The sequence below is a fragment of the Mytilus galloprovincialis genome, chromosome 10 (genome assembly GCF_965363235.1).
Source record: "Mytilus galloprovincialis chromosome 10, xbMytGall1.hap1.1, whole genome shotgun sequence".
Taxonomy (NCBI): Eukaryota; Metazoa; Mollusca; class Bivalvia; order Mytilida; family Mytilidae; genus Mytilus; species Mytilus galloprovincialis.
The window spans coordinates 38,466,937-38,539,025 of record NC_134847.1 but is presented as its reverse complement, the minus strand read 5'-3'; the positions used below and the strand labels follow the sequence as shown (position 1 = coordinate 38,539,025).

At 32.8% G+C, this 72,089-nt stretch overlaps 4 protein-coding genes and 1 long non-coding RNA gene across 7 annotated transcripts in view; 3 read left to right on the top strand and 2 right to left on the bottom strand.

The window, feature by feature from the left end:
- The first annotated feature begins 117 nt into the window (after window positions 1-117).
- LOC143049143 (tumor susceptibility gene 101 protein-like) lies at window positions 118-10,839 on the top strand. 3 transcript variants are annotated; one of them, XM_076222892.1, is made up of 6 exons: window positions 118-250; window positions 593-677; window positions 6,149-6,214; window positions 8,049-8,212; window positions 9,572-9,704; window positions 10,379-10,839. In XM_076222892.1, exons 1-6 carry the CDS (start codon window positions 209-211, stop codon window positions 10,585-10,587), a joined length of 699 nt encoding a protein of 232 aa, XP_076079007.1. In that variant the 5' UTR covers window positions 118-208; the 3' UTR covers window positions 10,588-10,839. The 3 variants fall into 3 exon arrangements, with proteins under 3 accessions (XP_076079007.1, XP_076079008.1, XP_076079009.1); XM_076222893.1 differs by lacking the exon at window positions 9,572-9,704 and having other exon boundaries at window positions 10,379-10,503; XM_076222894.1 differs by lacking the exons at window positions 8,049-8,212; window positions 9,572-9,704.
- Window positions 10,840-34,853: 24,014 nt separating this feature from the next.
- Window positions 34,854-37,594, top strand: LOC143047515 (52 kDa repressor of the inhibitor of the protein kinase-like). Its single transcript, XM_076220569.1, has 5 exons — window positions 34,854-35,372; window positions 35,607-35,750; window positions 35,936-36,093; window positions 36,233-36,563; window positions 36,835-37,594. Exons 1-3 carry the CDS (start codon window positions 34,883-34,885, stop codon window positions 36,007-36,009), a joined length of 708 nt encoding a protein of 235 aa, XP_076076684.1. The 5' UTR covers window positions 34,854-34,882; the 3' UTR covers window positions 36,010-36,093; window positions 36,233-36,563; window positions 36,835-37,594.
- A 13,841-nt stretch (window positions 37,595-51,435) lies between these two features.
- LOC143047510 (uncharacterized) lies at window positions 51,436-54,710 on the top strand. Its single transcript, XM_076220564.1, has one exon. It carries the CDS (start codon window positions 51,436-51,438, stop codon window positions 54,124-54,126), a length of 2,691 nt encoding a protein of 896 aa, XP_076076679.1. The 3' UTR covers window positions 54,127-54,710.
- Window positions 54,711-63,085: 8,375 nt separating this feature from the next.
- On the bottom strand, window positions 63,086-67,205 carry LOC143047509 (uncharacterized). Its single transcript, XR_012969588.1, has 4 exons — window positions 66,932-67,205; window positions 66,130-66,194; window positions 64,407-64,454; window positions 63,086-63,262 (listed from the first exon to the last, which is right to left on the bottom strand). It is a non-coding gene; the product is annotated as an uncharacterized LOC143047509 (long non-coding RNA).
- A 3,920-nt stretch (window positions 67,206-71,125) lies between these two features.
- Window positions 71,126-72,089, bottom strand: part of LOC143047514 (large ribosomal subunit protein eL24-like) — an 8,953-nt gene continuing 7,989 nt past the window's right edge. The window contains exon 5 of the mRNA XM_076220568.1: window positions 71,126-71,239. Coding sequence (XP_076076683.1) covers window positions 71,156-71,239 — 84 coding nt within the window. The 3' untranslated portion in view covers window positions 71,126-71,155. The remainder of the gene's footprint in view (window positions 71,240-72,089) is intronic.

Sequence of the window (72,089 nt, the reverse complement as noted above, 5' to 3'; positions counted from 1 at the left end):
ATACGAATCCACAAGAAAGTTATATTTTTTTTAAATCTTTTTTTCTCATCGATAAATTTAAAACCTAGTCACCGGGAAGTCCCACTTTAAAATAGATTTGACCTTTTCCTTCTTTCATTTTCTTTCCCAGAAATATTAATAGACTTTAAACATTTTTAGTTTAGTTTGCGGTGTTATAAAGTTAAGTTATAACTACAAAGTATTAAATATGGGAAGTAATGCACAGATACTGAAATTGTATCTCTCCAAGGTTAGTATATTTCTATATTCAAGTTTAGTCGATTAATCTCGGCCAACATATTATTTCCTTCATCTTTTTCGAATAATGTTTCCTGTACTTTTTTTTAACTTATAACTATGACAGTAGCAATTTCAGGCCTTCTGGTCCGCTTTTCGACAATCAGTATGATCTCTCTAGTAATAAACAAGGCCTGATTATTTAAATTCAAATTGAGATAGTTTTTTTACATGCGCAATATAAGGCACATGTCATAACAATATTATTTCCAATTTTGTTCCATGCAAATTCATCGTTGAAACTTCATTTCCCAGTATATGCTCACTTAAATGAAATACTTTATTGCAATTTCAGTACAAAGATGCAGATTTAGCAAAACAGGACATTTTGGCAGTGTTCTCTCAATATAAAGACTTGAGACCAAGCCATGGGCCATTCAGTAAGTAACATGTAAGAGCAAGTTAAGAGAGTTTCTTTTATCCACTGCTGGTGGACGTTTCGTCCCCGAGGGTATCACCAGCCCAGTAGTCAACACTTCGGTGTTGACATGAATATCAATAATGTGGTCATTTTTATAAATTTTCTGTTTACCAAACTTTTGGAATTTTTCGAAAAACTAAGGATTTCCTTATCCCAGACATAGATTACCTTAGCCATATTTGGGACAACTTTTTGGAATTTTGAATCCTCAATGCTCTTCAACTTTGTACTTGTTTGGCTTTATAAATATTTTGACATGAGCGTCACTGATGAGTCTAATCTGTAGACGAAACGCGCGTTTGGCGTACTAAATTATAATCCTGGTACTTTTGATAACTATTTACACTACTGGGTCGATGCCACTGCTGGAGGACGTTTTGACCCCGAGGGTATCACCAGCCCAGTAGTCAACACCTCGGTGTTGACATGAATATCAAAAATGTGGTCATTTTTATAAATTTCCTGTTTACAAAACTTTTGATTTTTTTCGAAAAACTAAGGATTTTCTTATCCCAGACATAGATTACCTTAGCCATATTTGGGACAACTTTTTGAAATTTTGAATCCTCAATGCTCTTCAACTACTTTGTACTTGTTTGGCTTTATAAATATTTTGACATGAGCGTCACTGATGAGTCTTATATGTAGACGAAACGCGAGTTTGGCGTACTAAATTATAATCCTGGTACTTTTGACAACTATTATCCAAACATAAATTAAGTAAATAATCACTATTTCGTTTTAGAAACCTTCTGTATCTCTTTCTATGTTTTGTTTTCCTGAGCAGTATTAAATATAACACCTAATCAAGGTTGGTGGTTTGTCCACAGGATAGTGCATGCGTCTAGTGTGGTAAGAACCATATGTTCTCTATCACAGCTGGCTAGCATGCTTTTGCAGATGAAGAGAAAGCAGAGTGGTAAGTCTTTTTGCCTCACGACAGCACACGGTAACTAGGGTCTAGCATCCTAGGCCAAATTGTAGAGGATCTCGGAGCAGCAAGGGCCCAAGAGATGCAGTGTGTAGGCCAACCGGCGTGTGGACATGGCCTAGCATTCATCAACCTTGCCCCAGCTATGGGTGAATAGTTGGTCAGATGAAGATCATAGCTCTGTTAAGGCAGTTCATCTAAGAGAAGGAAAACTCGATACAAAACCAATGGCAAGATGGGAGTCAAAAGCTTTGGCTAGCGACTCATCTAAAGGAAGGAAACCTTGATGAATAAATCCCTGGACCTCCTGGTAAGGGGGTTGTGCGCTAGGCTAGCTACTCAGCCACGGAAAGAAACTTATGCTACAGAAACAGAAACAAGTGAAAATCAATTAGTTTGGTGTAGACAGATGGAAACCTCTCTGCAGGAATGCAGCCTATGACGAGCGACAAGACTCCGAGAAACTATCTTCTGTCTCCTAAACAAACGTTAAAATTTGGTTGTTGGAATGTTAGAACTATGAACGAAACAAGCAGAACTGCTCAAACAATTAAGGAAATGAAGAGATTCAAGCTTGATATATTGGGTGTTAGTGAATGCAGATGGACTGATTCAAGAAAATTTAAACACAATTCAGGTACAGACATTTATTATTCAGGACGTACAGAGGGTAGACACCAGGAAGAAGTAGCTATTCTATTGAGTAAGAGAGCAAGCAAGTCGGTTGTAGAATGGATAGCAATAAATGAAAGAATAATGAAAATACGAATGAAGACCAGTTATGGGCACATGACCGTTATTCAATGCTATGTCCCAACAAATGATACAGATAATGAGAAAGAGAATTTTTATGATGAATTAAATCAGATCATAATGAACACACCAAGGCATGACGTACTTACCATCATTTGAGATTTTAATGCAAAAGTAGGTTCAACTAGCATAGGTTCAGAAGAAGTGATGGGAAAACATGGGCTTAGAGAAATTAATTTCAATGGTGAAATATTAGTAGAGATGTGTACTATGAACAATCTGATAATTGGGGGAACAATCTTTGAACATAAAAACATATACAAAACCACATGGGTGTCTCCAAATGGGAAAGTGAAAAACCAGATTGATCACATACTGATTAACAAGAAATGGAGGTCATCATTATTAGATGTGAAAGTTAAAAGAGGTGCAGATGTATACAGCGATCATCACCTAGTCATTGGAAAGATCAGACTAAAATTAAGGAAAAATAAATGCAAAACACCAAGCAAGATCATGAAAAACTTAAACAACCTTAAATACAACACAACTTCAATATAGAACTGAAGAACAGATTTGAGGTCTTACAACTTGAAGAAAATGAGATTGACATAAACTCTAAATGGCAACATATGAGTGAAATTTATTTAAATACAAGTGAAGACATCTTAGGTTACAATAATAAAGAAAGAGCGGAATGGATATCTGAAAAAAACCTGGGCTCTAGTTATGGAAAGAAAAGCATTAAAATCAAAAACCAACCAAGCAACAGGAGAACAACAAGAGGGAATGAAAGATCTATATAACAGTAAGGAAAAAGAAGTGAAAAAGAATGAAAAGGCAGACAAAAAGGCATACATAGATAAGATTGCAGAAGAGGCTGAAAATGCATGTAAAGTTGGAGATATGAAAAAGCTATATAACATTACAAAACAACTTCGTGGCAGGGTAAATACCAACAGTACCAACATCAAAGATAAAGATGGTCAGACAATATGCAAATTTGAGAAACAACTGGAAAGATGGAAGGAGCATTTTGAAGAGGTGTTGAATAGGCCTGAACCAGTAATTTCAGTTGACAGGACAGAGGAAGCTCCACTACCAATAGACATAGAAATGGGACTCATAACAGATGATGAGATCAAAGCAGCCATTAAACAAGAATGTGTCCACAGTACACGGATGCCCCACTCGCACTATCATTTTCTATGTTTAGTGGACCGTGAAATTGGAATAAATTCTCTAATTTTGCATTAAAATTAGAATGATCTTATCAAAGGGAAAATGTATACTAAGTTTCAAGTTGATTGGACTTCTACTTTATCAAAAACTACCTTGACCAAAAACTTTAACCTGAAATTTGCACTATCATTTTCTATGTTCAGTGAACCGTAAAATTGGGATCAAAACTCTAATTTGGCATTTAAATTAGAAAGATCATATCATAGGGCACATGTATACTAAGTTTCAAGTTGATTGTTCTTCAACTTCATCAAAAACTACCTTGACCACAAAAACTTTAACCTGAAGCGGGACAGACGGACGAACGAACAGACGGACGGACGAACGAACAGACAGACGGACGAACGGACGCACAGACCAGAAAACATAATGCCCCTCTACTATCGTAGGTGGGGCATAAAAACTTAAAAACAACAAAGCTCCTGGGGTAGATGGCATACCAGCAGAAGTACTAAAATCAGACATAAATCTCAACGTGAATATCCTACGTGATTTGCTGAATGAAATATGGGGAAAAGAAATATTACCTACTCAGTGGAAAGATGGTATCATAATTAAACTACCAAATAAAGGTAAACTTGCAGATTGTAACAACTAGCGTGGAATTACTTTACTATCAGTGTCTGGTAAGATTCTTTTTAGAATAATTGTAGAAGGAATCAAAGACAAAATCGATTCTATTCTACGGGAAGGACAAAATGGATTTAGAACAAACCGTGCACGTATAGATAACATCCTCATACTGAGAACTATTATAGATAAGGCACGAGAATGGAGGTCACCCATATATATAAATTATGTGGATTTCGAAAAAGCCTTCGATACCGTCCATAGAGAGTCACTTTGGTACATCATGAGTATGTATGGAATTCCACAGAAAATAATTAACATCATTATGGAAATGTATGATAGTTTTAGATGTGCAGTCAGACATGATGGAAAACTATCAGATTGGTTTTTAATAAAATCTGGAGTAAGACAAGAATACTTTATATCTCCTTTTCTCTTTATATTGTGGTTGACTGGGTAATGAAGAAGACAACAACTGAAAATCATGGTATACAGTGGGGACTAACAGCATTTTTAGAGAACATGGACTTTGCTGATGATATCAGCCTCTTTTCTCATACACATGAACACATGCAGAAAAAGACAGATAAAGTTACATCAGAAGCAGCGAAAATAGGACTAAAGATTAATGCAAAGAAAACTAAGGTGATGAAGATAGGTACAAAGAACAATAAGGCAATAACAGTGAACGGAGGAGAACTAGAACAAGTAAACTCATTCAATTATCTTGGTAGTAGAGTTAATGCAGGAGGAAAGATTGAAATAGAAGTTAACATCCGTATTGGCAAAGCAGTTTCTACATTCAAAAACCTGAATAACATATGGAAAAACAAAAAATATCCAGAAAGACAAAGATAAGATTGTATGTGAGCAATGTTAGATCAGTTCTGTTGTACGGTTCAGAAACATGGAGAACAAACAAAAAAGTAGAAAGTCGAATCAGAGGATTCGAAGGACGCTGTGATTATGGACTTTCCCAATTGATCTTCCTCTAAGTTCAGTATTTTTGTGATTTTACTTTTTTGAGACGAATAATTAACATCAGATGGCCAAGTGTGATTTCAAACAGTGAACTGTCAGAAAGAACAGGTGTGAAGAATATAGTGAATGAGATCATGAGAAGGCGGTGGAAATATATTGGACATATACTGCGAATGGATAACAACCGGCATGTAAAAAAGGTATTGACATGGACACCACAAGGGATAAGAACGCTTGGAAGACCGAAAGGCACATGGAGAAGAGATATAGCAGCAGAGATAAAAAGACATGGTTACACCTGGAAACAAATAGAAAAAATCGCGAAAGATAGAACGAGTTGGAGGTCCCTTGTTGATGCCTTATGTGTTCAAGAACATAAGGATTAAATAAGTAATCAAGGTTTCTGTAGTACCGAGTAAATCATTCACCCTGCTTACTAAATTGTACTCTTAAATTGTATTTGGTGATCTTGTTTGTAACAGCCATGTGGAGGTCTTCGTATTTGTTTTACTTTACGACATATGGTTTAGATAGATTAGTGAAAGTTTGCGCCCACATGTAATATATTAATCTCGTACTATAATGCCTGTTTCAACCCTCTACATCTGGAAATAAAATTTCTTTATTGATGTTTTCTTTATATCTTGTAGAGTCTGATGTTGATGTAGTTCATTCTACTTTCGAATATACTTTTTGATTTGTTTGATCTTTTGAGGAACTTTACTGTCGAAAGAATGATACTTCATTTTTTGGATATGTATAAGTATATTTAAAACACAGGTAATGAAAAACGTTCCTAAATAAAATGAAATTCCAATGCAACCTGCCAGTCAATTATACTATAATTTGAATACAAATACATATTGTATACATACAAACAATAGGACATTCGTTGGTAACACATTTCCATGATTAACTACTATTTAGATTTAATAGTTTAATCTGTATTTCAGTATTTAATGATGGTTCACGAAAAGATCTGGTTAACTTGGATGGGACGATACCAATACATTATAGAGGTATTTGTTTTTACTTTGCTACACGACCTAATGCAAACTCGTTCATTTGAATTTTCACAGTTTAATTATTTAATAATAGTAATAGTGATTTCCCTACTTAGTTACACCTGTAGAAATTAAAAAAAAAAGTAATGAGCTAACTACTCGGGTATATATTCTTTTGAGTTGTTTTGCTTTTTTTGACTGTTGACATCCTGTTTGCAACTAAAATATTGAAGAATTTGTACATCCTTGTCATTAATGTATTTGTGTTTAAGATTTCCTAATGAAGTTGAATACGCTTTGCATTTTTATTGTATTACCTTCGCACCAAAACAGATATACACCAACGAATACAAAAGCGTAGTTACCTGTATTTTTAGCAGATATATGGGTCATTTAACAGACTTTGCTGTATCTATAAGACTGCATACGAAGGAAGACATGCATCAAGTATTTCAAGATATTTAAGAATAATACATTAGTACAAAATTTCTATAAACATTTAAATGGTGTTGGGGCGGTGGTGTAACTACCAAACATTCGAACATACACAAAATCGACAGAAAGAGCTAAACTTATTAATTCAGTACTACGCACCAAAATGAATAATACAAAGATCATAGAAATAAAGTGAACATTTAAAAGAAAATCGCATATTGTCCTAATAAATTGCAGTGCGATTATTTCTTAAGTTAATTCGAATTATATCCCTTACTCAATTAACTCTATAAAAAATGTATCATAGAAGAAAAAAAACTTATTATGAAAAAGCAACAAATAGGTGGTGTGATAACAAAATCGTGATAAATTCGTTACACAGTGTGCAATTGTCCTAATACGAACTTTATCGGGTCACCGAATATGAATTTTAGTGACCCGATAAATTCCCGTATACGTACAATTTTACACTGTGTAACTAATACTATAGATTTCACATAATGTGTCTTTTATATTGTCTTTTGAACAGTTTATTTTGTTCAATGTAACAGTTTCATTTAAAACAAAAGGTATTATTTGAATTTTCCTCGGAGTTCAGTATTTTGGAAATTTTACGTTTTTCTATGTTTACTCTGATAATTTTTTTCCAAAATAATAAATTTGAGTTTTGAAAAATACATATAGATGATAAAAAAAGCTATATAAGTCGTGTATGCCATCCGAAAGCCTGAAATCGCAGTCATAAGAATTTAAAACTGATGACTTAAGTTGTTGTACCATCAGACCAATGACTGATTAATGACGCAGAATTTCATACAATTAGACTTAAAACAGACGAAATGATATATGTAATAAGCGTTCAAGGACGACCAATGCAATAAAAAAACATACAAAGCAAAACAACAAATTTTAAAACTCACAGGGGTTATGTTTGACTGGAAATAATACTTAATACATCGTATGAGTCCGAGGCTATGAATCAATCAAATCAAGGTCATCACAAATGAAATTTTACGGTCGCCACTATGAGCTGATTGGCCGATATGACAAAAATGTGTCAGAAATCATATCTGATATTCTTCCTCAGTCATGATAACCTTCCATCATTACAGAAATAAACAAAGAAATAACACGATAGGTGCCGTATACGATGCAGGAAATTCTTACCCTTCCGGAGCACCTGATTTCACTCCCGGTTTTTAGTGTAGTTCGTTTTGTTTCTTATCTATTATTTATAACTGTTGATGTTAATGTCTTTTGGTTTTATGAGTCTCTGTTTACTCCTTGGTTTTAGATTGTTATTGTCTGAATAAAGGTCCACACAATATTGATCAAATCATTTGAAACGGTTTTGATGAAAATCAACAAAATAATTCCTACGTGATGTTCCTTATAATTACGTTTCTTAATGCAGGTAATATTTTCAACATACCAATAGGAATATTTTTACTTGACACACATCCATACAACCCGCCTATAGTTTATGTGAAACCTACGAATATAATGGTGATAAAACAAGGACCAAATTTAGATGCCAACGGTAAAGTTGATCTGCCATATCTCCACGACTGGAAATATGTAAGTAAATAATAAAATGAGCTAAAAGTGTTTTCGCGGTAAACGGAATGACACTAAAAACAAAAGATATACTAATGTCAATCAATTAGAGTCCTGAAAGACTCAAAAGTAACAGAGATGCTTTGTTAAGGGTCGGCAATATTAAACTTCCTAGAAAAGAGAGCTTGTTTACGTGCAACAGGTATATAAGATTGTTGGGATTTTATAATACGTGTACTAGTATTTGAAAATTAAAACAAAATGTGATATTTTTAGCACTCAAAATTCCCATTCCTAAACAAGACTAGTCTGTGCATCTGTGTGAAACTTTACCATGTATACCAAGTGCTGACTTTATGTATTCGTTAATGCATAACCATATCAATCGCACCAACATGATAAAAAATATAGTCCGTGTCTTATTTTTTTTTTTTTATAAAAGGTCAACAAACTTTCAAACAGCCCGACACTAAATGTTTTAATATTTGGAAGCACAAATTTTTCCTTCTTTGTTAAATATTTAATTATTGTTGCTGAGGTTCAGTTGTTTTCCTCCTAAGGTTTGTGTATTTCCCTCGGTTTTAGTTTGTAGTTAAAGTTTTCTCTAAATCGATTGATGACTTTTGAACAGCGGTATACTACTGGTGCCATTCTTTGATTCATTAAAATTAGTATCGTTTATAATTTTCTTTGAAGGGAGGTGTCATGCATAAAAAAATCAGCTTTGTAATTCTTGATAACCGTATAGTATTAATAGTTCTTTATGATATTTGTTTTATAATTTATAGACAATCACATCATATATTCCTTCATTCTCATATTTTTGTGCTCACCTTTTCCATGGCATGCTATTTAACATGTACCAAACGACCATTGTTTGACATAACATTTATGATTGGTCGACCGAGTGGTACATACAAAACAGATATGTAATTGAGTTAAATATTTCGACGAAGAATTCTATAGTACATAACTCAAACATTTCAAATACTTGTTTTTCCGAAAAATTTTATATATATAGATTTTATTATTCACTTTTTTAATTGATCGTAAATTGATGGTAAGTTATAAGAATTGACTGTGTTTTATTACGAACTAAGACGAATCGTTTTGAAGATTATACAACGTTTGAGTGCTCAAATCATACAGTACAAAATAGTTTCTTTTCTAACAGTCTTCTTATGTATTGTTATCATGGTTATTGGGTGGAATAAACCACATGAATTTTCAAAAGTAAAATCTGCTTCAACAACTTGGTACAATGTGGTTTCTGAAATTGTAAAACACATATAGTACGATTATCGTATGCGTACAGATACGTAAGATTAAGCCAATCTTGTTGGAAAAATATTAATTAAACCTTGACTAATTATATTTCAGCCAGATTCTGATTTATTAGGTTTAATTCAACTATTGTCGATAGTGTTTGAAGAGGAACCCCCGGTTTTTGCAAGGTCGGCCAGTAGGCCACAACTTGATCAGGTCGCAAAACCACCATACCCTTATCAAGAAGGTGCGTGTAAGATATGTAAATAAGTTTATTTGACTTTTTTGAATTAATATACTTTCAATTTTTGGCACATGTTATAGAAATGGTCGGCTTTTATTTCTCTTCAAATTTGTATTTGATTTTACCGTTCGGTTGTTAAAATTTAACCGCAACAAATGAGTCTTATGTAGACAGAACGCGCATCCTACGTAAAAAATATAAAATTTTATATATTGGAAGCATACACACATCTTGATGGATGCGAAAAAAACCAGCTCTTTAAATATTGCACAGTCACTCCGAGTTTACATACTATACTACATTACACTTCAGAAAAAAAAGTGTGAATACCTAGTCCTTGTTTAATTTCCTAAAATACAGGAGACATATATATATGCACCTTATCATAAAAGTTGAGGCTATTTTCTATTGAACAACAACATATATACTTTTATCAGTTTGCTTCGCTTATGTCAAGTATGCCTGAAAAGGTATGTGATGTGTCTGTATATCACATAGAAAGATTGAGACATTTGAATCAAATTTCGTCTTCAACTGCAGTATTGTTGAAGTATTCTGATATCTTGCCCGTTAGTGACAAAATCTAAATATGCTAAAGAGACTAAAGATATCGGAGGGATCTCCATCTGATGTATCCATATAATTATAATAACTTCATGTAATATTTATTTTTACAGACGCTGGACATCGTTCATGTACTTCTGCCACCGACCGAAGACTGCTTTGTACTGAGTGTAGTTTAAATCCGCTAGAAGTAACAATCCAGCCATGTGGACATTTGGCTACTTGCGAATCTTGTTGCCGACGTCTTAAGAAGCAGCACAACCAATGTCCAATTTGCAATGGCCCAATAGACAATGTCGTCCGATCTTTTGTACCAGAGTGACTCGATAAATTTTGCGACTATGTTTAACACTTCTTACAATATGCAATATTGGGGAGAAATTTATGAACATTTGTTTTGTAATATAAATAGATTGAACGATTTTTGTTTCGCAAAATCTTATATCTCATTTTAAGTGGTAAAAACAGTATAGCAAAACATTACTATTCATTATCATTAGTATGCTATGAGCAGGGTAGTACTGATATGTCAATGATTCTGTAACTTTGTAGTCATAAACATATAGAAATTGAAGTAACGCTTTCTTTGGAAATTTGAAATGGCTTTAGAAAAAAAAAATACATTTTACACGCATCAACATCTTTGCAGAAGACAATTTGAAGCAACATATTTTTCGGTGTTATTGGGTATCAACAATGAAATACATATTTTCGAAATCCGCATCTGGTTCAGAAAAAATGTACTGTTAATATTATTTCGAAAACATCAAAACCACTACTCTCATAGAATTGTGTCCTTAACCTAAGATTTATTATGTGACACGTTTTCTTTTGATCATTTTTACCTTATCGTATATTCAGATGACATATATTCATTCAAAATTCTGATCTGCAAATAGCACATAAATCCCTGATTATCCCAGGGTGTAAAAGTCAGTAGTTATTATTTTTTCCACACAGAGAGTTACTTATACTTGGTAATTAAACAAATTATAGAGATGTTTGTTTACAAATAAAAAAAAAACAGTATAAAATAATGCATACATACAAATTTATCAAAGATCCGACGCTTTATCATCAGAGGCACAATTTATTCACGTCAGACCCATCATCAGCGGCGCTCGAGTAATCAGTGGTGGAATTCCAAATAAGAGATAAACAAAATCATTAATACATGGAAAAGAAAAAAAATAACATGATTTTGATAACGCAAAGTCAAATCACGAGATGAGGTCAATTACGTAAAAATTACAAACGAACGAATGTGATTGTTTTGTGCTTTCACTACTACCAACATATGACACATACAAACGAGCTATGGGCGCAGATCGGGATCATTAGCAGAGTAAAGGGTGGGGGAATATTTTTTCTCACATTCCAACTAAGTGACTTTCTCCAACCATTTGTAAACTATTGCCTCCTGTACATGCACTTATCGGATGCCACACAGCTTTGTCTCTGTTTTGAGAAGGTAAACAAACTGTCTACAAGACGTTGAAGAACACGCACGACTATTTCAGTGGTTTGCAGAGCTTCGTTAATATTGACAGAGATGAAGCCTTTGTTTGGGCTTGAAAGTTAATTTCAAAGCTTTATTATAAGAAAAATCTATTTCAATCATTCCATCATGATATTTATACAATGCGCATCAAACTTGCCACCAGTGAAGATGGAAGTTAAGTCAGGTAACCTCCCTGTGAAGCGGAACTGAAACAGCATGTTTTACGTGGTTCGTTTCAAACTAATATTTGGACCGCATTACACATTGCTGAGCCCCCCTATTCCGTCACGCTTAGAATATATACAATCGGCGCGAGTTGTATGCTTCATTACACCCCGTGTATTTTAAAGGGCAGGTGTCAGCAGAATTCTTGTAAAATCTTGTGTTTTCATGTGAGGGAAAATCTTTATGTAAAAGTCATTAGTTGGTTCACAACAAAACCTTATATGTTCAGAGCTTCGCTCCTGTAAAGGATTAGAATAATGTAGAAATTATTTCCAATCACGTTACTTGACAGACGAATCAGAGCATACTACGGCTTAATTTTATTGTGTGGATCTCTTTGATTGGATTTTTGAATTGTAATTTTTTTCGAGGTATTGTGTGGTTTTTAGTTTGAATGAACTACATTAAGGTAGCACAATACAAAGATTTTTTTACCTCCAATCACTAACCTTTGAAATGCTGTAACTTTCTTACAAATGCATAAACAATAATAAAAGAGGTATATATAGATAGATAAAAGATTAATCTTTTAAATGAATGCAATATTTTTATTATGCAATCATTATGTAATCAATTATTATGTAATTAGTGGAAAAATCTGGGTAAGTTCACTTGAATGAATTTAGCTCTATCATCTCTTTAACTATACAGAAAATTTTAACGAAATCTTAATCAACACATCATGGCCTTCAAAAGGGTGTCTCAGATTGTCTCTATGGTATTCCATTCTCTCATCAATCTCTAATTAGTGTAAACGTCCTCACCACATAAAAGAAGATAATGTTTAATTAGGTGTAAAATTTGTTCTATACATTCTATCTGAAATCTGAGACACACTTTTGTAGATAATGGCCATAGAAACAACATATAATAAAATCAACCCTCTAGGGATACCTATGCAGAAGCTAATTTCATTTGAAAGTGGAAATTTGGTGAAAAATATTTTAGACACAGTTAACATTATAATTGGTTACATAATTGTTGCATAATACTAACATTGCATTAATGTGAAAGAGTAATCTGTTAGCTATCCAAAACTACCACTTTTGTAAATTTTCAAGCATTATTAAGAAAGTTACAGCATTTTAAAACTTGGGAGTTGGAGTTATAAAATCTTTGTATTGTGCTACCTTAATGAGCTTTTGCAAATTACACCTTCATGATAGTAGGCTTCAGGTAAAAATAATATTTATTATCTATTGCTGATGTTGAATATCAGCCAGCATAGTATTACCAATGTTATTTCACCTGATCGGGCGGAGTTTACGTTTTAATTTGCATAGGGACAGTCTATTTGAAGATGTGTGTGATAAGGATGATTGCCGTTATAATTATTCATGATTTCTAATCACCTATCAGTGTAAATCAAAGGAATTTACAAAACAATGACTGACCACTTCATTTGATGAGTTTTTAAAACACCTATCTATAGATGGACTGGTTTATTGTGAGCGAACCGGTTAAACTCCGCCCAGTCAAGTGAAATAAATCGAGTAAAAACATTTTCTGAGTATAATGCAGAACATTTGTGTATTATTACAGACTATGTTGATAGTACCTCAGTTGTCAATACTGTTATGTCTAAAATGTTCAGTAAATATGTCGAACAGTGGCAAAGCAATTTACAATCAGAGAAAGCTTTATGTGGTAAAGGTGGTAACAAACTTCGTACATATATTCTATTTAAGAATATTTTTGAAACGGAAACCTATTGTAAAATTCCAATGCCATTTTCGCAAGGCCAAATTTCGATGTGGTGTAGCACCACTAAGAATAGAAACGGGGATTTGAAAAATTAATTTTAAAAGATCGAGTCTGTGATAATTGTATGAATATTTTAGAAGATGAAGCCCATGTTATTTTATCGTGTCCTTTATATGACGATTTTAGAAAAAAAATTATTTGATGAAGCAACACATTTTAATAGTGATTTTATGTCTTTTGATGATAAACAGAAATTAGTGTTTTTATTTACAGATAATAGTAGATTCGTAGCTGTGCCAAAGCCTGTAATCTAATTTTGAATAGACGTAGAAATGTTTTATACTGTAAATAATGTTAATGTCAATTAGAGAGAGTTACGAATGTACGATGGAGGCACGTACGAAATCGCTCTGCAGATAAGTCGATATTTTATATAATTTTCAAGAGATTTTTCGAAATGTAACTGAGAGCATGATTAACGATGGGATTTGGGATCCAGCTCCCGCTTTCACTTTCTGCTGAAAGACGATATTTTTTTGGGAAAACTTAGAAAATCTAGTGACATTACTTAAAGTTATTGATAATACCCGAGAGAGTTTGTTTATATACCTGAATTGTTTACCTTATACCTACCTGAGCCCCGGGGTATTTATAATACATAAACAATACAATCCATATTTGAGTCGATTTGAGGCTCTATACGAGTGCGACCATGGATAGCACAAACACAGTAGCGGATTTGATCAATGAAAGTAGAGAAGTATTGTATGGAGAAACTAAAGAATGTGTAACACTTGAAAACGTGTATCAGCTTATGGTTGGAATGAACGAAAGATTAACCACAATTGAAAAAGGGATGCTGCAAGTTACACAGATAAACAGAACTCTAACTACAATGGTACATAACTTTGGTGAGCTAAAAACGAAAGTAAGCAACGTGGAGTCTGATGTAAATAAGCTAAAAAGCAAGAGTGCTACAACCGAATCTGATATTGCTTCTATAAAGAACAAAAACGTTAATATTGATAGGGACATGAAGCAAATGAAGAAAGATAACAGTGAGACAAATAGAAACATGCAAGGACTTAGCGATTTCATCGACGATTTAAGAGCCAAGCATGAGAATAATGTAAAAGAAGTGAGCGGAATAAGAACAGCGATGAGCAAGGCGGTAAATGATTTTGAGGACATGTCACACGAATTAAAGCAGGAAATAAAGGTTTCTATCAACGAGGTTAAGGAAGAGAATGATGAGCTTAAAGATACCATAATTGATTTACAATGTCGCTCAATGAAAAACAATCTCATTTTCACAGGCCTCAGAGAACCAGAGAACGAAAACACAGAAAACTTGATTCGCGGTTTTATTAAAGACGAGCTGCACATATACCACAAGCTTGAATTAGGGAACGTACATAGGTTCGGTACCGGAGCCCAACCTGGAAAACGCGGACGACCTAGACCTATCGTCGCAAGGTTTATTTACCACAATGATCTGGCAATGGTTATGTCAAACACATATAGACTAAAGGGAAAACAATACGGTGTGAATAAACAGTTTCCAGAAACCATCGAGCAAGCCAGAAAAAGTCTCTATCCTGTTATGAAAGAGATGAAAGCTGACGGAAATCGTGTGAGACTTGTTAGAGACATACTTTATGTAGACGGAGTAATTTACAACCACCAGACTTTAAATTCTCCACCGCCTAACAATCGGAGAGAATTATTAAATACGCCTGAAGACTATCAGTCACGTAAGAGACGACGAAGGGAATCGCGAAATTCAACAGATCACTCATAGGGAGCCCCAGAAAAGAACAAGTGTAATGGTATGACAAATTTACATGACAGTGAACAATGTTTAACTAGAACGAGTAACTGTAAAATTAATATGTTAACTTTAAATTGTTGTGGTGTTAATAAACGTATGCATTATCCAGAATTTATAGATATGGTTCAGAAATTTGATTTTATTTCTCTTGTTGAAACTAAAACAGATGATCTAGATAAGATAGATATTCCAGGATTTACTTTTCATCTGAAAAATAGAAAAAATATAGCAAGGGTTAAATCGGGGGGAATAGCTTTCGGCTATAAGTCACACTTGGAAAATTTTGTAAAGCCAGTTGAAAATTTCAGTAGTTTAGTATATTGGTGGAAAATTTCTTCCGATTTACTTAAAACTGACCAAGATGTCATGATAGGAAATATTTATATCCCTCCAGAAAATTCTGTATATAAGGTTCCTGATGCTTAGAACAAGAATTTTTGAAATTTTCTGTAGAGTACAAGTATATACTTTTAAATGGTGATTTTAATAGTAGAACTAGTCGAGATGTAGAATATATTGAAATTGTTCATAGTCAGCATGATATTGTTGATACTGATAATGTAGATATTTTAAACAATCTAGAATTATATGATATGTCTAAAGTTAGATGTAGTATGGATACAAGTAAAAACGCTTATGGTAACATGTTGTTAGAAATGTGTAAAAACAATAATATAATTATACTAAATGGTAGAGTTAATGGTGACAAAGAAGGCAAATTTACTTGCCGTCAGGCCAGTGTTGTTGATTATTTTATTTGTAATTATGATTTTCTATGTTTCGTTGTAAATATGTATGTTCAAGACTTTTCCAAGCTTTTCTCAGATGTCCACTCTCCGTTAATATTATCTTTAAATTTTGAAGATGGTATTGAGGAAGATGTGCATATTGCTGAGAACAGCGTGGAAAATGCAAGAGAAGTAAAACGGGTACAAAAATGGGATGTTGAGAAAAAGAATGATTTCGTAGAATTTATCGACAAGGACAAAATTTCAGATTTGGTTGCCGAATTAGAATCAGTTGACAGTAACCATTTATCTCAAGGCAAAATTAACGAAGTAGTCGAAAAAATTAACAGCATATTATTGGATGCTGCAGAAAATGTTCTAGGTACATATAATGCTAGCCAAGGAAATCGTACAGGAAAAAAAATGGGCAAAAAGGGGAACAAACCATGGTTTGATAAGCAATGTTTGAATAAGAGAAAGATTTACAGGGGAGCAAAGAGAAATTATAACAGTAATAGATCAGAAGTAAAAAAGGAAGAAATGAAAAAGAAAGAACGGGAATATAAACGCCAGATGGATAAATCGATGAGGGAACATAGAAAAAAATTTCAAAAACATATGAAAAACCTGAGGACAAAAAATCCGAAGGAATATTGGAAAATTTTAAATAGGGGAGGGAAAAGAAAAAAACCTAATATAGCATTAGATGTACTGTTTGATTTTTTCAAAAATTTAAATAACGCCGAGAATACAAATGACGTCACAACTGAGCCGAATGACATTCAAGGTGTAAATGAAGTTTTGAATTCAGAAATTACCGCAGATGAGATTATTAAGTGTATACGAGACTTGAAAAACGGAAAGGCTAGTGGCGATGATTTAATAATGAACGAATTTATTAAAAGCACATCACACATTTTTATACCCGTTTATGTGAAACTTTTTAATATGATTTTTGATTCTGGTACTTTGCCTGAAATATGGCTTATGGGAAATATTATACCTTTTTATAAAAACAAGGGTGACCAATCTGATCCCCAAAATTATAGACCAATTACTATACTCAGCTGCCTGGGAAAACTTTTCACATCTGTTTTAAATCTTAGATTGAGTTCTTTCTTAGAGGATTATTTATTATTAAATGAAAACCAGACTGGCTTCAGAAAAGGTTATTCCACAGTAGACAATATATTTGCTATTCACATCTTATTTGAGTTGCTAAAGAGGAAAAAGAAGAAATTATATTGTGCTTTCGTTGACTTTGCAAAAGCTTTCGATACTGTTTAGCGGTCTGGTCTTTGGTCAAAACTTATTAAACATTCGATTAACGGGAAAATGTATAACGTTATTGTCAACATGTACAATAATATCAAATCACGTATTCATTTTGGATCAGATTTTTCTGAATTTTTCCCTTGTTCCATTGGTGTTAGACAGGGAGAGAATCTCTCTCCTTTGCTTTTTTCCATTTATCTTAACGATCTGGAATTGTTTTAACAGAATAATAATATAGAAGGTTTGTGTACTATCTCTGATGAGTTAGAAATAGAGTTAAATGTTTATTTAAAATTGTTTGTCATTTTATATGCTGACGATACTGTCTTAATGGCAGAATCTCAGATAGATTTACAGAGACAACTGGACTCCTTATATGAATATTGTGAGTTATGGAAACTAAGAGTAAATCATGTGGAAAAAAGTAAGATTGTAATTTTTTCACAAGGTAGACTACCGCAGAATATTGTTTTTAAGTATAATAATATAATACTAGATATTGTGAGTGAATTTACTTATCTTGGTGTATTACTGTCTAGATCAGGAAATTTTTCAAGAGCTAAAAAAAAAGCAATGTGAAAAAGCAACACATGCTATGTACGATATTATTCGAAAAGGTAGAGTACATAATCTGTCAATTGAATGCCAACTTGATTTATTTGATAAAATTGTTAAACCAATACTTCTGTATGGGTGCGAAGTTTGGGGTTTTGGAAATAATTCAATAATCGAGAGGGTTCATATTAAATTTTGTAAAATATTACTTCGAGTAAAAAAGTCTACTCCTGATTTTATGATTTATGGTGAATTGGGAAGATATCCATTTGATATTTCAATTAAGTTACGAATGATAAATTATTGGTTCAAGTTGGTAACCGGAAAACCTGACAAATTGCCTTTTATTTTGTATAACTTAGCAAATGCCAAATATGGCACAAATATTTTATGGTTAAAACAAGTCAAGTCAATTTTAGACACGTGTGGCTTGTCATATGTATGGGACAATATCTTTTTTGTAAATAAAACATGGCTACATGTAACCATCAAACAGAATTTAATAGATCAATTCAAACAAAAATGGCTAGCAAGCCTACAGGAATCACCAAAAGCATTAAATTATCGTTTATTTAAAGATACTTTGTAGTTTGAAAAATATTTTAATATTTTGGATGATAGGCAAATATCCTTATTTTTTAAATTTCGAACTTTGAACATGAAATTTCCAATAGAAACTGGAAGATGGCAAAAAATAGAAAGAGAAAACAGAAAATGTGTATTATGTAATTCAGATGCCATTGGTGATGAATACCATTACATTTTTAATTGTTCAGCTTTTGATAACTGTAGAAAACAATGTATTGCATTTTACTATAGAAATAGCCCAAATACATTGAAGTTTTATGACTTAATGAATTCAAAAAAATGTTCAGAACTGAACGAACTATGTAAACTTATTAAGGAGATCAATAACAGATTGAATTTTTCTGGGTGAACAATTGTGAATGCCTCTATCTACTTTCGTACATTATTTATTTATGTAATTTTGAAATATGTATAATTATCTCTATTCCTTTGTAATTTGGTTTGTGAGAATAAAGATATATATATATATATGTTTTATAATAGATGCATTCTTTAAATTTTTTTAATGATATAGTCTCTTGTAATTCTGTACAGAATGGCTCTCTTTTTATATTTATATATTTTTACATTTAATGTAATGCTGTATTATATATTATTGAGAGATGAGACTTAAATAAAATATTGAATTGAAATAGTAATAACAACTTCAACTTTAATAGAATATGTGTTTATTTTTTATAATAAAACAAGTGTTTGAAAAACGCCAATTTTCAGTTTAATCAACGTCCTTATTTCTTTATTTTTACATTTTCGAGATAATTCATTGCTAATTGTCTGTATCTGAAATTTAACCTAAATTGTTGTAGAAATCTTCAAATTTTGAAAATACGGAGAAAAAAATTAATAACAGAATTTGATCTTTTTGGCCTTATTTTATGCAAACCTGTTACCACATTTCCTTTTGACGACATCGATATTTAAAAAGTATTCATTTTTCCGAATCCAACGATATATAATATAGCCATATAGTATGTTTGACGATAAAATCTAAAAAATATTTTGTCTGGTCACCGTACTATATATACTATTTTTGAATTAACTAACCAACAAATTTTAAAAATATTGGTCAACACGAACCTTATCAAATTAATGTCCTAGCTATATGTAGATGCAGGAAATTGTTGATTATAGAAGGAGAAATCCGTTTGCCTCAAAAATGCGTCCTTTGACACCCTATCTTTTGTTCTCCTATTCTACGTTTGAGTCACCTGTTTTAGAATTACATAGTATCGTTTGCGCCAAAAATATAAAGTATAAGATTGGGCCAATCAAAAGAAAAATGGCTTTCCTCCTCTTTTATCCGGACGTGTGACAGGCTGTTTTAATACACTGGCGGAGATTAAGTCATTTTAAGTCATTTAATAAAATACATTTAAACATAAAACTATGTTCAGTCAGCCATCATATATATGATATTACAGGCTTGAATTTGGCGCAATTGATACATTTGAAAAAATATTTGGCGCAAATGACACCACTGAAACACAGTAATTGGCGAAAAAGAACTCCTTCCATTTATATAGAAGACGCACATTTGATAAGGGAAACATGAAGTCGGTAATTTATCTATAAATTATAAGTCTGGTATTATTGGCGAGTTTTTATAACCAGTTACATGAAATATCATTGATCCTGCCATTTTTGTAGATTTCTATTTCTAAATCGTACAAAACACGCTTCGTTGAATGTTCTAATCTAGGTGAGTGCACAATTGTTTGGAACTCTTGCTCTTATGCTTCGTTAGTGCTTTTTTCATTCAAATGTTTCGATTCGAACTAATGAGTCACATGTAAACGAAACGTGCATTTAGCGTTCTAAACATTAACTCGGGCATGATTGATTAGTTTTTATTACCATCACCAGGACCAAATTCCACTGCTGAGTTGTCCTCACGGGTATCATCAGATCAATCCCAAAGCCTTTCTGAACAGCGCATATGAAACACAAGACTAGATTTTACCACAACGTGTTGGAAGTTTTAGTTTTCAATGCAATTCAACTTTGTAATTAATTTTATCTTTCAACTGATTCGAGTGCCGCTGATTGGTCTTACGTCAGAACACGTAGTTTTAGGCTTATTGGACTATAAGTCCGATATTGTTAATTTTTATATATATGTAAAAGATAAGGCACTATGATGTATGTATGCTACGGTGCATATATAGTGCCTTATCTTTTGACACCGTGACATACAATCTGACGACTCCGTAGAATTTAAGCTTTTTATCTTTCAATATGAATACTTTGAATGAATGTGTATTAAAACAAGGTCAAGTAATCATAGATAAAAAAAAAAACCATAGAAATGGCTATTATACCTATGTTAGCATGAACCATAAAAATGGGAAACTTGTACTTTTTTATATTTAAACACAAAAGTAGAGGTTATAAAATATAATTTTAAATTCGGTCAAACTTACACTTCTGTTGAATTTACGATTGTAAACTGACAAGAAAACAATGAGATTTTTTGTAGATTGACCAGCTGACTTAAAGTACTATGCTTTGTAAATTGAAAAAAAAAATTGCAAAAAGTGGTTAAAGCCAAAATAATTCAAAGTTTTTTTAAATAAGGACACAAAAGACGTGATTGTAATCTTCTTCTTGTATAAAAGCTATATATTTGAATAACAATTAATGTAAATTGTTTTGATATAACATATCTTCTGTATTGAGTATACACAGCCATTTTTTTTTGTCCACGAGATGGTTTATTGGTTTTATTTATTACATAATTACATAGATTTTTTTTATAGTGGATCTAATTATATAGGTTTACATATCAATATACATTTGTTTCTTTCTATGTTTAAAGCCGTGTTGTTTTTTAAAGAATTTTATGAGTGTATATCGCCTAATAGAGGTTTCCAGATTTGCTACGTATCAGGTACGGTTGGTACGTAACACAACCGTTGGTGTTGTTTGGGAGGTTTCATTTAATGCATGAGATTATTGTATGTAACAGGATGAAAATAAAGAAACAAAATTGCATATCAGTGATAAAAACCGTAATCTTTTATTTTATGACGATTTCTCTGCTTCTAGAAAACCATGCACGTGATTTTATACGATAAAATTTATTTTGTTCACAAGAGAATGAATCAAACAGTCCTTACGTTACTGGAACTGAGTTGCCTCGACCTTTATATTCTAAAAATAGATTTGCGTTTCTGTATGGCTATGTTTTTTTTTGTTTTCTGTATATATTAAGAAAAGGATTAGAATAAAGAAAGTTTTCTAATACTCAAATATAAATTGGAATAATTAGAAATTACTTATTAATATCTTACTTGTACCTTACTGGTGTCGTTAATGACTACATAGACGAATCCAGGGGAGGGGGCTTGGGGCCCGACCCCCCTTTTCGTGGCAAAAATTTGGTTGATTATATATAGGGAATCACTGAAGCATGGATGGAGCGCCCCCCCCCTTTTCATGAAAAGTTCTGGATGCGTCACTAAACTAGTACACGTGCTTATGGCAAAAATGAGTTCAAAATGTGTTGATTTCTCATTAAAATAAATTTGTATTAATTAAGCTATCTTTTCGATCATTTGAGCAACATTTTTTCATAAAACGCAACACACATTATAAAACCATCGATCTATCTTTTTCCTTATATTTTGTCACTGAACTTTTGAATAAAATTGTTGATTATATTAATTACTTAGAGAATAAATATAAATTTTATGACACTAACGAAAACCATTTTTTGAGTCGAAATATTTATCATCACGATGTTACTTCATCGTGTTCGCTTATTATTATTATGTCACTAGATATTGTTATTACATTAATATTTGTAAATATTGTCACGAGTAAAATTGTGTATTGCACATGCCTGGGAGTAGTATAATATAATCTACGAGGGGTAATGTTAAACCAATATCCATCCATTAATCCTTTTATCGTACAGCATTGCCAAAAAAACTTCGTACAACACAGCGTATTTTGTTCACTAATAACGGCAATAACTTGACGCTATATTTACACTTAGTCTAATGCAATATGAATATGTCTTTCTAACTCTTCGTAATGTTGCAAGGAAAATACTATGTTGCTATATAATGTCTTTTGCACCATTTACAACTGATTTGTGGATTCAAAATTAAGGATCATTTTCATCGGTTGGTAAATGTTTCTATGTAATTTGTTCAGGTTTATATGTACTAGTATCATGAATACGATACTTCTTAAAATAGTTAACTCCAGTTTTTCTGAGTTTTCTCTCTCGGCTTACTGCGAAAAAGATAAATGAACAGTTGTGTTAATAAAAAGGGCATGTTTCTAAAATTTATAGAGCATATTGATTTTATGAGGGTTTTTTATTAAGAAAAACTTTAAGCCCGACGGTAAAGATAATTGTCCAAAAAGGAAGGATGTCAAGTAAATACGATATCAGCCATATCTCTATGCATAATTGTTCAAATTGAAGATGTAAACGACCTTGTATTTTTTATAATTTCTTTCCATACGTCTGATTTTTTTTGTCTTTATTTAATTCTTCAACATATATATATACAACAGATAAATTACATAAAACACAAAATTATCACAAGGCAATGTTATTTAAAAGTATAATGACATACATAATCAGTACAATAATTAGAAATCAAACGTTTTGACACCTTCGGTTTTTGGTAACAGAGTATTAATTTTTATAAAGTACTAGAACACACCCGTGATATCGCGGGTCCGTGACTGAATTAAGGTATATAACTATGCGCAAGCCTTATTTTAGTATAAGTATTGTCATCTGATAAAGTCATGCCGATTATAAGATACACAGTTTTTCTCTGCTTTCAAATCTTTCTGTTTGAACCCGTCGAACTGGAACTTATCAATTATTGGTAATATATTAATTATTTGGAAAACAAAAGGTTCTGGAATGGAGTATTTTTTAATCAACAACATTGTCCTATATTAGTTATAAATAAAGATGAATTCTTTGATTCGCTCTTTTACGTCATGTATGCCCACTAACAAATTGAAAACTGTTCCTCATTTTTAGTCTTGTTATCTTAGCAAGTCTTACTGATTAAAATACTACAATAGGTAGCTATTTGACAATTTAGTAGTGTCAACCCTGTGATTATGACCCGTGTATATAGCATATTAACCCTGAATACACCGTTTGGTGGTGCGCCTGTCAGATGCGGAACGTACAGATTAGGTAATAGGTAACAGGTGAATATACTATTGGTATCGGTATCGGACTCGACCCGGAACTTCTTAATTATTGGCAATATTAATTACGTGGAAAACAAAAGGGCCTGGAGTGGTGTAATTTTCAATCTTCACCTTTGTACTATATTAGTGATATATAAAGTTGAATTCTTTGATTCGTCGTTTTTACGTGATGACGGCTGAAAAATTGGACTTCGTAATTTTAGATGTCTCCCTGGACTTTTTTTTTTTATATCTTCATTCAATAATCATTGATAAGGGTTTTAGACCTCACGCGGAAAGACTGAACAACGATTTGGTTTTATATTAGTTTTGTCATTTTTCTTTTGTTATTAAGGTCAATTTATTTTGTTCAAATTCATTTTATTTGATCATGTTTTCTAAAAACTTACCAAAATAAATACAAAACTTTAACATTTTACAATGATACATAAAGTTATTACAAACAAAATTTATAAAGTTTTTAATTTGTTTTGTAATTTAGCTTCTTTGTATCTATGTAGTTTCATGGGGAAATAACTCTTAATTATAAACCTTTCGTACCAACGGTTACTTGCAACGGTTGCTTGAAAGCATAATCGAGTGCACACACTATTGTTTCCTACGAATAAACCACATGAAATTAGTTCCAAATTACAGCTAAAAATTCTCAAAACAGTTGTGCATGTGATGCTTAAACATGTGTTGATATACACTGTATGCATCAATAATTTTCAAAAGTTAAATGACGACTCCCACTTCGTACTACGGTTGGTACGGTAGCAAATCTGGAAACCTCTAATAGACTATTGTGGTATTATTGATATAACAATTTTATGTTTTTATTTTTAAACTATGAAATTATCAAAATATATGCCTGTCATTGGCCATGGTCTGTTATTTCAAATAAGCAATAAATGTATGTAATTTTGATGTTTACAGAAATTGGTCAGCACTCATCTTCGTCCGCAACAGACCAACGACTTCTTTGTAAGGAGTGTCATTTAAATCCGCTCGAAGCAACAATACAGCCATGTGGTCATTTGGCTACTTGAAAATTCTGTTGTCGTCGTCTTATGAAGCAACACAATCCATGTCCTATTTGTAGCCGACCTATTTACAATTTTATTCGATCTTTTGTACCGGAATAATGTTATACTTTGTGTGAAAAATATTCTTACACTTATAACCTGACAAAATGTTGCAAATAACTATATATTATATTATCACAAGGTTTTTAAATATTTCTTACCACCTGCTGACTTGTGAGTGTTAATGTGGAATACTCTATAGCTGGTTTCGTGCAACAATGGTGGTCAGTTTAACCAACGCGTTTCAATTCAATTATGGTATTTATGATGACCAAATGGGAATCAAGTGTGATGTTGAAAAACTCACCATTAAGCCCCAGTCCCACTAGACCACGATCGTACCACGCTCATCGCGATCTAAAATAAATTTAGATCGTGGTGAGGTCGCGGTATGAGCGGCATGAAAATGTTAATTTTCGTTGCTTTCACGATGCTACTACGTCCTAATCACGCTTCTACAACGATCCCGCTACGATTAAACCACGTTCTCACCACGCTTATTCTGCGACCTCACTACGCTTATAAAGATCTTTCTACGCTCTTCACGTTCTCACTACGACCATACCACGAGTTATCCGATGGCAACACGATCTAACTGCGATTATAGCACGTTCTTACCACGATTATACTACGTTCATACCGCGATCTTACTACGTTCTCAGCAATACCGTCAATATCGTGTTTCATATCAATATAGTTCCATGCCTTCTATTTCTGATTAAAACGGAGATTTCTCGGAAACAATACAGTCATGCCACCAAAATCTACAAGAACACGTGGGCGTGGTGGTAGGGGTTGATGTAGGGGCAGAGGGAGCAAAGTATGAACGCCATACTAAACTCCAAATAGTACACAAGAAACTAAAATTAAAAATAGTACAGGACTAACAAAGGCCAGAGGCTCCTGACTTGGGACAGGCGCAAAAATAGTGGGGTAAAACATGTTTGTGAGATCTCAACCCTCCCCCTATACCTCTAGCCAATGAAGAAAAGTAATCGCAGAACAATACGCACATTAAAATTCAGTTCAAGAGAAGTCCGAGTCTGATGTCAGAAGATGTGACTAAAGAAAATAGACAAAATGACAATAATACATAAATAACAACAGACTACTAGCAGTTAACTGACATGCCAGCTCCAGACTTCAATTAAACTGATACTATACACATAAGTAGTATAATACTTGTCATCAAGAGATGTCGGAAAGACCAATCAAACCTAAATTACAACCTATTGCTGGTCCATAAAGCTCAAATGACGATATGTTAGTGAACGATAGCAGAGATGACACAGATGTGTCAATATATATATAGGAAGATGTGGTATGAGTGCCAATGAGACAACTCTCCATCAACGTAAAAATCTATAAAAGTAAACCATTATAGCCCAATGTACGGCCTTCAATACGGAGCCTTGGCTCACACCGAACAGCACGCTATAAAGGGCCCAAAAAATACTAATGTTAAACCATTTAAACGGGAAAAACCAACGGTCTATTCTATATAAAAACGAGAAGCATGGTTGAGTCGTTAGAGCAAATGGATAAATACATTCAAACAAACAAAATCTAGGGAGTTTTTTTTATATATTTTATGTGAAAATGACAATAAAAATGATGGTCGTAGTGTGAACGTAGTAAGGTCGTGAGAAGAGCGTGATGAGGACTGCAAGGGCGTGCTAGAATCGTACTATGGTCGTGAACAGCGTGGTAAAGTCGTAGTGGAAGCGTAGTTGGGTCGCGGTAAGATCGTGATGGTCGTAGTAAGGTCGTAATAACGTCGCTGTGAGATCGTAGCGCAATCTCTCCAAATAGAATCACGCTCTCACTACGATTGTACAGCGACCTTTGCGATCTTACTACGATCTTAGTGCGCTCTCACTACGCTTATACTACAATCTAATTGTAGTATAACGTAATCGGAGATCAATATTTTAATCTCCGATTACGTTATACTACATATGTAGTATAACGTAATCGGAGATCAATATTTTAATTAGATTGCTTATACTACGACCTAATTTCGCCACGACCGCACCACGATTGTTTTGAACATGTTCAAAGTTAGCCACGCTCTTCACGATCTTGAAGACCTCACCACGACCGTGGTACGACCTTACTGCGACCTACACGATCGTACCACGATCATCAAAATTTCCATTTTTTTCACAGATCGTAGTGCGATCGTGGCCTAGTGGGACTAGGGTATTACATTGTCATGATTGTGGAGATATGCACATCGATTGCTTGAAAAGTGACGATAAATATATATGATAAAAAGCTGTTTGCTGTCTTTGTAACAGCTTCTTGTTTAACAGTTTGTACTTGCGTGATAGGCATTTAATCAATCTAATTAAAAACCGATCTCTCATCGCTCCTGTTTCTGATATGTCGCGTGGCATATCAGAAAACAGGAGCGATGAGAGATCGGTTTTTAATTAGATTGGCATTTAATAGGCCTTAATAATAATAAATTTTACATTATTATCCTTATAACAGAAGAAGAAAACGTCCACTGGTTTTTTTATACGACCGCAAATTTTGAAAAAATTTTCGTAGTATATTGCTATCACGTTGGCGTCGTCGTCGTCGTCGTCGTCGTCGTCGTCCGAATACTTATAGTTTTCGCACTCTAACTTTAGTAAAAAGGCATAGAAATCTATGAAATTTTAACACAAGGTTTATGACCATAAAAGGAAGATTGGTATTGATTATGGGAGTTTTGGTCCCAACATTTTAGGAATTAGGGGCCAAAAAGGGCCCAAATAAGCATTTTCTTGGTTTTCGCACTATAACTTTAGTTTAAGTTAATAGAAATCTATGAAATTTTGACACAAGGTTTATGACCACAAAAGAAAGGTTGGGATTGATTTTGGGAGTTTTGGTTTCAACAGTTTAGGAATTAGGGGCCAAAAAAGGGCCCAAATAAGCATTATTCTTGGTTTTCGCACAATAACTTTAGTTTAAGTAAATAGAAATCAATGAAATTTAAACACAAGGTTTATGACCATAAAAGGAAGGTTGGTATTGTTTTTGGGAGTTTAGGTCCCAACAGTTTAGGAATAAGGGGCCCAAAAGGTCCAAAATTAAACTTTGTTTGATTTCATCAAAATTGAATAATTGGGGTTCTTTGATATACCGAATCTAACTGTGTATGTAGATTCTTAACTTTTGGTACCGTTTTCAAATTGGTCTACATTAAGGTCCAAAGGGTCCAAAATTAAACTTAGTTTGATTTTGACAAAAAATGAATCGGTTGTGTTCTTTGATATGTTGAATCTAAAAATGTACTTAGATTCTTGATTATTGGCCCAGTTTTCAAGTTGGTCCAAATCGGGGTCCCAAAATTAAACTTTGTTTGATTTCATCAAAAATTGAATAAATGGGGTTCTTTGATATGCCAAATCTAACTGTGTATGTAGATTCTTCATTTTTGGTCCTGTTTTCAAATTGGTCTACGCGCATTAAAGTCCAAAGGGTCCAATATTAAACTAAGTTTGATTTTAACAAAAATTGAATTTTTGGGCCTCTTTGATATGCTGAATCTAAACATGTACTTAAATTTTTGATTATGGGCCCAGTTTTCAAGTTGGTCCAAATCAGGATCTAAAATTATTATATTAAATATTGTGCAATAGCAAGTCCTTTCAATTGCACAGTATTGCGCAATGGCAAGAAATATCTAATTGCACAATATTGTGAAATAGCAAAAAAAAATTTAATTAGAGTTATCTTTCTTTGTCCAGAATAGTAAGCAAGAAATATCTTATTGCACAATATTGTGCAATAGCAAGATTTTTTTTTAATTGGAGTTATCTTTCTTTGTCCAGAATCAACTTAAATCTTTGTTATATACAATATACAATGTATATTCACTTTTTACTACCAACTGATAAATTAAAATAATCTTTACTATTCAGTGATAACAAGCAGTTTTTTTACATCTTAATATTTTATGATGTATTTAAATGAGTAGTTATTGTTGCAAACTTCATTAGAATATTTTAATTGAGATTAGTTTTGGAATAATGGAAAGGGGGATGTGATTAAAAAAATTGGGTTCAATTTTTCTCATTTGAAATTTCATAAATAAAAAGAAAATTTCTTCAAACATTTTTTTGAGAGGATTACTATTCAACAGCATAGTGAATTGCTCTAAGAGAAAACAAAAAATTTAAGTTCATTAGAACACATTCATTCTGTGTCAGAAACCTATGCTGTGTCAACTATTTAATCACAATCCAAATTTAGAGCTGAATCCAGCTTGAATGTTGTGTCCATACTTGCCCCAACCGTTCAGGGTTCAACCTCTGCGGTCGTATAAAGCTACGCCCTGCGGAGCATCTGGTTTAGTTATGCAATTACTTTTTTTTTTAATTCGAGCGTCAATTATGAGTCTTTTGCAGTCGAAACGCACGTTCGGCGGAAATAAAAAATTTCAAACCTGGTATCTATGATTATATAAAAAAGAAGATGTGGTATGATTGCCGATGAGACAACTATCCACAAAATACCAAAATGACACAGACATTAACAACTATAGGTCACAGTACGGCCTTCAACAATGAGCAAAGCCCATACCGCATAGTCAGCTATAAAAGGCCCCGATAAGACAATGTAAAACAATTCAAACGAGAAAACTAACGAAAAACAAATATGTAACACATAAACAAACGACAACCACTGAATTACAGGCTCCTGACTTGGGACAGGCACATACATAAATAATGTGGCGGCGTTGAACATGTTAGCGGGATCCCAACCCTCCCCTAACCTGGGGCAGTGATATAACAGTACAACATAAGAACGAACTATTAAAATCAGTTGAAAAAGGCTTAACTCATCAGATGGACAAAAATACAAGTGGACGTGGTCCGGTACTTATACATACCGACACAAAAAGACACAATGAACAGATCTGAGAGTACTCGCAGTTATGTGAGAGCTAGTTCAAAGCCACTAACAACTAATAAAAAAATCATGCAACTAAGACTTTGTTTATTTAAAACCACTGGGTTGATGCCACTGCCGGTTGAGTTATAATTCCCCGAGGGTATAATCAGCCCTGTAGTCAGCACTTCTTTGTTGACATGATCTATCATTGATGGGGCCATAATTATAAGTTTGCTGTTTTTGGTCCTCAATGCTCTTCAAGTTTATACTTGTTTGGCTTTATATCTATTTTGATTTGAGCGTCACTGATGAGTCTTATGTAGAAGAAACGCGCGTCTGGCGTTTTAAATCATTATCCTGGTACCTTTGATAACTATTTACACCACTAGGTCGATGCCACTGCTGGTTTTGTTATCACATAAACAACACGATGGGTGCCACATGTGGAGCAGGATCTGCTTACCCTTCCGGAGCATCTGAGATCACCCCTAGTTTTTGGTGGGGTTCGTGTTGTTTATTCTTTAGTTTTCTATGTTGTGTCATGTGTACTATTGTTTGTCTGTTTGTCTTTTTCATTTTTAGCCTTAGCGTTGTCAGTTTATTTTAAATTTATAAGTTTGACTGTCCCTTTGGTATCTTTCGTCCCTCTTTTAGCAGGAATATTATAGTAGGAAAATAAAATTCCCACTAGAAAACCTGGTAGGAATTTTTCAAATTCCACCCAGAATAATATGTTCTTGTAGGAATCTAAAATATAAAATGTAAGTGTATATTCACAAGTACACAACTGGGTCAATGATTTAAATTTGAATCTCAACAACAAAGAACAAAGGAAATTCATGGAATAAATTCATTTTAAATAATGGACTTTTGAAATGTATAAAGAAATTGTAAAAGAGGGACGAAAGATACCAAAGGGACAGTCAAACTCATAAATCTAAAACAGACTGACAACGCCATGGCTAAAAATGAAAAAGACAAACAGAAAAACAATAGTACACATGACACAACATAGAAAACTAAAGAATAAACAACACGAACCCCACCAAAAACTAGGGGTGATCTCAGGTGCTCCGGAAGGGTAAGCAGATCCTGCTCCACATGCGGCACCCGTCGTGTTGCTTATGTGATTACAAATCCGGTAAATAGTCTAATTCGGTAGGTCAAATTCATGAAAGGGAAGGGGATTGTAGTTACGACGTGAGGAACATATCCGATATCATTTGTGAAATGGTTATTCCATAACGGTCAACCAACTCGTGATGGCGTCCGTAAAATTTACGAAGGGATGATTTCAACTTCACCATTTGGAACTCTTGATTTAATAGCTTCCTTGTGAGCAGTAACCCTCTATCAAGAAAATCATGATAGGAAATGCAAGCACGGGAATATCGTATCAATTGAGAGATATATACCCCGTATGCAGGTGCTGCTGGAATGTTGCTACTTAGAAATGGAAAGTTCACAATTGGAAAGCTGAAATCATCTCTTTTGTCGTAAAGCTTGTAATATATACAAGCTAGAAATTATGTTATACATAAACATGAAGACAAGCCAAAAATATGCCTAGATGATATTAAGAGTTATGAACAAATAATGAGTAAAATTATGCACTTTTGTTGAATTGAATGATAACCAGATATTTTTGGCAGGCAGATAAAAAAATCATTTTGAATGTATAAGAATTACCTTCAGTCTTCGTAAGCCATATGTTCTTACATTTCTATATTGTAGTTGTGTGACCACAGCTTGCATCATTGTGTTCCAACACAACTTTTCATTCTTTCCCCCTCCAACTTTTGAATTTGTGAACTGGAACTTGCTTGCATTTAACACTGCAAAGTGTGTGTTCTTTAATAGCAAACAGGAATCCAGTTCAAGATAAGTAAAACCATTCCAGGTAGAAAGATTTTCTGGTAGGAATTTATATATTGATTCTGTTAGAAAAATCTTGTACAAGTAGTAGGAAAATAAATAATTAAATCAGATTTTCAAAAAAGAAAACAATCCATACAGACTTTTAAAATTCCATCTAGGTAGTAGGAATATGAAAAAATCCAATCAGAACTTTGTTCATTTTCCATGTCCGCCTACTTTCTATATGGAATCTTTGATTCTATGTAGATTACTACTTTATTCCTACTAGTGTCTAGGTGGAATACTACTACTTATTTCGTAAGGGTGGTATCTATGATGAGTATATTTGCATATAACTATGTCTGTTTAACATGTAGTCTGTACAATTGAATAAACAAATAATTTGATTTGAAAAATTAAATCCGACATTATATTAACATTTTAGCAATCAATGAATTAGTAAAGATTATGGCGTTTAGTTTTGCTTGCAACATATTTAGAACGAAAAACTTCTAATCCTTAGCATTAAACGTAATAGAAAAATTTACTCATTGTTATTATAGATAAATCAACTCCTTGTTGTATTTATACGGAAGACTAGTTATCGCTAAGAAATAATCTATTTATTGTTTTATAAAACCCAACTGTTGCTGTAAAAATAATAATTCACCAAAACTTTAGATGATTTGCAACAAATTGTAAATTAATGAGTAGAAAAATGCATATAACAGAAAGATGTGTCGGAAAAAAAATTAGTTCGGTTTCTAAAAAAACATGGTTTAATATAAAGATTGATGTGTTATTCCATTTAAAAGAATCATGATGTACTTTGTGCTTGTACCTTCATGTAGATAGGCGGAGCTTGGACTATGGTTTAATCTGATATTTTTCATGTTAAACCATGATGTAAACTCCGCCTCTTTGTAACAACTCCATGTGACTGACAGTTAAGTGAATGCACGAGGACACGAATTTTTGAATGAACCGGCTTATTTTCGGAAAATTGACTGGATCGATTTTCTCGTGCACGTGTTAATTTAAGTAGGGGACTAGAACGACACTCCCACTGCTTTTTATTGGATAAAAATCACCATGCCACTTGTAAATGATGTTACAAAACATATATACCACGTAATACTTACCTGCGGATTTGTCGTTTAAATATGATAACTCGTAAATAGCGTGGTATAATATAGATCAATATCATACTTAATGCCAAATTAGAGTGTTTACCCCCCAGTTTTCAAGACCCACTGAACATAATAAAATAATAGTGCGGATGGTGCATCTGTGTTCTTTGGACACATTCTTGTTTGGACATAAATTAGGGGGATAATTTTCTCGTTTGGATTGTTTTACATTTGTCATTTCGGGGCCTTTTATAGCTGACTATACGGTATGGGCTTTAGTCATTGTTGTAGTCCATACGATGACCTATAGTTATTTTTTTTATGTAGCATAAAGACCAAATGAATGAAGGACATAAAAAAATTAACATTTTTACAATCTATTTGTGTGCGTAGACAAACCATGCAAACATTGATGAGCAAATGAATATTAACCATTTAACGTCCGATCTACATCTACATCTATGTCGTTGAAATGCAAAGGGTCTAAGACCCATCACGCAAGTGCTAATTTGGTTATTCAATATGGTGCTCATTAAAAACGTATTTACATGTGAAATTAAAATCAAATGTTTGTTGCGTGACTACTCTGTTAAATAAGATGTGAGGCTGTTCTTGAATGCCTCTGCGTCTTCTATATTTAACAGTCAGTCAGTGGCGGATTTACCGGGGGGCACAAGGGGCACGTGCCCCCCCCCAGTTGATGTCACGAAAATATTTTTTAATCACATTATTTTCTTGCGACACAATCTAATTATCTAGAGATGCCAGATGTGCGGAAATGTGAATTACCTCACAGCTTGATTTGACTTCCTTACGAGTTGGTTAATTGGCTTTAGTTTCAACATGTGTGATTTATTACCCCTTTACAATTTATCGATCAGCAGCGTGTAAATATTGACAGTTATGTGTAATGTCTATTTCCAAAAGCTTTTATATTAACTACGTGCCGATTGGTGAAATCTCTGATAAAAAAAGAAATGACAAATCAAAATAGTTCTTTCATAATAAATAAATAAAAATAGATGTTTATTGTCTATAAACACGTGCTGTTTGTTGATATATAGATACGGCGATGTTAAAACAAAAATTGCAATTATAAATTAATGAGAAAAATTATCAACAACTGAATTATGAAGAGACAAATATCCATCCAGAGTTTTTTTGGGAGTTCCTCAAAACGAGTGTTGAAACTCCAACCACAAGAATTGAAGACTTTACAAATGCCGAATCAGCCGTAAATGAAAGGTAATTGAATATTTTCACTTTCTTTAGTAATCATTAAATTCTCATTTTTCATCCTTTTGTAAAAACGGAAGAACGTACAAAACAATTTGTTTAATAGAAATTCACCGTATCATGAGGGTCTAGATGGGATAAAAGAATAAAAATTCAGAAAATGTAAAAAAAAATGTGTGCAAAATGTGCCAAAAAAATGTTTATTCAGAATAAAAAGGTGGAAAAGTATAAAGAATATCTGTGGAAGATAACTTGATTAGGTCATACACTACTGATTATAAAAATGAAGGATGAATGTACGGGGGAAAAATATAATTGCTGAAAAAAAAAAATGATAGTTCATTTATTTTATAGAAATTACTTGTCATATAATAAACTGTAATAAAATATTTATTCATGTGTGCAAAATCTTTTCAAAATTTCTTTCAGTCAAAAAGCTGTTGAACAATCAGAGTCCGACACCAGGTCCCAGTGCCTAACTCCAAATGATGTTACTTCTTGGTTTGGTAGAACTTTAAATAATGATGAGAAATATACAATCTACACAAAAGGTGTGACTATTCCTGATACTTTCAAGTTCCCATCTACAAAAATAGCTGATAAAAACAGATGCTTTCGGAAAGAATGGATCTCCAAGTATCCAGGCTTAGTTTATAGCATAGAGGAGGATGGAGCATACTGTCTGCATTGTGTTTTATTCGAGAAGGAACCTGAAAAAAGAGGCAAACTTGTCAATGCCCCTTTCAAAAACTGGAAAAAGGCATTGGAAGTATTTGATGAACATTTTTGGGGGAAAAGTACCAAAGTTTAAAACGAGGAGGTACAGGATATCAAAGACATATGCAGTGTGTAACAAAAGGAGAAATGTTTCTTCAGCAGATCAATCGACAGACTAATGTACACATGACCCTGAATCATGGTTTAGAGAGCCGCAAGGAGAAAAATTTGATGGTTTTGGAATCAATTGTAAAGACCGTCCTTATTTGTGGAAGGCAGAACTTTGCTCTTCGAGGCCACAGAGATGATGCAAAGCACATTGTAAATGGAAATACTGCAAATATTGGAAATTTTCAAGCACTTTTGGACTTCAGAATAGATGCTGGTGATAAATTTCTTGTAGAACATTTCAAAACCGCCCCCAAAAATGCTACATACAGGTCAAAGACTGTTCAAAATGAAATTATTGACATTATAGGAAATATCATTAGGACAAAAATAATCAAAGACATATCAGACAGTGGAGGGATGTTTTCTGTATCTGCAGATGAAGCTAGAGATGTATCCAACACTGAACAGTTAGCCGTGTGTCTACGTTTTGTTGATTTGGCAGGTAATAACTAATATATCAACTAATGCATGTACACTGGTTAATCATTTATAATCTATTGTTTCAAACTTTAAAAAAAATATACATTGAATATATATGTCAAATACAGCTGTTCATGCATGTGTTATCTGCAACTATTATCTGTTTTCACATGTAAATTATATGTGCAGGTATAAGATATAAAATAACAGTAAAAAAAATAATTAAATAATTTTGAATTAAATATCTATTTAAAAGGTGTCATTAGAGAAGAGTTTGTTGACTTCATAGAAGTGAGCGAAGATACAAGTGGAGAAAGAATATCCAATGAGCTTCTGAAGCTGCTTCCAGAAATGGGACTAGATTTAAATCTGATGAGGAGCCAATGCTATGACGGTGCAGGTAAATCTCATTTAATATACCTCAGTGTGTTGACAGACGAATTTGTTTAATGATAAATATACTGTAACAGTAAGCATAGTTTTGTTACAATTTTGACATGCTCTCAAATTCATTGCTCCTGTCATTGTATGTTTTAAATGATATTTGCACATTCACATATATATATATATATACTTTTTCTCCAGGTAATATGACTGGACATTTGAAAGGAGTTGGTCCCAGAATTCAAAGGATATACCCAAAGGCATTACACTTTTAGTGTACAGCTCACCAGCTAAACAGATGTATAGTTGCTGCTGCTAACATTCCATGTGTCAGGAATATGATGGGAACTGCAGATAAGGTATACAATTAATGCTTTTCTATTAAATCCTCATATGATAATATTATAATTTTGTTTTGGTCATATACCAGTAATTAAATGTGCAACACATGTATTGCTTAATTATTTTAATCAAACTATAAGTCTTTATCTTTGATAGGTAGTCAAGTTCTTCAATTGGTCTCCTAAAAGGCAATCATTTCTAGAGGACCAGCTCCAACATTATAGAAATGAAACCAAAAGAATGAAATTGAAGGAGTTATGCAGAACCAGATGGGTGGAGAGACATGATGCTTTTGAGATTTTTTGGGATTTCCTTCCAGCAATAATAGAAACCATGGAAAAGATCAAATCAGTGGACAAAAGCCCAGTTGCCATAAGTGACACACAAAGTCTAGAAAACAACATAACATCCTTTCAATTTCTAGTCTCCCTGCTTGTGACAATGAGATGTATTTGATACCTGAAACAACTTAGTACATCACTTCAAGGTAACTGTCTAAGGGAAACAACTCTTATTTAATTTGATATTGTAAAAAAGCAAAACAAAAACAGAAACTATTTTTTTCATCAATTTATTTACATTACAAAAAGAACATGTTACCAACAACATCATATTGTTATTAGAATTCAAAATCATAAACACAAAGTTAAACATGCTGATTGATTTTGTCATTAACTATAAGAAAAAGGGGAGATAACTCAAATACTGTTTCACAGATCTGACTAATTAGTAAATTAACCAATTTTGTTTTTCTTTAGGTAGAGCTGTTGATGTTGTGAGTGCCCTTGAGTCAGTGAGCCTTGTCAAGGAAGCTTTACAGGATGTGAGAGACAATATTGGTGAATTCCATGCTAAGTGGTATTCACAAATATTGAAGATGGCAGATGATCTAGATGTAACCCCATCTAAACCAAGAACATGTGGCAGGCAGACAACAAGATCAAATGTGCCATGTGAATCAACAGAGGATTATTACAAGAAAACCATTGCTATCCCTCTGCTTGATCACATGTTAACAGAAATGAATTCCAGGTTTGGTGACCTGCAAATCAAGGCATCCATGGGACTTCAGGTAATACCTGCCATGATTGGTCAATCCTCAACTACTGATTTTGAGTATTTTGTGGATGATTTACCATTTCCTTCAACACTGGAGCAAGAGATGCATATGTGGAAATTAAAATGGGCAAATGAGTCTGATCCACCTTCAGATATTATCACAGCATTACAAAACTGTAGCTAAATCATATTTCCTAATGTGCACCAAATTTTGAAAATTTGTGGAACATTTCCAGTAACCTCATGTGAATGTGAGAGAAGTATCAGTAGACTGAGACTTGTGAAGACATACTTACGATCAACAATGTCAACAAGTAGATTATCTTCTCTTATCATGATGTATGCTCATAGGAACATGACTGTAAATCCAAAGGCGGTGGTGATGCAGTATGCAAGGAGAAATCCAAGGAGAATAGTGCTACCAGACATTCTTGTTGATTAACTTTATTGAACATACTTCAATGTAAACATGCTTAGTATGCCTCTTGTTTGAATTAACATATATAAATAGCTTAACAACTCTTTAAAAATATTTTCATGGTGCCCCCCCCCCCCCCCCAGTCATCAAGGTTCTGGATCCGCCCCTGAGTCTTATTGGTAGAGTATTCCAGTCTTTAATGGTACGTGGAAAGAAGCTGTATTTGTAGGTGTTTGTTGAAGTTTGAAGGTTTCTTTTGGAGTAGGTCCGATAAGGGCCGATTTTGGCCCCAAATTTCAGTTTCATCTAACGAGATATTTAGGACACTTTTTAAACACTTAAGGGTCTATTTCAATTGATTCGATTAGTTTATGTAAAAGATTTTAACTGATTCAGTCATTAAAAACCCTCCGATAGAAGCTTAATTATGAAAAATCTATCAAATATGCCAAAAAACGTCACTTTTCAGATGGTTTTCGTCAAAAATGAAAGTGGCCGCATCCGTGTTCATCCTCAACCTTTATATATGTTATGTATTATCATCAAATACAACTTACATTTCAAAATTATGAATGAACACGAATGCGGCCACTTTCATTTAAGACGGAAACTGTCTAAAATTTAACTAAAATGCTATAATTGTGAAGATTTCAGTAATTTAGCATGACTTTATGATGCTAGTACACGATATATGTGCATTGTATTGTCAAAAACAGCACATATTTATGTAGCAGAAGCATTCTACTTTCCAAAAAATAGCTAAAAGATTACATTTTCACAATTTTGCAAAACTGCTTAATTTTGGGGCCAAAAAGGGGTCTTACTGAACCCTACCCCTTTGCTTTGGTGGTATTGCCGTGTTGTCCTGCCTTGTTGTTCTACATAATCTGGTATATTTATGGCTATCTTTTTATGTAAAGCTTTGTGAAACAAGAAAAGCCTTTTTATTTTCCGTCTTATTTCTAATGATGGTAGTTTTAGCTCCTTCAGTAGACTAGTAACTGACCCCGGTTCTCTGCTGTATTGATGTTTGATGAAACGTGCTGATCTTCTTTGCACCATTAGAGCTATCTGTTTGATGTGGTTTTCTTGATATGGATCCCATGCACTGCTTGCATATTCAACGTTTGGTCTGACAATGGCTTGATATGCTCTTTTCTTAATTTCTTCTGGGAATTTGCCGATGTTTCTCCTCAGAAAGCCTAATGATTTATTTGCCTTTGCCGTGATGTTATTGATGTGTATATCCCATTTCAGATTGTTGGAAAACTGAACTCCTAAATATGGGTTTTGGCTTACATTTTCTAAAACTTGGCCATGCATATGATAGTTATGTAATATAGGTTTTTTCTTGTTGGTTATTCTTAGAACATAACATTTTGAAGCATTAAATTTCATCTGCTATTTAGATGCCCAGTCAATCAATTTATCTAGATCTTTTTGTAGTTGGTTACAGTCATCTTTGCAGTCTATTGCTAGGTATAATAGGCTGTCATATGCAAAGAGACGCAACTTTGACTTGATGTCATCCCCAATATCATTGATGTACAAAAGAAACATCAATGGACCTAAAACTGTACCTTGGGGTACTCCTGATTTTACAAAGGCATTTGTAGATGTTTCGCCTTCAACTGCTACACACTGCTGTCGTTGTGTGAGCCAGGTCTTTAATTACCCACTCTATTATTTTGCCATTTATTCCATAGTGCTCTAGTTTCCGCAGAAGCCGTATGTGAGGCACTACATCAAATGCTTTGCTGAAATCTAATATTAGCATATCCACTTTCTCTTTTTTATATAGATGTTTTGCGATATCTTCAATTGTTGTTACTAATTGAGATTCGCATGATCTTTTCTGTCTGAAGCCGTGTTGGTAATCGACAAATATGTCATATTTTTCAAGATGTTGCATAATGTGTTTGAAAATGATGTGTTCCATGATTTTGCATGTAACTGATGTCAATGAAACAGGTCTATAATTTACTGGCAAGCTTTTGTCTCCCTTTTTAAAAAGTGCTGTGATGATAGCTGTAATCCAATCGTTTGGGACAGCCCCTTCATCATATGTTTTCTTGAATAATGTTGTTATGTATGGGGATATATTTGTAGCACATTCCTTTAGGACTCTGTTCGGTATGTTATCTGGTCCATTTGCTTTTTTCGGATTGACATTACCATGATTACTAAGTAGCTTTCTTACTCCTTCTACTGTTATCTCTAGATGGTCTATATCAGGCGATGGGCTAATTTAATTTTGGTTGACTTGATGTATTTTCATCAGTAAAAACAGATACAAATTGATGGTTAAGTGCTTCTGCTTTCCCTTTGCTGTCTTCCATAAGTTTTCCGGTTGAAATAAGTGGTGCTACTCCACATGAGTCTCTTTTCTTTGATTTAACATATTGCCAAAACTTTTTTCCAACAACAGGTGTTTTTCTCTCACCCTCTTCGTCTACTTCCAATAGTTTAGATATGTAGTGTTGCTGTGCTTCTTCTAATTTATTTTTTACTGTTTTTCTTAGGAGCTTAAATTCTTCCCAGTGTTTTTCATTATTGGTACGTTTTGCCTTGTTGTAAGCCCTTTGTTTTTTTCCGATCATAGTTTTACTCTGTTTTAGGTGCTAACATCAACAGTTTGTTGTTTTCGTGGATTCTGAAATTTTACGCTAGATATATTATGTATGGACTTTTTCTCTCTCTTCTAGTTCTTCTATGTGGTTATAATCTGTAGTCTCATTATATATATTTGTCCGTTTGTGATTAGTCTCGCGAACTAAAAATACGGAACTGTACCCAATTTTGTTTCCGCAGATTGGGCTAGATTTTTGACTTTTTTTCTGGTTCCCGCCGATTTTTCACTCTAACGGGAACAGAAACAGAGAACTGAAGTTTTTCAAGGGAAAAACCTAAAGAAAAGTCCCATGAATAATAAAGATTGTCTCAAGTGCCACTTTTATAATATGCATACATGAAGAACTAGATTGGCCGAAGAAGTGTGCACGAGGTGTAACTGTTTTGTAGGTAAACTCATAAGCCATAATTTGAAAGTATGACGAAGTTTCCCACAGATAATTTTCGGCACAACACAAACATGAAAATTATAAATTATGCAGGGGTTTCACAATCTTTCATTTTGACTGGTCCCTTACTTTGTGTAGATGGTACTTTACAATATATTTAATGAACATCTTATATAAAAAGGCAGAGTCGTGTACAAGCATGTGGGTATGCATAGCCAAATTATTTCATATTTGGCTTTCGTAGTCTACGAGTACCGACAACCTGTTTGATAATAAACTGTCATGTGATCGTGAATGAATCGTAAAAATTACTGGTTATTCCTGATTTTGTGAAAATAATGGCAAATAATATTTTTAAGGCACTGGCTACGGTTACATGGAAATGTAACAATAATGAAAATATTATTGTTACATTGGAGACTAATTGCCGGAATGCAAAGTTGGGTAAGGAACCGATTAATTACGAATGTAACAATAATTATTGAGGCTACGGTTACATTGCGTTAATGTTACATGAAAAACAGCAATGTACGCTAGATTTATTAAACTTAAATCTTCTATATAGTTTTGTTGCTTAATTCATTCATGTCTACTAAATAATACTTGTTATAATAATAAATAATGAATATTATTTTTCAACAAATGGTGTTTAAATTTGATGTTCTTAAAGATACTACTTCAAATTAGTAGTGCCAAAGGCGAAAAATATAGTTCAATGGTTTGTTGTTGAAAACTCGGGCTGAGAAAACTGTTCACTTTTAAGTATTTAACTGCACACCTACTAATATTACCGTCATTATACTTTGAACAAAAGATGAAGAGATTCCTATTACCAATTTTGTTTGAGTGAAAAATTTAAAACTTGCATGGGATGCGTTTGAAACGAAACTGAAACAATATCAAGACACAAATTTCATACTGCTATACAAACGCACTTACCAAAAATTGATACATCAAAAGCAAAGTTTGCTAACTGTGAACTAACACTGTGAACTTCTGTATACATGTATAAAATTGAGAATGGAAATGGGGAATGTGTCAAAGCGACAACAACCCGAACATAGAGCAGACAACAGCCGAAGGTCACCAATGGGTCTCCAATGTAGCGAGAAACCCCTGCACCCGTCGGAGGCGTCCTTCACCTGGCCCCTAAACAAATATGTAAACTAGTTCAGTGATAATGGACGTCATACTAAACTCCGAATTATACACAAGAAACTAACATTAAAAAATCATACAAGACTAACAAAGGCCATGCAAAGGCTCCTGACTTGAGAAAGGCGCAAAATTGCGGCGGGGTTAAACATGTTTATGAGATCTCAACCCTCCCCTATACCTCTAGCCAATGTAGAAAAAACAAACGCACAACACTACGCGTAGTAAAACTCAGTTTAAAAGATGTCCGAGTCCGATTTCAGAATCCATGGAAGAGGTACTATAAAAAAATCAAAAACTTGTATGTTATACTTGTATGTATTGTAAATATAAGATAATGTCTTCAACTTTTATTATTTAGTACATATTACTTACATTACTAGTCCCATCGAACATTGCTGTTTTTCATGTAACAATAAAGCAATGTAACTGTAGCCTCAATAATTATTGTTACATTCGTAATTAATCGGTTCCTTCTCCAACCATGCATTCCGGCATTTAGTCCCAAATGTAACAATAATATTTTTATTATTGTTACATTTCCATGTAACCGTAGCCAGTGCCTATTTTTAATTTGTATTTAATGTTTTAGTTGGAAAAATAGAAATTGAATGTAAATGTGAATAAAAGAATAAACTTATACTGCTGGGGTGTGGAAATATTTGTTGTGAGTACTTGTCCCTGGGCAAGTAAAAAAGTTTACTTGTCCGAAAAAAAAAGTTACTTGCCCTATACATGCTATAAACATGATAAATGGTCGCAATAAATATTGAAGTATGTTATTGTTAGCTAATAATAATGTATGATTCTTAGCACTGTTTTGCATCAGGCCAAAAAAAAATATGTCTGTTTAAGGTTACATGATCAAAATAAATAGGGTAGGTAGGTCGGTATTTCCATTTTATTAATTTTTTTCCATTTTATTTTTTGCCCCATGATTTTGAGTTGGGCGGTCTTGCCCTGGTGCAAGTTGTCCATGGGCCGAGTTTAACCGTATTTTTAATGATTGGATCATTTCCCTTTGTTATTGATTTGAAAAAAATGGCAGCAAAATGTTTATTTCATCACACGATTCACGAATTTCCTTAAAACAGCTATCATATTCATGATTATGAACATTTGGATTTATCAGGCAACACTATCTTCACTTTTAACACAAGTTCAGTTTATTTTTCACTTTACAAAGGAAATAAAATAGCTTAGGGTCGGCGCACAAAATAGGGTCGGTCGGGTAACTGAAACAGACATATATTTTTTTTTGGCCTCACAAACAAATGAAATCAATTTGTTTATATGTGTATAAAATTATGAAAGTAGGTAATAGGTTTAACATCAATGAGCAAACCCAACAGCAAACCAACCTAATGAAATGACATGCAAAGGACAATTTTTTAGTAGTTTTTGAACATGTTGAATAGAAATTGTAGCCAGTAGGTACATATACTAAATTAGTCCTTGTATCTATGATGAGTTTATTTTTAGAGGGCAGTGAGTGAAGAAATAGAAACTAAATAATCATAGTTCATTATAGTTTTAATATTCTAATAAACAATAACAGGGTCTAATCAGCAATAGCCGTTCATATTTATGACATAAGTGAATAAAATTCATGTTGTGTTTTCTTAACAAATGCAATATATATATCTGAAAAATTGACAAATTAAGTGAAAAATAAGTCATTTGATAAATAGTGAACATTGTTGTCTAACTAAACATTGCTAACCTAGGTATCTATTTGCAGATTTAACTTTGTATAGAATTGTAGGAAATATACGGAAGATGAAATAACGGGAAAACATTTTTTCCCAACAATAAGCATTCCGATATTTTCGTATCGGTACACGATTTTGGCGTTTGAATTCCTAGTGTTTGCTTTATTATCGTGTGTTTAATTTTGCCACTTTTTCTTGGAGGCACCAAATAAACCAAAATATCCCAATTTTACAGTTCTCCTTGTCCATCTCCATTTGCGTTTCATGTTTTTCTCCGTTAGTCATTCTTTTTTACTTGCTTGCCAGTTTTATTAAGTATTTATCAGAAGAAATCACACTTCTGTTGAATGATGAATACTGTGCTACATGTAGGTACAGTACAATGTACATATCTCTGGTCATGCTGGTGAAAATGTCAAGTTCTTAAAATAACTCTTTTGTAGTTTACAAAAGAGATTGATGTTATAAGAATTTAACTTTCTTCAATTTATTATTTATATTTACTGTTAATCCTTTACAGTCTGAACTATAAATACTATTAAACATTTTAAAACATTAGCAGTGATTATATGAAACAAAAATAATGTTGATTTTGAATATTTTATATTATAATTTACCTATAAAATTAAATGCTCTGTATACATGAACATGATACAAATGTATAGATTTTAAGAAAAACTTGAAATAATTTAATAACATAATATGAAATGTTTGTAAACATTTTACTTTTTTCATTAAACAATATACCTATGAAAATCTATAAAAAGAAGAAGCAAATATTAAATAATAATTAGATAGTATTTTAGATAGAAATGACAGCTCTTCAAGGCAAACTATTAGCAATATCTATATAAAAAAAATGTCAATATATACAGTTTTAAAAATGTATAGCACATTTTCTATTAATATGTATATCATTGTATAAGTATAAAAGTATAAAGTATAAAATGTTGAGAAGTTTAATGTTTTTATTATCAGTAAGAAAAGAAGGATGCATTTGTAAAAACAGTCAAATGGTGAGAAAACCCTACAGGGTGCACATTTATAATCCCACACTGCAATGCATGGGGTTAATTGGTTTTAGTCACCTGGTGAGATTGTTAATGGTACACATTTATGTAATCCACATGCCATGGTGTTAATTGCCTTTTAATCTTATAACCTTGTAAGAAATAAGACTTTGTTTTATTTGTCTTTTATCTCAATATGTCCATTTGTATGGCTTATGTACAAAAACATGTACATGTACAGATGTAGGTAGGTCCTGCAGACAGGAAACATATATTTAGAAATAAATACGATGCTACCATGTTATCCAAGTACTTACATGCATGTTGTTTTCAGATTATCTATTTTTTGTCAATGTTTCAGTTTTATTTAACTTTAATCTTTAATGTATTTCTAATTTTTATTTGTGCCTGATTTATCTTTCAGAAACAGGTTTTTGAAAAAAAAAGATGTTCTTGAAATAGTTTCAACATGCATAACCCTAAGGGCTGACTCTCTGGGCACAAGCATGACAAGTCACTGTGTTTATTGATTTTTTTGGTGGCTTTAAAAAGAATTTTGATAGCTCTAATTCTTCTTCAATTTAGACAACTTTTGTTTGAAGCTGTTTATCATGTATAACTTGACAAAAGATAGTTCAAATTTTTATTTGAATTCCAAATATTATGAATATACAGTAGTGTATTCTGATCGTAGACTCATATTCAATTTTGTACATATATATTAAAATATAATATTTTTACTACTTTCACTTTGTTTCTTAGGAAAATAGTATTAGCATAGATGGGTTTATACATCTATAGTACTGTGAATTCATTTATTTCCATGGGTACCAATTTTCGTGGATTGAGGAAAACTTGCATATTCGTGGATATTAAAATTCGTGGTTTTGGCAAAGTCTGCATACAATCCTTTTAATATTTTAATCTGTGTTATTAATGGTATCAATGTTAACCATTATTATGATTATATGTCCAAATACATTGTTGTAAGGTCATGTTCATATTTGTAAACAAGTTTTACATCTGCAGGGCAAACACATGTACACCTGTATGTAAATGCATGAATGAAAGGCCCCGAATGAAAGCTGTTGGTAAAAATCATTAAAATCTTAAACACATTGAAGGGATATAAATTGATTGCCTTTCAATTTTAAATTTTATTAGAAATTCATTGTAAACATGGTAAATGTATAAAAATATGATTAAGGATTTGTCAAATGTTTGTAGCATTTATGTATGATATTTCTTACAAAGATTATAAAGATATTTTATTTTGTAGATAAACAAAGTACAGAACAAAATAGTAACTTTCTAGTTATTATTTGAATATATATCAACCTAAATGGTAAGTAAATCAAGACAATTTAATTTCTGTGTATACATTATAATTCGCTGGATACCAATTTTCATGGATTTCAAGGTTACTCAGGTACCATAAATTCCAAGGTATAATGAATTACATATTATCTATTAGAATGTTAGAATGTATGAGGACCATTTTGAGGACCTGGGAATCAAATATCTACAAATATATAAGTTCTTTCCAAACAACAAAAATAATAAATCCACAGTATTCAAATTGTGTGAAAAATGAACTTTTTTGGTCTCAATTCCCTGTTGGTAATGGGAAATATTAGGGAATGCAGTATTTCCATGCTCTTTGTTATATATATAATAAGAATATTTGTTTACTTGACACAGTGGTCAGTATTTATGATTCAGATACACTTGTTTCATTGTTTGGACCCAAAATCAAATATATGACATATATACATTCTTTTCCCTGTTTGTCCTTCAAAAACTTAGATATGTACAATGATGCACATTGATCACTAATTATTTCCAACCATGTTACTTGAACTAGATAGGATTGTTATTCAGTTATTCAATATAAACCTTGGTAAGCATACAATAGGAAAATAAGAATTGGAGTGCATTTTTTAGCTCACCTGGCCTAAAAGGCCAAGTGAGCTTTTCTCATCACTTGGCGTCCGTCGTCCGCCGTCGTCGTTAATTTTTACAAAAATCTTCTCCTCTGAAACTACTAGGCCAAATTAAACCAAACTTGGCCACAATCATCATTGAGGTATCTAGTTTAAAAAATGTGTCCGGTAACCCGGCCAACCAACCAAGATGGCCGCCATTATTGTTTTCTGTATACGATATTAGAAGTTAGCCTCGACATTTATGGTGCCGTGACCAGGATGGAAAATGGATACAAAGCTGAAAGCCATTCGTTCCGGACATAAAGGAGCAATTACAAGACTTTGGAAGAATTTTGGAGACATACTAGACACTTCCGAAATAGAAATTGAGGACGTCACAGCTATTTTAGATTCCGTGTTACAGAAAAAGCATATTCTTAAAGATCTGAATGATAAAATTGTGGACGCAAGCTCGGATGAAGACGTGGTGGATGAAATTCAATTTCTTCCCTAGATGCTCTGTTAAAAAAGATCTTTGTGCACCCTCATCAAATAAAACATTCGTATCCATAGACACATTACCTGACCATTCAGGAGCTACCGCCGTTTTCAGTAGCACATTTGTACGCATCTGTGTCGATGAATGCAAAACTTTAGTATCTTCCTGGTTTTCAGTGTCATTTATAATTCCAATTGAAGTCCTTATTGTTCCTACCATAGCAGTTCCAATACATAATCATATGCAGTACGTTAACCGAAATATGGATTATCTGAAAGGATTAAGACTCGCTCACCCAGTTACAAAGTGGATGAAATTCAACAAACAGATGAGTACATGTTCGATTTAGATTCAAAAATTCGTCAAATTAGAAAACTCATTAATCCCTCCTAGTCGAAAAGTCATAATTTACCCGTCAATACTACCGTTTTTCAAGCTAGTAACGTTACTCCCTCTGATACACCCATGCATACCTTGATTTCACCTACAGCAAATAGTGTACCCGCAAGCGAATCTTCTCAATTGAATCCGCACGCCAATTGTTTCACGTCGACATCTCATGTACAATCGAATGCAGCCTCGTTTTATACAAGTAACCCCGCTATATCAGAGATTATTCCTACTACGAACGTTAACCCGTCTATGCATATTCCAAGTTTACATTCGTCTTCTAGCACAAATAACCAGTACCACAAATTACCAAAGTTGAACTTGCCTACTTTTAAAGGGAATATTTTAAATTGGCAATCCTTTTGGGATTCATATGAGACATCTATTCACACAAATCCAACACTCAGCGACGTACAGAAGTTTAACTACTTAAAGTCATTGCTACAGGGAGAAGCGTTTCAGACCATATCAGGTTTTTCTATGACAAACACTAATTATGGCAAAGCTATTTCGTTGTTACAAGAGAGGTATGGACAGATACATACTATAATACAAACATACATGCAAGCTCTACTTGAGATTTCGCCGCCAATTTATACTTTAGTAAGCCTCCGCAATTATTATGACAAAACTGAAACTTACGTACGAGGTCTAGAGTCACTCGGACAGACTACAGACACTTATGGTTCACTACTGGTACCCGTTATTCTGAACAAGTTGCCCGCAGAAATACGCCAAAACCTAGCAAGACAACACAGACTGTCAAGTTGGAATTTGAAAGATTTGAGGAAGAGTATACTTAACGAAATTCAGATCATGGAGGCGGGAAATAATACAGGTACATATCTCGAGTCTTCAGAAAGTCACTTCACAACCGCTTCTACATGTACATTTCATACAGGAATAGAATCACCGCGAATACACACAGCACACAACGCGAAGAGCCAACCCCGGAATATTACGGAGAGACCATGTGTTTTTTGTAAAGAGATACATGCGCCAACAAACTGTACCAATATTAGTGATAGCACAGCCAGAATGTCTATCGTAATTCGTGATAATTTATGTTTTAACTGTTTAGGAAATCATCATGCTAATGAGTGTCAATCGAAACGAACGTGTCGACACTGCAACCAGAGACATCATTCCAGCTTATGTAGTGCGAGTAATAATGTTAACAGCGAAGGTTTAGCGTTCATTACAAGCAATACAAATAAACAGATTCAATCTACACCCGTCAATCTTATAAATGACACTGAAAACCAGGAAGATACTAAAGTTTTGCATTCATCGACACAGATGCGTACAAATGTGCTACTGAAAACGGCGGTAGCTCCTGTATGGTCAGGTAATGTATCTATGGATACGAATGTTTTATGTGATGAGGGTGCACAAAGATCTTTTTTAACAGAGCATCTAGCGAAGAAATTGAATTTGAAAATTGAAGGAATTGAAGTTGTACACCTATCGGCATTTGGAGAGGACAACACGAGCACGAGAGAACTACGCACAACCACCATATTTATCGAAACCGAAAATAGTCGTAAAATTCCGATTGAAGTCCTTATTGTTCCTACCATAGCAGTTCCAATACATAATCATATGCGGTACGTTAACCGAAATATGGATTATCTGAAAGGATTAAGACTCGCTCACCCAGTTACCAAAGACGATTATTTTGAGATATCATAACTTATTGGTGCCGACCACTATTGGGACTTTATTGAAGACAAAGTAATACGAGGAGATGGACCGATCGGGATGAAGTCAAAGCTTGGATATTTACTATCAGGACCCTTAAAGCCGGGTAGGGTACGGTCGTCTACGACATCCAGCATCTTAAACGTACTGGTTTCGAATAAATCAGAGGAATTTGGCTTAGAAGAAATTATAAAGGAACAGACACGTTGCCAAATTATCGAGAGAGTTGAGGAAGCAGAACCGACAGGAAAAATATCAAAAGATGGACTGAATGATACCTATCTATTGAACTGTTGTGACTTATTATGGACTGTTACGAAAATATTTGATTTATTGACTTACTTTCAAAATCCTATAACATGATACTATTTCATTGAAAGAAGGAACAGGTACACAGAAAAAATAGACATACTGTGATTTGTGTATAGGAAATAGACTCATTGGGACTTAATCGAAAGATAACTAGTCTGGAAGCTAGTGACTGTGCTTAAGTTTTAAGTTTAAGTTTTGGATTTGAGAGACAGTAATTTTAATTCATTTTTTTTCTTGATTGTAATTTAATTTTGATATTTACTTTTAATGTCGAGAATACCGCGGGAGTCAAGACGTCGCATTTTACTGTTATGTATCTAGGGTTGACGTCAGTGTGCGACGTCGCCTTAGCAGTTCTGTAATAATGAAGTAAACGTCAAACTGTATGGTTGTATTGTTTTCTGTATACGATATTAGAAGTTAGCCTCGGCAGCCATGTCTAAAAATAGAACATAGGGGTAAAATGCAGTTTTTGGCTTATAACTCAAAAACCAAAGCATTTAGAGCAAATCTGACATGGGGGTAAATTAATCTATTAGGTCAAGATCTATCTGCCCTGACATTTTCAGACAAATCGAACAACCCATTGTTGGGTTGCTGCCCCTGAAACAGCAATAATGTTCAGCAAAGTAAAATTTACAAATAAGTCAACATGACTGAAATGGTCAGTTGACCCCTTTAAGAGTTATTGTTTATCAGTTCAAGATCTATCTGCCCTGAAATTTATAGATGAATCGGACAACCCGTTGTTGGGTTGCTGGCCCTGAATTAGTAATTTTAAGGAAATTTTGCTCTTTTTGGTTATTATCTTGAATATTATTATAGATAGAGATAAACTATAAACAGCAATAATGTTCAGCAAAGTAAGATTTACAAATAAGTCAACATGACTGAAATGGTCCAGTTGACCCCTTTAGGAGTTATTGCCCTTTATAGTCAATTTTTAACCATTTTTCGTAAATCTTAGTAATCTTTTACAAAAATCTTCTCCTCTGAAACTACTTGGCCAAATTAATCCAAACTTGGCCACAATCATCTTTTGGGTTAGTAGTTTGAAAAATGTGTCCGGTGACCCGGCTGGCCGCCATGGCTAAAAATAGACCATGGGGTAAAATGCAGTTTTTGGCTTATAACTCAAAACCCAAAGCATTTAGAGCAAATCTTACATGGGGTAGAATTGTTTATCAGGTCAACATTTATCTGCTCTGAAATTTTTAGATGAATCGGACAACCCTTTGTTGGGTTGCTGACCCTGAATTGTTAGTTTTAAGGAAATTTTGCTGTTTTTGGTCATTATCTTGAATATTATTATTGATAGAGATAAACTGTAAACAACAATAATGTTCAGCAAAGTAAGATTTACTAATAAGTCAACATGACCGAAATGGTCAATTGACCCCCTTAGGAGTTATTGTTCTTTATAGTCAATTTTTAACAATTTTCATAAAATTTGTAAATTTTTACTAACATTTTCCACTGAAACTAATGGGCCAAGTTCATTAAAGATAGAGATAATTTTAAGCAGTAAGAATGTTCAGTAAAGTAAGATGTACAAACACATCACCATCACCAAAACACAATTTTGTAATGAATCCATCTGCTTCCTTTAATATTCACATAGACCAAGGTGAGCGACACAGGCTCTAAAAGCCTCTAGTTTTTTTTTTGAATAATTTTGGTTTAGCCAATCTTTCATACAGCTTCTTTTGTTTCAAATGAATTTAACAATATTGGTCAATTTGAACATTGATTTTGGGACATTGATAAGAAATGTACAAAGTTCTGTTATACATGTTTTATATATAAGCATGATATATATAAACTGTACGTTGCAAAATTAATGGGTGCATTATAATTGCAAATCCTTGAAAACAGTGCAAATTGCAAAATGGAATTATTCCGATTGAAAAAAAAAAATTAGGTAAAATCACAATCTAATTAAAATTAAATCGCAGCGACCAAGCATTAAAAAATGAGCGAGTGAGAGATTTAATATTAATTAGATTGGGTAAAATCACTGCTCAGTACTGAAATAATAAATGCTTTATTTATTATTGCCGACAGCAAATTGTTCAATTTAAGAAGTAATACAAAAATGACAAAACAAATTATGTATTAACAGTTTCATATTGATCTTTCAGAACTCCATTTAGTGTTCATGATGTCAGATTCGGATGAAAAGCTTGATGACCTTCACCAGTCTATTCTTAGTTTATGTGGTGCTGACGTAACTGTCATAGAAGTAAACAATGACAGTCCACGGAAGTCTGAGAATCAGGAAAAGGGTAGCAAAGAATCAAGTGCCCTGGTTCCTGATATTGGGAAATCACCATCCAAGTCTGAAAGTTCCACATTGTACAGCTGTTCTGAATTTGACACTGTAGATGAAACGTCATGCTCTGATGATATGTATACCACAACTAGTGAAGAAATGTCTGGGTGGAGCCCGCCAAAATCTCTCCGTAAAAGTGATCTATTACTTATGCATACTATGGATGAAACTGATGGAGATGTTACCTCTTTTAATGGGTTAAAACAGTCTCAGAATAATACTCAAAATAAAACTGAAAATTTGGGAAAGGGGGCTTATACTCCAGCTTTAGGTTTATCACCTATTAAAGACTTTGAAAAAGATCCAGGATTCTTGCCGTCAGAACCTGCCACACCTTCATTTCTTGATTCAGGAAAATTCTCCAAGTTTGCGCAGAGTACACCTTTACATGCAGCTTTAACAAAAGTAGTAGCATCAAACAATCTGCCAGTGATAAAAGAACAGAAAATAGATAGAAATGAAAATGAAAGTAGAAGTTTTGCCAAATCAGGAAGTAAAAAGATATCTATGTTCCAAAATGATGAATCAGAGCTGTCTAATATGGATTTTGACGAACTGCTTTCAGATACGTTTAAATTATGTAAGGGAAGTGATGATGACTGGGACAAATTTTTTCGCGATACAAAAATGCTTCCCAGAAGATCTCCGTCTTTTGACCATGAGGTAAACGAAGAAGATAAGGAAAAGCAAATTGAAGACAAAACAAGTTTAAAAGAATGGAAAATGTTGTATGCCAATGACGATTTACAAGGTCAGAATGCCGAAAATCAGAAAACAAGCTCAATTTATAATACTCAAATGGATGAGTCCCAACTTGACACAACAATTATAGCAAAAAATGAAACACTTGATTCTAAGAAAAGCGAAATTCATGAAAATATGTTTGTCATTTCTAAACAACAGAACAAAAATGAAACACCAGATGATAATGAAAGTAGAAAAGATGAAAACTCTGGTGCTAAAGAAACAGCATCAGATTTAAAAGACAGTGGTGTCACTGCTGACAAAAACCTGACAAAAGACTCAAATCAAAATATTCCTTCAACTTCAAAAGACTCAAATCAGAATATTCCTTCAAATTCAAAAGACACAAATCAGAATATTCCTTCAACTTCGAAATGTCCAGATCAAAGCTATATTCCGGCCTCTTCTAAGGGTCAACATGGTCAAGAACATAATTTAAGTAAAATCAATATAGAAAGTTTTTTTTCCAATGAATTAAAGTCCAAAGAGCAGGGAAGATTTTCAAATTTAACTACATCATTGTTATCAGACATTGACATAACAGAAGACGAATCGGAAGTGGATGTTTCAAATTCGGAAGACGTTCTTGGATTAAATAATTTCACATACAGTGAAGCAGACGACATTGATTTAGATGATGAAGACGAGGCTACATTATTGGACGAGACAATCACAGACTTACCAGAGTCTATAAAAAATAAATATAAATTGCAAGAACAGATATCTATTTTAATTCAACCAGATAAGGCCATTGATCATGTTGATAAAAACAAAACTGTTTGTGAAAAAGAGGTCACCATTGCTCCAACTGATGTAAATAAAAATTTCATGAAAACGACCGATGATAATAAAGAGAAAATTTTGGATCAGATAGAAAAGGTAGATGGAGAGGTGAAAGAAACTGAGGTTAAGGTCACTGAAGAGGAACGACCTGAAATTGAAAAAGTAACTGGTAAAATTGACTATGAGGCTGAGAGGAAATATTTTGATATACAAAGCCCTGAAGTAAGAGATATAATAAATCAGTGGGAAAGCAAAGGAATTCAAGATCCAAATACAAATTTGTCTTTTGCCTCAAACATCCGCAGTAAGAACCACATTAAAAAAGGAATGCTTGAAGGAACTCATTTAACATGTATATGGCTACAGGAGTCTGTTGAAGCGGAAAAGAACTGCTCATCACCAATGAAAAAGAGGCAAAAACTTGATAGTGAGGCTCACACTAGACAAGATATAATAAATCTAGAACAAGAATTTGGTGAAATTCAATTCAGACATCAGGCAAGCTTAAATGGATTACTACAAGAATGGGAATATGAGAAAGAAATTCTAGAGGGAAGAAAAAAGCAGTTAAGATGTAGACAAATGATGGAAATGAAGGAAAATTATGTAAGGTTCAGATTTATAAATATACCTATGTTTAAGATGAATGTTATGAGATTACATGATGAGCATACACAACAGTTGATGACATGTAAGGCTATGTGTGATGCAGAGCTTGAAAAAGCTAGACATATCTTTCAGAGGCGAGAGTTTGATATTGAACGAAATTTTAATCATAGAAAAGCGCAGTTAAGGTCTTTAATTGAACAGATTAAGCATGTTAAATCGGATGGTAAGTATGGGCACCATGTTACTGCTCAATTTGTCAAAGGACCTTGTCGGTCAAATAAAAACACTCGGTCATTGGTAGAGGTATACGTTCCAGCTGCTGTGGCTAAGTGTATTTTAAGGGAAGATGAAACTTTTGATTCATTTTATAAGTATGCTTAGCATCAGTCATTAAATACTCAGCTCTGATAAATATCCACATTTATAGTCCCCTTTGTACAACATACATTGCGGTATCCGTAAGGGGAGATGAAACCTTTGATTCATTTTATAAATATGCTTAGCATCAGTTATTCAATACTCAGCACTGATATCCACATTTATAGTCCCCTTTGTACATATGTACATGAGTTACTTGCCCCTTAAATATACATGTTCTCAATGGTCAATCATGATCATATTGATTATCACGATTATTTTGTGTATTCTATCCTGTCCTCGCATTTAAAGGTTTATGTTTTTGAGGTGCTCTTGTTTTTCTCTATATTGAATTATTAAATGCATTTTCATAGACGTAGATATACATGTAAGATGACAATGTTAGACCTGTATCATCAGGAAAACATTTCTTATCATGGTTATTTAGTGTGTTTAGTTCATGGCTTTTGTCATTTTTCTGAAAGAGAAACTTTCTTTTACCATGATTACTCTTCTCAGGCGCGGATCCAGAGGGGGGGTTCCGGGGGTTGGAACCCCCCCTTTTTTTGGGACGATCAATGCATTTGAATGGGGACATGTAATTGGAACCCCCCTTTGTCCTGGGTTAGGACCCCCCCCCCCCCCCCCTTTAAAATGGCTGGATCCGCCCCTGCTTCTCAGTCAAAGATGTATTTGTGAAGGTTTCAACAAGTTTTAGTAAAGGATTTTTTTTCTCAGACGAAATGTTACATGTAATATACTGCTCAAAAAAAAATTCACAAATATATTTTCAAAGTTTCTTTTTAGAAGTTTCTATAGCCTCTGAAAGTGTCATGGAAGTCAAGATTTATAAATGTTTGTTATTTTTCCTATTAGGAAAAGTTCTGCATTTCACAAGTCAGTATTCCAGTTGAAAAATATCTTTAATTTATGACAAATTATGTAATTACACAAATGTACATGTACCTGTTTGACATTGCTTTTGTGTTTAAGATTGGTGCCAATATTAAAAATAAGTACTTATATATATATATATATATATATATATATATATATACTTTAAAAAGTCAAAAGCAATGTCATTGTTAAGTTTATAATAATCATAAATTAGTCATTAATGTGTTCAATAACTGTAAACATAAGTCTTTCTTCATGTATCATGTGTATATTTTCATTTTGTTCACATTAAGCAATACCAAATTGTCTGCTATTTTCTTTTTTATTGGTCAGAACTTCATATGTTATGTACAAATACAAGTTTTTTATATGATTTTCTACCTTATAATTGTTAATGTATGTTATATTTACATGTTATATAAGGTTATTTGGTTCTGTTCACAAAAAAAATCCTATGACACATGTATGACTAAAATTGATTGTAAGTTATACTGAAATGTTTATGACTAATAAGGAGTATTTTTCTCGTATGATTTTTTGTCATTTAGATTATCATTGCTGTGTTGTTCATTTTTGTTTTAATAACAAATAAAAAGGGATTTTAATGTTTATACAATGCATACTGTAATGGCTACGGAATTCCTAGACCTGCATATTATTTAGTCATTTTGAGTGCTAATCATGAAATTAATTAGACTGAAATCTCTGAACTTACAGTTTTTACTGCTGTATTTGATAATGCACAGGTCTGTTCTCACCATTTCAAAATTGTTTGTTCTTTTAAAGAGTACATGTTTAACAATAGGTTATATAATTGTGTTTCAAGAACATGCAATTGACCTGTTAAAACAAAAGTCTGGTAATACTAGTACTCTAAATTATGTAATCTTGTAATTCTGTAGGAATAGATTGTTGAAATAAGTCTAGACATCTTTATTTAGGTGATACCCAACACTTTCACTAAAAATAATTTGGCTATTTTAATTTTTATAAAATTTTGACAAAATATTTACTTTGACCTTTTGAAAAAAAATTAAAAAAATCAAAAAACTTGAACCAATCACTTTCACAGAAAAATTTAATCGGATATATAGCAGTTTGACAAATACAAATTTGATCATTGAGAAGCTTAATATTTCCTTAAAAATAGAAAATGATTAAAAAGTTTAGCTGATTTTACAGAGTTATCTCCCTGTCGTGTTAGATAACCTCTTAATAAGTTCAATTTTATGTTGTCGACTAACTGGTAAACTATATATATTATAATTTTTATAAAAGATGTAAAATGTCTGAATTTTTATTGTTTATTTAGTCATAATTTTCTTGAGTTTAGTTTTCATCATCTGATGAGTTAAACACAAATGCAAATTTTTACGATTTTAATTTGGTTAGAATAATAGCAAACTTTTCAAGAAATATTTTTCTTTTTGTTCATCTCGTCAGAAAATTAAAATGAGCATGAATAATATTATAACCAAATAAACAATAAAACTTCCGACATTTCTACATTTTTTGTTATTTATATTATGAAAATTGCTCATACAGTTAGTTCGTAATAATTTTTTGAAGAATATCGATGTTAGTTGAAATGATAGGTCTTTTTTTTACTAGGAACTCACTTTTGTCCAATGACTGTACTTACATTGTACATATTGTATAGACATTTATCCATTGTTGAAGTCCATATGTTATAACTACTGATATATTTTTTTATCATGGTTGCTGTCTCATTCACATGTTTCACGCCTCCTTTTATGCATGCACTAAAATCACAAGGTGCTGGTCTCTGATTTTTTTTTCAGAAGCAAGTCCGTGTGATACAAATGTTTGTTTCCACGACCAAATACACAACTTTATATAAGTACAATTTTAACAATAAGTATTTTATGATAATGCTAGTCAGGTTGTATACATATATATTGTCATGCATCTGCATATTAACGTTTTTTTTATGCTGAACTTTAGTCAAATTCAATTCCATACAAATTTTATTACGTAAAGCAATAGAAGTAAGAATATTTTTAGCGCCAATTTAACCAGCATTGATCATTGCCATCATCAAAATTATGTATCGTAATTATTGTGAAATTTCATTTACATAGTGTTTATTAATAGAGAGTAATTTCGATAAGTATGGCTTATTAATGTTAAGGTTTTCGAGATGTGCTTCTCTAGACATTTTTGACGGTCATTTCAATCCCATTTATCTGAATATTATCCCCAATGACAGAAATGTCAACCCGACCTATTTGTGTCAAAAGTGAAAATCTAATCTATTTATTCTAATAAAATATTTAAAAATATGTTTACTTGTTTAATGACCAATTATTTACTTGAGTAGACTTGTACATTTCTTTTAAAAAAATTGGACTGGATCAAAGGTGTCAATATACTTGTGTATAATTAATGTTTATAGAGATATTTGTAAAATGTATAAATATAAGGCTATACAGACAATTTTTGTTCTCGTACAGAATGTAGACTGGTTACCTGTTACAACATTATAAGAGCTTTCAGACTATTCTCTTTGTTAAAATTTTGGCCTGGTACTATTTGTTTACTTTTACATTCATTGACATTAATTTACAATATTTTGCTATAATTAAGTAATCAAAAGTCCATTCTACTCTGACTTTATGCATGTTACTTTTTAGAAATCTTAGTAATCAAAAAGTCCCAGATTTAATGCTTCTTAATCAAATAGTTCTGATTTATGTTTAAGTTATCTTGAATAATGTATGCATTTTGATCTAGCAATGACTTTTTGTAATCATTTAATCAAAACAGCCATTTTATTCTTTTTTTCTTGGTTGTTATATTAATCAAAAAGTCCCTGAAATGATTCTTTGAAATCAAATATTCTTGAAGTATTTTTAGATTTATGTACAATGTTGTACACTGTCAGAAAATACCTATACAGTGTAAACTGTGTAATCTGACACACTGGGGGACTTAAAAAAAATGTCGGCTTAAGCAGGGTGTTGGAATAATCAGATTTTTTTTCTACAAGAATAGGCATATTTTCTGACCAGAAAAATTTGTCAGTTAGAGAAAGATGTTGCAATACTCAGGTGTTTGATTTAGCAGGTTACACTGTAAATATTTTTATGACCTGAAGAATCAAAGAATAGCGAGTCTTTTATTGGAAAGTTACTGTACATATTGATGTTTTCTATTATTGTTTCATGTTTTTTTTTCTTTCAAAGAGAAATTTATCCAAATAATGTCTAAATCAATAAAAAGTCTATATGTTATTTTAAGATATCTGAATGTATATATACTTTGTTTCTTTTAAACTGTTGAAAGAAACACTTGAGTAAATTTCACTAATGATGCTTTTAGATATATAGGGCATTTTTTACACATAAACAAACATTTGTATATCAAATAAGATAGGTTTCATTGCCAAAAGGATACCTGGGTTTCATTATTATTCCTTGGATACCAATTTTTGTGGGTTTTTTGAGTATCCGTAAACATTGAATTTAAATGTTCAACAAATTGGTTATTCTATATAGGCTCGAATTGATACATTGGCAAAACCATGAAATCAAATATACATTAAATTGGAAGTTTTCCTCAATCCACATGATCCACAAAATTTGGTACCCACAAAAATAAATGAATCCACAGTAGATCACAGTAGGTTAAATATGCAAAAGTTGAAGTAAGCACAACTTACAGACGATTTTTAAGTAGTCTCATTCATATGGTTTACACTTTACTTTATTATAAATATTGCTAGTCTATTGAAACAATTTTGACTATTTGAAGAGCCATGCAATAATTGTTTTCTCATATTTACTACTTCTTGATATTGCCCTTTAAGTTTTAAAACGATGTAAAAAATATATGTTGAAGTAGATATAAAAAAAAAATCCTTTAAAGTCAGTTGTATGTGAAATGTAAAATACATTAAAAGAAATCCTAAAGAATGAATGTGTATTTCAAATTCCGTTTGCCTTAGAATATGGGTTATGCTCATTGTTGAAAGCTGTATGGTGATCTTAAATTGCTGACCTAAACACAATAGTCCTTGTCTGCCTTGATATGAATTCCAAAGATTTTGTTTTTAAACTAACAATTAAAGTTAATTTGAGGAAGCAATGTACTCAGCACAAAAATTATAATACTTTATTCTAAAAGCAATACAGCTTATAGGATAAATATACAAACTAATAATTTTACGTGTACCAATATAAAAATTTTTACAAGAGTAAACAAGCAAGACTACTTCTTTAAAAATTTGAATATGAGGATTTTGTTCTTGCCTTTATTCACAAATAATGCTGTAAATAATTTGATAGAATATTCATGTGGGCATTATGTTATTATTTTGTGTTCATTATACTTACATTGTACATATTGTATAGACATTTATCCATTGTTGAATATGTTGAACTCCTGATATGGTTGCTGTCTCATTGACATGCTTCATCCCTCATTTTATGCATGCATTTAAGTCACAAGGAGCTTGTCTATGAAATTGTTTTCAGAAGCAACATTCACTGACACAAGTTTTTGTTTCCGTGACCAAATGCACAACTTTATATAAGTACAATTTTAACAATAAGTATTTTATGATAATGCTAGTCAGGTTGTATACATATGTTAGGTTTTTTTTCACAATATTAAATGAAGTTGTCTTATATATGTTATATTAGTTGTCTATATAGTACATGTTATCAAACAATGAAACATGAATGTGATTATATGTACACCTTATAACTTTGCACTTGTTTGATTTTTCACTCAGTTTTATATATAATGTATGAAATTAAGGGAATTATCATTTAACTTTGAAGTATGTGGTTCTGGTATTTCTTTTATTCTGTTTTATTTTATCACGCAAATTAATTAATTGTTTGTAAGAATTTAACATTGAATGAAAATTATCAAAAATCAATTGGAAATACTCAGAATCTACCTTTTTTTCTTCAAACCTGATCAAAATTTTTCGGAATCAGAATAATTTTTTTTCCAAAACTCCTCCATCACAGTAAAAAGGGAATTATTTGTCATGTTTATCCTTTCTAATACTTAACATTGCCATTTATGGTAAAATCTTTAAAACTTATGTACTAAAAAATATATAAATAGGTGTCAGCCTTCTATTTTTATTGTTGTTCCATGAATAACTTGATTGCATAATTGATTGAATAAGTTTTGTCTATTTGTGCACTTGTAAAAATTCTTAAGACATCTGTTAAGTGTGATTTCCTAGCTGTATATTTACTGTCCTTTCCTTCAAACTTGTGAACTATTCTAATCCTTTTGATGTACTAATTATGGTCAATTTTTATCAAGTGATAAAGTCAGAAATGCATATAAGCCAAAGTCATTTAGAATATATCCATTCAGAAATTACCACACTGGGGCGATCATGATAAGATAGACAAGTCTAGTATCAACATCTAGGACTTGACCATTAAATTTTCTTGCGTTAAAGCAAAGTAGGTAAAGTAACAGGTAACAGTTATTGAAAGACGTGCATTCTTTTTTTTTCAGAACAGAATCGAAAAATTCCCAGTTTCTACCTCTTTTGCTGAGTTAATCCACCTTTTTTGTACATTTTTTGAAGTTTGTTTTAATTGACTTTGTCACTGCTTAATTTTGTAAGAAATTGTTATAAAATGAATAAAATGTTGCTGTTTTCAGTTGTGTTTTTCATTCAATACCTGATTAAGATAACCGTAATTTTGATTGTGAGCCCACAACTGTTGTCAGCTAAAAATTCAACAGCTGATGAAATGCAATATACAAACGTATTAATACATCTCAATGACATCAACATATTGTTTAAGCTCACCTGACCTAAGGGTCAAGTGAGCTTTTCTCATCGTTTGTTCAAAAATTTTCTCCTCTAAAACTATTAGTCCAAAATTAAACAAACTTGGCCACACTCATCATTAGGAAAACTGGTTTTAAACATGCGTTAAAGACCCAGTCCTGACCAGGGGCGGATCCAGCCATTTTAAAAAGGGGGTGGGTTCCCAACCCAGAGTAAAGGGGGTGTTCCAACTATATGCTCCCATTCAAATACATTGATCGTTCAAAAAAAGCGGGGGTTTCAACCCCTGGACCCCCTCCCCCTGGATCCGCCAATGCTGACAACCAAAATGGCATGTGGAACATAGGTGTAGTATACAAGTTTTGTCTATTACCTTGAAAACAGAAAATCTGACAGAGGTATCAACATTCTGATTAATGAGATATACCCTATTTGTCCACTTACATTTAAACTGACAGAAAACATCTAAATGGAGTTGTTGTCCTAAAAATTTATGATGAATTTTGCTAATTATTCCTTTTCTTTTTTTTTATATAATAATAGAGAGAAACTTTGAATAGCAAAAGTGATCAGCAATACAAGATCTTCTAATAAGTGAAAAATTAAAAATTGTCAGACAACTTCTTATTGGAACAACTTCTTATTGGAATCACTTTTAATGACAATTTAAATGAATGTGATTTTTTTGTCCAAAATCAAGACGAGTGCACACGCTGAAATGGTTTGCCTGCTTTACTTAAAATGATTGTATTTTATGTAGAGTGTGAAATAGGAAGGTTTTATTAAAAATTTAAGATAAAATTAACATTATTAATGACCAATTTAGGTCAAGGTCAGAGGAACCTTGCAAGACAGAGATATACAACTTATAATCTTACCATACACCAAATATAGGTAACCTTTTGTATATGGTACTGGAGGAAAACTCTTTAACAGACATAGTTACACAAATTGAGGCCAAGGTGACTTATAATTAGGTCATATGAATCCTGCCAGATGACATATACACCATACACCAAATATAGTTGATCTATAATATTGCTTACAGTATTTATTGAGCAGAAAACCCATAAAAACTTAACATTGGCCATGCGACATTTAGTAGTTAAAATTATACTAGACCTTTTGCTTATAGTATATGAAAAATTGACCAATGAACTATGCAAATGAGGTCAAGGTCAGATGAAAGAAAGTTGATTCTCTTTCTTTCTTAGAAGTTCCTGTATGAAGCCAGCCCTATATGAATGAAACAAGTCGGCAAGAAGAGGGGTGCAGTGTGTTCCAATTGGAATTAAACCTGTCAGTCTTATAAGTACACAGTATTTGAGTTACGGAGTTTGCCTAAACAAACTTAACCTTGACCTGCTGATCCATGGAATAAGGTTGAGGTCATTTGAACTCTGTCTGACAGACACGTAGCAGGAATCTTGTTATAATGAAATAGAGCAAATCTGGCATAAGGTATAATGAGAGATAAATCCATATATAATTTCTGGTCAAAAACTCTATAATTTCAAGGTCACAGATATGACAGACAAGATATGATTTGCAAGGAAATGTGTTTCAGCGTGGCTCATTTGATCTGTCAACCCAACATTGCAAATAACTTTGTAACTTAAGTATACTAAAGTAAAGCATGTTCTTTTGAAAACTTTGGTATGGTATCGCTTAACAACCCCTTATATTTGTGTTCTTTACCCACAGCATAAAAACAAATGTGAAGCTTAAATAAGGTGCCATTAAGGGTGTAGTTACAGCTATAAAGGAAGAAAATTGGATAAAGTTATTTTTTTGGTTACTGAGCAGAGCGTACGTTGAATTACTTGTCTCTGTATACTAACAAGGAAAATAATATGTAATCTATGTTTCTACCTGATGTTCAGTGGTTGTTCGTTTTTTATATAGATTATACCGTTGGTTTTCCTGTTTGAATGGTTTTACACTGTACAGTGATCATTTGTGGGGCCCTTTATATATCTTGCTGTTCGATGTGTGCCAAGGCTCCGAGTTGAAGGTCGTACTTTTACTTTATAAAGGTTTACTCTTACATATTGTTACTATGATGGAGGACAGTTATTATTTTTATTGTAAAATTGACACTCATACCACATCTTCTTTATATCTATGAATAAATAACAAATGATCAATCTTATTTCCACTTTTTTCTACACTCCAATCTACAACAGTTATTCCATGTTGACCAAATTATTGTAACTTATATGCTTGTACTGGATGTTTCTTCCAGAAATTGGACGTTTACCATAAATTTTCACAGAAAAATATAAACGTAGAGTGTAAATTTCTGAGGAATAAAATTTATTAATATCTAAGGACAACCATAACAACAACATTCTTTGTCCTCGTGACAGAAGGCAAATAGACACTTGAGAATGTTGACACAAGCAGTGTTGCAAGACAGAGGTGAAAATCCACAGTCTAAATCGTCTATACAAAACGGCTCCTGTCTTTTAGCTGAAAAAAAAATAATTCCTTTATCAATAAACTCTTCATAGATACCAGGATATACAAAAGAATCATCAGTGACACTCGAATCTAAAAAAGTTAAAAAGGCCAAATAAAGTACGAAGTTGAAGAGCAGTAGGGAACTAAAATTCCTAACACTTATGAAAAATAAAGCTAAGATAATCTTTTCCTGAAGTGAAAAACCTTAGTATTTAAAAAAATTCATACTCTTTAAATAGTTAAATTATAATTATGACCATTACAATAATAATTCATGTCAACACAGAAGAGCTGACTACCGACAAATGACTGTATACTTATGCAAATAAATTCAGTATAAGTACACTGGTAAAATTGAAAGTTATTTTTTTATTTATAAAACTGGCATTGATTATAAATTACAATTTCAAGTCATGAGTACAAACCTGTGTGATACATGTGATGCAGGATCTGCTTACCCTTCCGGAGCACACGAGATCACTCCCCTCCATTCGTTTGATGTTTGAGCTTTTGTTTTGCTTTTTGATTAAGGTCTTTCCTTTTTGAATTTTCTTGGAGTTCAGTATTTTTGTGATTTTACTTTTTAACATATTGTTTTATGTTTTTGGTATTAAACTGAATGTTGTTATAATTACAAACTTGATCAAGAGATATTTTTTTCGGGTTTAAAATAAAAAAAACAAGCTTTATAAAAATCTCCGCAAAAGGAAGGATCGAGGCTATTGCCAAACAATTATGGTTTGTATATTTATAATATCTTATATTTGAGTTTGCTCCAAGGGAGAGAACATGTTCTATGTATTTTTTTACCGAGTAATGTGAATCTTTTGCTTAAGACCTCGTTTAAAAGTTTGACCGTACTTTTATAAGATCTTCAGTTGTCTTGCCATTTACAACATCAAGCTTACAAGTGTTCATCTCACTTTTAAGTCGAGAATTTGAAAAAAAATACTATTATATCATAATGTTGCTGTCAGTATCCTTTTAAGTTCCACTGTGAATAGTCCATATAGAATGTTCAGAGCCTCAACATTTATTCATTGGTTTCATGTATCAAAATATAATGCATATTTTTCGAATCCCTTACAGAGTTTAATTTGGATTAACTTTTGTAAATCATATGTTCACCTTACCTTACAATTACAATACTTACATTTTTGAAATAACTGAGAAAAGCTTGTCAAGTCGGCTGCAACCATTCCTAATAAGATAATAATATAATAATTTGATGTTTTCTTATCTAATATGTTTGCGTTATTTATACGCATCTATCCCATCGAATTAGAGATAAAGGATACAACAGATACAGTTAAGTCGGCCTCATATCTTGACTTACATCTAGACTTTGACAATGAGGGTTGAAAACAAAACTTTACGACAAAAGAGAGATTTCAGTCTTCCAATTGTGAACTTTTCATTTCTAAGTAGCAACATTCCAGCAGCACCTGCATACGGGGTATATCTCCCAATTGATACGATATTTCCGTGCTTGCATTTCCTATCATGATTTTCTTGATAGAGGGTTGCTGCTTACAAGGAAGCTATTAAACCAAGAATTCCAAAATGATGAAGTTGAAATCATCCCTTCGTAAATTTTACGGACGCCATCACGAGTTGGTTGACCGTTATGGAATAATCGTTTCACAAAGGATATCAAATATGTTCCTTAAGGCTTAAGTCGTAACTACAATCCCCTTCCCTTTCATGAATGTGACCTACCGAATTAGACTATTTACCTGATTTGTTATAACATAAGCAACACGACGGGTGCCACACGTGGAGCAGGATCTGCTTACCCTTTCGGAGCACCTGAGATCACCCTAGTTTTTTGTGGGGTTCGTGTTGCTTATTCTTTAGTTTTCTATGTTGTGTCATGTGTTCTATTGTTTGTCTGATTGTCTTCTTTCGTTTTTAGCCAGGCGTTGTCAGTTTATTTTTGATTTATTAGTTTGACTGTCCCCTGGTATCTTTCGTCCCTGATCGTCCCTCTTTTATAAAGAGATAAGTTAATGTCCCTATATTTATTTATTTTATTTTCAAATAGCCAATGTAAAGTGCATTTTAAGCTGTGACTGAATTACAAAATATGCATTCTTTTCTCATCATAATTGGATGTAAATAAATGGTATTGTCAAATGTTTTGGAGACGAGCGGCTTCTATATTTAGTTTATAAATAGAATTGAAAATGGAAATGGGGATGTGTCAAAGAGACTACAACCCGACCAAAGAGCAGACAACAAAATATGTTTATCTTTATTTAAAACAAGTGGTTCCAATGAGACAACCCTCCATCCAAGTCACAATTTGTAAAAGTACACTCTTTTAGGCTGAGCTTTTAGGTCAAACTACGGCCTTCCACACGGTGCCTTGACTCGCACCTATTTGTGTTTTTTCTAATACGTTTAATTATGTTTTGCCATTTTCTTGCATTTTGTTTCGTCTTTTAATGTAGGATTATACTTTGTATTTTGTTGGGTTGAATTGAGGGTTATAAAAATTCTAGCAAGGAATGCATCGCACATTTGAAATCCAATCTAATTTAGGTATAGTTCTCCGACTTCATTCGTATGAGAAATTTTACACTTTTATCGTACATGTTTAATACTGCAAGAGTTTATGATTGTGTTTAATATCTTAACACATTAAATGTAGACCGTAATGTGTCATAAATGTGTTTCAAATTGAAGTGTTTAAGAATAAAACACAAATTCCTATGCTAAACATGAACCTGAGAAACTTTTAGACTAAAACGTAAAAAAGTGCTTAGAATTGTGTTAGGTCTCAACACTATTTTTCACTGACATATTCTTTGATCTCAAATCTGTTTAAAACTAGTCATATGTACATAAAATAAAGGAACACATGTAATTCTTACCAATAATGAATAGTGACAGAATGAGTATTGTAAACTTCATCTTTAAAACGTCTTCTGTAATACTTCTGAAAAATAAATTTTCGAAGTAGGAAAAATAAAGTCTTGGTTGATGATGGACAGTAACCGATATGTTTAATGAAGTTACACGTTAATGGTGTATATAAAATAAAACACTTGTGTTTTCATATTTCTTTAACCTGTTACTTCTTTGAATGCCGAACCATCTGTTTCATTATACATTTTGTATTTTGTAGAAACGAGGGCAACTTAAACACTCCAGTGAGTACTTCATGTTCGTAACCGTTACGTGCAGGTCCAGGGGCGGATCCAGCCATTTTAAAAAGGGGGTTCCAACTATATGTCCCCATTTAAATGCATTGATCGTCCTAAAAAAAGGGGGTCCAACCCATGGAACCCTCCCCCTGGATCCGCCACTGAGGTTTATTCCTCTGTTCCTGTATTTGTTCATGTTTTCAAACTACACCCCCTAAACAGTGGCTCATTCGAAATTTATGTGTAAAGACGATTAACTGATGAATGCCTGGTGTTTTATTGTCATCATTTGGGTCTTAAAGTGTCAAATTCCCGTAGTTTTCAACAGCTCTAGAGCTTTTGACACTGGCTGCGAGTGAATTTCAGGGGAAATTTGCCATACCTTTTACACGTCGATGATAGTAGCAATAGTAAGATATGTTTATGAGAGTTTAATAAACAATAACCGTTTTCTCTTTCATTCTTATATTTAATACAAAACTAGTAGAGCCTTGCAAGTTCTGACTATATATGTTCAAATAATACTTACATTTAAAAGAAACTAAGCTGGGAATCTTCACCGATTACACACAGGCACTACTAGTAATCAGATAACGGCGGCGTCATGTATAAAATAGGTCGATTTCAAAATGTGTCTCAAAAATGTCTGATAAGCACGGTTTGTGCCAGTTTTAAGTTAGGGCAATGAAATTTAAATGCATCTATCATCTATCAAGTCGACTTTCCGTGGATGTTTAAGGGATTTACAGGGTATAGGCATGGGACAGGCACATATGATTTTAGTGGGGGTTAAACATGTTTGTAAGTATTCAATCCTCCCATAACCTTGGATAGTGGTGTAACAGCACAACAAAAAGACTTATAACGTGCAAAAAAAAAAAAACAATCATACATTCTCAATTTTAAGATATATAGAACCCACAGCTAGTTATTGAGGGCTAGTTAAAAACAGTTTTCACGCTGATTGATTTTATGTTGAAAGTCTCTAAAATGTATTTTATCACTGCATGTATCAAAACCATCAATGATCTATGTCAATGAGGTCAAGGTCAGATGAACCATACCATACTAGACCAGACAGACATGTAAACCATATATACACAAATACATTTGCTTATAGTTTCCGAAAAACTAACCAAACCATGAAAAATTAACATTGACCATTGAAACATGAAAATGAGATCACAGTTATATGATATATGACAGATAGTCATGTACACCTGACAATCATTCCTTGGCAAAATGCAATTGACCATTTGCCTATACTATAGCATTGCCAATTAAAATTAAAAACTATGAACCGGTAAAATGAGTTAAAGGTAAGTTGAAACCTGCCAGACTGGCATGTACACCTTACAATCTTCCATAGTTATTCATAGTATCTGAGAAATTGAAATAATAACGTATCGTTAACCGTGATTATTGATTCATGCAATGAGTTCATGGTCAGATGAACCCTGTCTGCCGGACATACATTTCATTCGTTGAACCTGGAAAATGAAATGAAGGACACACGACAACTGCCAGATTTAAATTTGGAAACATGTGGCATGTTTTATATATATAAATAACCAGATGCTCCGCAGGGCGCAGCTTTATACGACCGCAGAGGTTGAACCCTGAACGGTTGGGGCAAGTATGGACACAACATTCAAGCTGGATCCAGCTCTAAGTTTGGATTGTGATTAAATAGTTGACACAGAATGAATGTGTTCTAATGAACTTAAAAGTTGTTTTTATGCCTTTGAGCAATTCACTATGCTGTTGAATATTAATCCTCTCAAAAAATGTTTGAAGAAATTTTTTTTTATTTATGAAATCTGAAATGAGTAAAATTGAACACCCCCCCCCCCCCATTTTTTTTCACACCCCCCTTTCCCTTATTCCAAAACTGATCTCAATTCAAATTACTAATGGAGTTTGCAACAATAACTACTCATTTAAATACATCATAAAATATTAAAATGTAAAAAAAGGTGCTTGTTATCACTGAATAGTAAAGATTGTTTTAATTTATCAGTTGGTAGTAAAAGTGAATACACTTTGTATATTGTGTAAAACAATGATTTAAGTTGATTCAACTACTATTCTGGACAAAGAAAGATAACTCCAATTGAAAATTTCTTGCTATTGCGTAATATTGTGCAATTAGATATTTCTTGCTAATGCACAATACTGTACAATTGAAAATACTTGCTATTGCACAATACTGTGCAATTGAAGATTTCTTGCTATTGCGCAATACTGTGCAATTGAAAATTTCTTGCTATTGCACAATACTGTGCAATTGAAGATTTCTTGCTATTGCTGAATACTGTGCAATTGAAAATTTCTTGCTATTGCACAATACTTAATATAATAATTTTGGATCCTGATTTGGACCAACTTGAAAACTGGGCCCATAATCAAAAATCTAAGTACATGTTTAGATTCAGCATATCAAAGAAGCCCAAGAATTCAATTTTTGTTAAAATCAAACTTAGTTTAATTTTGGACCCTTTGGACTTTAATGTAGACCAATTTGAAAAAGGGACCAAAAATTAAGAATCTACATACACAGTTAGATTCGGCATATCAAAGAACCCCAATTATTCAATTTTTGATGAAATCAAACAAAGTTTAATTTTGGACCCTTTGGGGCCCCTTATTCCTAAACTGTTGGGACCAAAACTCCCAAAATCAAACCCAACCTTCCTTTTATGGTCATAAACCTTGTGTTTAAATTTCATAGATTTCTATTCACTTTTACTAAAGTTAGAGTGTGAAAACTAAAAGTATTTGGACGACGACGATGCCAACGTGATACCAATATACGACCAAAAATTTTCAATTTTTGTGGTCGTATAAAAATCTCAACTTTTTTTCAAGTAGTCACTGAATCATGAAAATGAGGTCAAGGACATTGGACATGTGACTGAGGGAAACTTCGTAACATGATGCATCCATGTCTTCCACCTAAAATATAAAGCTTTCAAGAAGTTAGCTAACGACACCGCAGAATCACTATCCCTATGTCAAGCTTTCTGCGACTTTTGTTACAGGCTCGACAAGAAAACGAATATCTATTTATATAACATATTTCCCCATAAGAGACATGGTTTAAGAAACAGCTGTATTTACGAAGTGCAACCTTCAGTAGGAATACTGACAATCCTAGTCCATAAGATTAGGTTGAAGTGCACCTGCCACAAGCAGAATTTGAACTCACATTCTCAGTGTTGACTGGCTAGCGATACAGTAGCTCGACTACTTAAAGACCACTGAAACCCCTTGTGGTAATAAGCATGATGTACAAGTTATTCATAAAATTTGGTCGAGACAAACTAGTTATAAAATAGAAACCAATTCTGGAACATACAGATGTCTGTACATACCAATAAAGGTAAAACTCAATGCCCCCTCCACCAAGGCAGAGGCATAAAATCCTCATTTGAGGGCAATAGCTGCAATGCAGAGTTCTAAGAACATTTCCTCCAAAATGTCTTAATTGCAGATCTGTCTTGATGATAATTTTTGCTTATTTCAGTTTTATTATATTCTATAAAATACAATGCAAAAACGCAAACAATTGGTAAAATTCGTCAATAGATGATTTTGAAAATGACCTATTTGTAGAACTTGATAGCTGGTCATTTTGGCAATTTGAAGTTTCCCTCTATCTATAATAATTCATCAGCAATGTTTCTCAGCTTAGGATTATGTTTGACAAAATTGAACCAAACTGTAGTTCTTACATTGTAAATGCCATTTAAATATTTATTGTATTGGCACAAAATACTAATTTGATCTTTACCTTGTCATGGCATAAAATAGATAGGGAATATCTTCAAGCACGGAGAAAAAAGTCTGGAAAATTGATTTGCCAGACAGATAAACAGAGTGCAAACCTAAGTCAACTTCTTATTTGTTAGTAGGGGACTGACAACTGCAACGCGAGCACAAGAAAATGTTGCATACCAGTAAATGAAATTGAATATTGTTTGAGGCATTACATCAGAATGGCCATGCAGTGAAAATGCAGGAGAATATCCTTGATGTATTAAAATTGTCTCAAATTTGACAAAACAATAAAATTGAGAATGGAAATGGGGAATACATCAAAAAGAAAACAACCCAACCAAAGCAGATAACAGCCTATTTTACTCTGGAAAGTAAATCAGAAGATTTTTAAAATCATGAGGTAGTATACTTTCATTAATCTCTCAAAATAATTGTGTCAAGTTTGAAGTAAATAAAATTGATCAAAAAGCTTACACAAATGATTGATTTTGGACTGTCTTGGAATGTTATAGCTGACAAAATGATATGGCTGTTGCTGTGCATTGACATATAATTGGTTAATGCAAAGTCATTAGGACTCGTTGCATATTTATCTCATTGGCAATCAAATCACATTTTCTTTTTTTCAACAAAAGGTGAAAAATTATCTAAAAATCCAACCATTCTAAATCCCATAACTCTTGATTGACAAATAGACTATCAGGAATACCAAAATGAATTCTTTTTTGAATGAAATATTTCATCCAAGTTCCATGAAATATTATCAAAGCATTCTCTAGCCTTTGGACTTACAAAGTTAGACCATAATATCTCCTGTATGAGATAGCCATTCAAAAATTATCATTTTCATACTTTTTCAATATTGCATGTATTGACAACTTGATGTACTTATTATGAACACTTATTAGCACGATGTACACTTTAGAATGAATAACAAAAAACATTGTACTCCACATGTCTATATTAATATAAATTATCGTTTTCCACCAACACGGGGTTTTGCTGCTGGAGCGGACTTCATTGCCATCTTGCCACCTTTCACTTTTGGTGCTGCAGCCTGTAAATAAAAATTAACATGAATTTTAAACAGCTGTAATATGAGCATTTTTAAACAAGGAAATTTTTTTAATTTATATGTGGTGAATAAATAGAGATCATCTTGGTTTTAGAATTGTATTTAGTAACCAGTACCTCTAAGGACAATTGAAATAATGTCATTGTACAATCCCCCCTCCCCTTCTTCATATAATGGATTCTGTTGTACACATTAACCAAGAGCAAACTTTTTTTGGACAAAACCTTTTGGTAAACATTGTTAATTTGTACGACTATATAATTTTTTTGTTATATCAAATTGAACCACAAATAAAATTAGGATTTACTAAATCTTTTAAGGTTATGAACTTAAAGACTTTCTCTGCTCGCTTGATCCCAATATAAAATGAATAACAGAATGAATGCAATGAGTATCCATGTCAAAATCAGAGGAAATTTATGAGAATTTGAAATGAGGGAACATTTTTGTTGAAAGAATATGGAAGAATTGAAGCCCAACTAGTATACATTATTGACATAAAATGTTGTTTTATGTAAAAAACACTTGGAATGGACATTGTTCAGTGAAAGGAATTTGTACAGCCTCATTAAATTTTTCAAAATTTTGCCGTTGTCGGTTAAAAAATTATGATTTTGTGTCAAAGAGCAGAATTTTGAGAATTTCACCTAGATAATGCAGAAAATTTGAAAATTTAAATATTTTATGAAGATAAAATTATCAAAACATGAACAAAACTGAACATGGTGTTAGTGAATGAACATGATGAAATAAAGACACAAATAACAAACAACAAGTTTTTATTGACATTTATTATGAAGATCTCCCCAGGGCTTTCAATAAGTTTAGAAGT

Bases quoted from the DNA above. Each gene is read 5' to 3' on its own strand.
- LOC143047510 (XM_076220564.1), top strand. From the start codon at position 51,436: ATGATGTCAGATTCGGATGAAAAGCTTGATGACCTTCACCAGTCTATT.
- LOC143049143 (XM_076222892.1), top strand. From the start codon at position 209: ATGGGAAGTAATGCACAGATACTGAAATTGTATCTCTCCAAG. The intron at 678-6,148 runs GTAAGTAACATG...TCTGTATTTCAG, and splicing joins ACCAAGCCATGGGCCATTCA to TATTTAATGATGGTTCACGA. The intron at 9,705-10,378 runs GTGCGTGTAAGA...TTATTTTTACAG, and splicing joins ACCATACCCTTATCAAGAAG to ACGCTGGACATCGTTCATGT.
- LOC143047515 (XM_076220569.1), top strand. From the start codon at position 34,883: ATGCAGTGTGTAACAAAAGGAGAAATGTTTCTTCAGCAGATCAATCGA. The intron at 35,373-35,606 runs GTAATAACTAAT...TCTATTTAAAAG, and splicing joins ACGTTTTGTTGATTTGGCAG to GTGTCATTAGAGAAGAGTTT. The intron at 35,751-35,935 runs GTAAATCTCATT...CTTTTTCTCCAG, and splicing joins CCAATGCTATGACGGTGCAG to GTAATATGACTGGACATTTG.